The 72089-nt window shown below is 35.4% G+C and overlaps 6 protein-coding genes across 7 annotated transcripts in view; 1 reads left to right on the top strand and 5 right to left on the bottom strand.

The window, feature by feature from the left end:
• The window catches only part of LOC104090787 (peptidyl-prolyl cis-trans isomerase FKBP53), a 5327-nt gene extending 1572 nt beyond the window's left edge, over positions 1-3755 (top strand). Inside the window, exons 3-11 of one of the 2 annotated variants that reach the window (XM_070197146.1) lie at positions 1-218; positions 347-495; positions 1437-1803; positions 1997-2185; positions 2427-2646; positions 2832-2922; positions 3001-3042; positions 3138-3186; positions 3446-3755. The exon at positions 1-218 is cut by the window's left edge and continues 18 nt beyond it. In XM_070197146.1, coding sequence (XP_070053247.1) covers positions 1-218; positions 347-495; positions 1437-1803; positions 1997-2185; positions 2427-2646; positions 2832-2922; positions 3001-3042; positions 3138-3186; positions 3446-3527 — 1407 coding nt within the window. In that variant the 3' untranslated portion in view covers positions 3528-3755. The remainder of the gene's footprint in view (positions 219-346; positions 496-1436; positions 1804-1996; positions 2186-2426; positions 2647-2831; positions 2923-3000; positions 3043-3137; positions 3187-3445) is intronic. The other variant, XM_009595968.4, reaches the window with a different exon arrangement.
• A 10711-nt stretch (positions 3756-14466) lies between these two features.
• Positions 14467-22605, bottom strand: LOC104090786 (AT-hook motif nuclear-localized protein 3-like). Its single transcript, XM_018768985.3, has 5 exons — positions 21883-22605; positions 19360-19427; positions 15695-15826; positions 15099-15260; positions 14467-14864 (listed from the first exon to the last, which is right to left on the bottom strand). The coding sequence occupies exons 1-5, from the start codon at positions 21995-21997 to the stop codon at positions 14628-14630; spliced, it is 714 nt and encodes a 237-aa protein (XP_018624501.2). The 5' UTR covers positions 21998-22605; the 3' UTR covers positions 14467-14627.
• An 831-nt stretch (positions 22606-23436) lies between these two features.
• On the bottom strand, positions 23437-27962 carry LOC104090785 (65-kDa microtubule-associated protein 3). Its single transcript, XM_009595965.4, has 13 exons — positions 27796-27962; positions 27211-27298; positions 26916-27122; positions 26509-26757; positions 26188-26397; positions 25953-26108; positions 25686-25845; positions 25433-25584; positions 25266-25353; positions 24867-24940; positions 24687-24761; positions 24293-24584; positions 23437-24108 (listed from the first exon to the last, which is right to left on the bottom strand). The coding sequence occupies exons 2-13, from the start codon at positions 27280-27282 to the stop codon at positions 23630-23632; spliced, it is 2214 nt and encodes a 737-aa protein (XP_009594260.1). The 5' UTR covers positions 27283-27298; positions 27796-27962; the 3' UTR covers positions 23437-23629.
• Positions 27963-35239: 7277 nt separating this feature from the next.
• Positions 35240-35830, bottom strand: LOC138908029 (uncharacterized). The gene has a single exon (XM_070198659.1). The coding sequence runs from the start codon at positions 35828-35830 to the stop codon at positions 35240-35242; it is 591 nt and encodes a 196-aa protein (XP_070054760.1).
• Positions 35831-35866: 36 nt separating this feature from the next.
• On the bottom strand, positions 35867-36412 carry LOC138908030 (uncharacterized). Its single transcript, XM_070198660.1, has one exon. It carries the CDS (start codon positions 36410-36412, stop codon positions 35867-35869), a length of 546 nt encoding a protein of 181 aa, XP_070054761.1.
• Positions 36413-54585: 18173 nt separating this feature from the next.
• LOC104095467 (uncharacterized) lies at positions 54586-55984 on the bottom strand. The gene is made up of 4 exons (XM_070198661.1): positions 55539-55984; positions 55288-55460; positions 55082-55200; positions 54586-54996 (listed from the first exon to the last, which is right to left on the bottom strand). The coding sequence occupies exons 1-4, from the start codon at positions 55982-55984 to the stop codon at positions 54586-54588; spliced, it is 1149 nt and encodes a 382-aa protein (XP_070054762.1).
• Between the last annotated feature and the right edge of the window lie 16105 nt (positions 55985-72089).

Genomic DNA, 72089 nt, shown 5'->3' on the forward strand with positions numbered 1-72089 from the left:
TCAACAAACAAAAAAAGCATCGTTCAATGTATAGTAGGTGATAAGAAGCCGATTTACTTGTGTTCCTTACTGCCAGAAAAACTGGAGACATGCCCATTGAATCTCGAGTTTGAGGAGGAGGAAGAAGTTACCTTTTCAGTTGTTGGTTCTCACAATGTTCATCTCTCTGGTTTCTTTTATGGAGAGAGTGAGGATTGCTGTGGAAATGAATATGGATCGTATCCTCTAGATGCTATTTTTTTATTCAGCTTTAATTTTACGATTTTGATTTATGGAATTACGTAAAAGAATCTGTTTTGTTGAAGGCTTGAGTCTATTTTATGCATTCCTTGACATTGGTGTAAAGTGATCTTTATGAGGATGCTGCTGCTGAGACTGATAGCGAGTCTGATGATTCAATCGAATTTGAGTATGACACAGAAAATGAAGATGAGGATGACTCAACTGATGATGATTTTAGCATGTATCCACCTTCACCTATTCCCATCAGTGGAGGTAACTTTGCTTAATACTTTTTTCTTTGGGTCTTGAAGGAAACTGCCAATGGTGTATGTTAAAGTTACAAAGTAAAGATATAGCTAACTTTTTGAAGTGTTTGAACTTTTAGTAGTATAATATAGAGAAATGTTATAGAGTGGTTTAAAAGATAAGGTTCGCCTTAAATCATTACAACCACCCTTTAACACGAAGTCTGGTATTTAAGTGGGCGCAGAGTAGAGGAGCAGGCCCATACTTCCTCAAGTTTTGAACGTGTGGGCCAACTAGGGTTAGGCTAGCTAATTCACAGGCCATTCTTATCAAAGAGAAAAAGAAAAATATTTTTCTTTCAGTTGGTGGAACTATTTCAGGACTTGATAAAAATGAAACTATGTTTTGTTTCTAGGTTGTTCCTTAGCAAAAGAAAATCACTGTCAGGGGACTGATAGAAAGAAAACAAAATCTGTTGGAGGAAGAATTTAATTTCTAGGACATGTTCTTTGTCAATATTAATTTTTTTATGACTTCTGTAAGCATGATGTTTGGCAAAGATGTTGCACCTATAACTCAAATAGTTAATTCATGTGATTAAGAATGAGGATTTGTTCAGATAACATGTTATCATAGTTGAATATTTTTCTGTTGCTCCCATGACCATGTCCACCTTTCCACCCAAAAAGTTGAAAACTTGGCTTTCCATTATGGAATTGGTTCTTTACTGAACATTGATAATGAGTAGTAATAAATGTTCATACCATTGATTCCTCGAGTGAGTATGTATATCTGATCTTGAATATATATGAAGTGTATTTAGGGAACTGCTGACATGTTAAGGACCTTATATGACAGAACAGTTGTATTGCGAAGTTTAGTCTATTAGCCTATTTTGATTATGCATTGTGAAATGCATATTTCCTTGTATTTTATAATGCCTTACATTTTGTTTGCATTTTGAAAAGTGAGAATTGAAGAGATAGTGGAGGATGAAAAGCCTAAAGATGAAAATGCTAAATCCAAAAGACCAAAGAAGAAGAAAAATCAGTCAAATGGGACTGATGACACAGAGAACTCTGAGCGCCAAATAGTTGCCAAGAGTAATACTGGCAGTCCTTTGCTGGAGAGTGAAGATGAGGATGGCTTCCCGATATCTGCTCCCAATGAAACCAAAGCTAAATTAGTGAGATCAAAATTAAAATCAGATGGAACTAAAGATCAGGATACCCACGAGGAAGTATTGAATGAGAAGGCAAGAGATAATGTTGATGAGAGGAAAGGCGTAAAAAAAAGAGGTCGTGGTGATACTAGCAAAGTCAATGATAGTCAAAGGTGAGAAGCATTTTACTTTAGTGTGTATTGTGAATTTTGAATTTAGCATGCGGCTATATTTCTTAATTGGTGAAGACCAAATTCTTAATGGTGCCTTTGTATGTACGATATTCTATCTTCTCGATCTCAGTGATTAACCCTACCTTTCGTGATTTATTTTAGTGATAGTTCTGTTTTCTACTTATCCTAAAAGCAGAGGAGACAATGTGGTGCTGGAAAACAACGCTAAGCAAAATAAAAAGAATAAGAAGAAAAAGGTAATGGATGAGGAGGAGTTGACTCGTGAAAATGGATCAAACAACAATTCAGAGCATGCAGAGGCTAATGATGAGCCAGTTCCAGTAGGTAAAACCGAAGATCGTCAGAGGTCAACTGATGAAAAGTAAGTTCTGATCTATTGTAGTCTAGAATAGAAAAGAATAAGGTTAATGACTGATATGCTTCGTGAGGAATCTGGATTGTTATTTGCATAACTAAAGGCGCCATCTAGCTTAAAGTTTTATCCAATTACACGTTCTTCTAGATTCTGGCCAGCTTCCATGTGCTCTGACTGTTATCTTTTATCAAACTCTATTGCTTTTACTAGTAAGAAGTCTTATTTTTCCACTAAAAACTTGTTCCAGGGATACTGAGAAAAAGAAGAAAAAGAAAAAGAACAAGAAAAATCAACAGGATGGAAAAGCAGATACAGAGGTTGAACAAGATAAAAAGAATGAATCACAGGAGGTGGAGGGAAATGAAGAGACTAAGCCTTCTCAATTGAGGACCTATGGAAATGGATTGGTCATAGAGGAGTTGGCAATGGGCAAGCCGGATGGGAAAAGAGCTTTCCCAGGAAGTAAGGTATAGTTTTCTTTTTTTGACTCTGTGTGATCAATTGTTCTCTCACTCTGCCGTGGAAAGGAATGAAATCTTGTTAGTCACAATTAAGTCAATCAGGATTTAAGTTTCTCAATCTTTGAGTTCTCTTTTGATGAACTTATATGGAGCACACTTGTTATTAATAATGACTTTCTGCCACTGAATAGGTTGGTGTACGCTATATCGGCAAGCTGAAGAAGAATGGCAAAATATTCGATTCCAACATTGGGCAAAGAACACCTTTTGAATTCCGTTTAGGTATTATATTTTATAGTATTTAAAGAAGACGGCCTCTATTTATTGTGCTGTGTTAAGCTTGCATTTTTGTGCTTGCAGGTATTGGTCAAGTTATCAAGGGTTGGGACGTCGGTGTAAATGGTAATTAACATGATAAGTAAACCTGATCATTTCGCTAATTCATTGTTACATTTCCTGTGTTGAGTACTAAGATTTTATCTAAATCTGACTGCCAGGCATGCGCATTGGGGACAAAAGAAGACTTACAATTCCACCAGCCATGGGGTATGTCATTTAAGTTTGTATTCTATTAGCAAATTCTGTATAATCTCCATTTATCATTAGTTCACGAGCATGAAAACCTTCAACATGGCCCTAATTAGGGCATTGACTAAAGTTTCCCTTGCTTGGGGGAGAAAAGTGCATCAGTTGAGTAAAGAAATCCAGAACCAATTTAATCCTTTTCTAAGCAATTTACCTTGTTTCTGTCTATAGACATCCTTTGAATTGCTGTTGCCTAATGAGCACCTTTCTTTTGTTACAGGTATGGATCTAAAGGTGCTGGTGGCGCCATACCACCCAATTCATGGTTGGTATTTGATGTTGAGCTACTAAGTGTAAAATGATTGTGCCTTTGCATGGTGGAGATTACCTGATTTTTCCATTCGCAGAATCCCAAAATTGTTGTTGTGGCCTTGTTCTTTAAGCAAAAACAAGTTAGCTTCACTTACTAAAAGAAAGTGTACAAATTATACAAATAGAGCATGGATGCCAATTTTGTAACAGGGCTGAATTTCAGACTCCTGTCCAAATTTTGAACTTAAAATGATTTATAGACCTGTTTGTTGTCCAGAGCATTTTCTGTTTGATGACCAGAAGCCTTCAATGGTCGTGTTTTGCTTGTGCATATTTGATAATATCTGGTCATTTAGTAAGGTTTGAGTTCTTGCACTATTCATATTTTCTGGTTCAATCAGAAAAGTGAGAAAGTGAAGTTGGATTGCTTCTCGATACTCTTCATTTCGTGCAAGATTGGAGAAATCAATGGTTATTTAAGAATATTTCTTTTATATAGTTGAGTTTCATTCTCTGCAGCAGATTCTATATTATATGTCTGTGTCTAGTTTGAATTAAGCTATAGAGCAAGTTCCATTAAAGATCTCAAAACTTATAAGAACTATGCAATTTCCTCAAAAAAAACTTTTACATGTGAGGCCACTGTATTTGGGTTTTTCTTTAAACAGTAGTTTATTCCATTGTCTAGCAATTTAGCGCCAAGGATAAGGCTTTCGGTATCTGCTTTTACTGAAACTTTTGGACCAATAGCTCTACTAGTTATTGAATTTTATGATGAAGTTATGGTTAATCTAAATCCATGTATGTTTTTGACAGTACTAGTAATTCAGATTAGAAAACTCTGAAGGCTGAAGTCCTTTGCTATTTTTGTCATATTAACTCCTCTGTAGACTAAGATATTTACTTGTCCCTGAATATAGTTAGTTACCTTTACATTTATACCAGTTCAACAAGATACTATAAGGTTTAGGTGCAAATGATACTCTTTTCCTGTTAATTACACTCTTAATCTAGCATTAATCTTGAAACATTTACTACAATTTGTCAAATTTCTGTGAGAATTTGTCAAAACATTTACTATCATACTTGTTGATTGTAGACTTTTGAATTGAAAAGACCCCCTTTTAGCATAAAAACGCGCCAGTTACATCGACTTTATTGTATTCGTTTACAGAATTTGTTCTTTTCTTTTACCTTTTTCTGCTTTTCTTCACATATTATTAGAGTAGATGTCAGTCGTGAATGGAGAAGACAAGAAGATTTAGGGTCCGTTTGGAAAGCCACTAGGTAATTGGAATTGGTATAATTATTAGGGTAGTAATTACGACAACCTGTTTGTTTGTCATAATATAATTACAGGGTAATTACAAGTGTACTGTTTGATTGCACAAGTGTAATTACACAGTTAAATCAAATTTTAAATATAAAATTAATTATTAAAAATTAAAAGTTAGGATTTATCAAATATATGCCTTTATAAATGATATTAACTTTGACATTTAAGATACATATTATTTCTTGAAAATATATTAATTACTAATCATATATTTTGTAACTAATATTGTAAAAATAATTGACATATTTTTCAAATTAATAATATTTTACTTTAATTAATTATAAAAACTAAAAGTGCATATTTTGCAAGAACATCATGGTTGTATGTTTTATAAATATAATGTCATAACATTACTCAAATATTTTACGGAAAAATAATCTATCAATTTTATAATGACATGCAATCTGACTTAATAAGCCAAGTTTATAATGACTCATTATTTCTAATATTAGGAGGTATAGTTTTAAAACTAGAATAATAGCACAATTATTCTAGATGAAGAAAATAAAGAAAAATAAAAAATATGAGCAGCTTTATAAAATCACAAAAAATAAATGATGAAAAATGAGAATATTATTTAAATATTAAAAAGTAATCTATCATTTTAACATAGTTAAGTTTGCATATAACCTCATCCAATAACAAAACTTTAGTGACATGCTCATTATAAGTCAAATTTGTGGATGAATTATTCTTTTAAGATTACGAGGTATAATTTTTTCAGAAAAATTAGAATAATAATATATCTAAGTGTAATAATAAAATAAAAAAATAATTAAGAAAGAAACAAAATATGAGAAATTATGTAGAAACGCGTGAAGTAAAGGTTGGGAAATGAGAAATAAGAAAATAAAAGATAAAAAATATAAAAAGAATAATTTGAAAAAAAAATTTAAAAAAAAAATTAAAAAGAAAAAGAGAATATAAATAAAAAGTAAATTAAAAAGAAAAGAAAAGAGATTCAGAAAATAACCTTGTAACTACACCATGTAATTATCAGCAATTTTCAGCCCCTACCTGAGAATTGAAGAGTGTAATTACACTCCCTCAATTACACCTGTTACATGATGATCAAGTAATTACTTGGCCAGATAAATATGTCAAAACTGTGGATTATACTCAATTACATCAGATCCAATTATAAAGTGGTTTTCCATACAGGCCCTTAAAAGAATATTTTTTGTAGGTTTTGAAAAGTTGAATCTTACTGATGTAAGTGATAGCAACCATTGGACTACGAATACTTGCCACGCATTCTAACAACAATAATAATGTTGTTATCGCTTTTCTTTTCTTTTCTTTTTGTGTTTTGTAGGAAAGGTGCTTGTATATCTGCATAAGGGTTCGGGTCGCTTTGAACCCGACAAGTAGGAGTATAGTCAAAACCTAAATTACTATTACATGCCGAAGTAATAATCTATATATATATAGATTATACTAGTATACCACTCGCGCGATGCGCGAAAAATATAAATCATGTTGTGTGATCTAATTTGTTTGACCATATTATTTCATATTGCTTGAATTAAACTTTATTTTTCTTTTTCTTATCCAATGAAACATGACCAATAAGAAAATTAGATGAAATTAGAAAAAGATTCATATAATCATCGAATAACTTTTCAGTTCCTCACTTTTTTTTATTACATAATCTACTATATTTAGTAATACTTTATTTGTTATTATGACGTTGCTTGTCTTAATATTTCTGTTAATTATCACTTTTTAACACACACACACACACACACACACATATATATATATATATATATATATATATATATATATATATATATATATATATTCTTTTTTTTTCTTACTCCTAAAACTTTTTCTTGAAACGTTTTTTCTGTTGTACATTTTCATTTGAATTCATCAAAAATATAAATTAATTTTTTCTTTATTAGTTATAAATCTACCATTTTTTTTAAATAATTGGTATTTTTGTATTATATGCCTAGTTCCTCACTTTTTTTTTATTACATAATCTACTATATTTAGTAATACTTTATTTGTTATTATGACGTTACTTGTCTTAATATTTCTGTTAATTATCTCTTTTTAACACACACACACACACACACACACACACACACACACATATATATATATATATATATATATATATATATATATATATATATATATATATATATATATATATTCTTTTTTTTTCTTACTCCTAAAATTTTTTCTTGAAACGTTTTTTCTGTTGTACATTTTCATTTGAATTCATCAAAAATATAAATTAATTTTTTCTTTATTAGTTATAAATCTACCATTTTTTTTAAATAATTGGTATTTTTGTATTATATGCCTAGAAATTAAGTTTTACTTCTCATTTGATGTCTTATTACAATTTTAATAAGATTTAATTATTAAAATTAATTATCTTTTAAAACTATGCTTTATTGCTTGATATTCTTTCATTACCTAATATTTTTGAATTTTGACTTTATCTATTAAGATTTAAGTTATGTGATATTTTAGATATGTATGATTTTTGTCATTATAACTCAAAAACGCTTTCTGATTTGAAATTCTAATACATATTATCATTATATATTTAATACCATTTTTTCTTCTTTTGTTTCTTTACCGTTATTAATTTATTTGTTGCTCACTATGATTGCACTATCATGTGAATTTTTTATTAGTTTGTTTTTAGATTTGATGTCCTTGCTTATTACCTTCTTTAATATAACATAGATAATATATATTTCCTACTCCTAACAAAGTTGATTAATAATTTAATACTCCTTTACTTGAAATTCATTCATTGTTCTGTATCTTTTTATTTTTTATTTTTGACTTTATCTATATACAAAATCTCGAAATGATATAATCTAATAAGAATATTAAAGATTTTGTATTTTAGCTTTTAATTCTTTTTAGCATTCCAAATTATCTATACAAATCTATAATATAGATATAGATTAAAATTTGTCATAAAATCTACTTAAATTTAGCCTTTAAAGTGCGAAGTAGCAGTTTCTCTCTATGACACTTGACTTGGCCTCATGCTTCACTATCACTCTTTTAATATAATATATGAAGTTAAATTATGTGTGGGTAACTTCCAAATAAATAATATAAAGGTTTCAAAGTAAATAATTTTAATATATAAAAATAGTTATTTCCATAAAAAATATAATTAAGTATATTTAAAATTTAATAATTAAATTATATAAAATTTATTATTTTCACGATATGCAGTGGGATAAATTGACATTTGTTTAGTTTTTTTTTTTATTTTAAAATAATTTAAAGCTCCAACTTTGTCATTATAACTCAAAAACGCTTTCTGATTTGAAATTCTAATACATATTATCATTTTATATTTCATACCATTTTTTCTTCTTTTGTTTCTTTATCGTTATTGATTTATTTGTTGCTCACTATGATTGCACTATCATGTAAATTTTTTATTAGTTTGTTTTTAGATTTAATGACCTTGCTTATTACCTCCTTTAATATAACATAGATAATATTGATTTCATACTCTTAACAACGTTGATTTTTAATTTAATACTCCTTTACTTGGAATTCATTCATTGTTCTATATCTTTTTTTATTTTTATTTTTGACTTTATCTATATACAAAATCTCGAAATGATATAATCTAATAAGAATATTAAAGATTGTGTATTTTAGCTTTTAATTTTTTTTAGCATTCCAAATTATCTATACAAATCTATAATATAGATATAGATTAAATTTTGTCATAAAATCTAGTTAAATTTTACTCTTTAATGTGCGAAGTAGCATTTTCTCTATATGACACTTGACTTGACCTCATGCTTCACTATCACTCTTTTAATATAATATATGAAGTTATATTATGTGTGGGTAACTTTCAAATAAAAAATATAATTATTTTGAATATATAAAAATTATTATTTTCGTAAAAAAATAATTAAGTATATTTAAAATTCAATAATTAAATTATATAAAATTTATTGTTTCACGATATGCAGTGGGATAAATTGATATTTTTTAGTTTTTTTTTTAAAATTTTAAAATAATTTAAAGGTTGGAGCTTAACTTTTTTATTGTTCACAATACTTCAATTTTCTAAATTTATCAATAATATCTTTGTGTATTATTTATTTGATTTATTTTATTTTTATAAATTAATTCAAAGTTAAAATATCCTAATATTATCTCTATTTTCATATAATCTAAATACTATCATATTTAAATTATAATTTTGATTTTTTTAAAAATATAAGCAGATAAGTAATTTTACTATTTTGTCATAATATCATTATATTTTTATTATTTTTGTATTATTTGCCATAAGCAAAAGAACTTTTATTTTATCTCAACTCAAATATTTCTGTCTATAAATTTGAAATAATATTTTTATCTTTAAATTCGAAATCAAACTATTTCCTGTATCAAAAAATATATTTGTAATATTTTTATAGATATAGACTACAATATTAGGAAGAAACTACTCCCCAATTTGAATTGACAGTTTTTTTCTTCTTCTTATTTTCGTTTTTATTTTAGAATAATTTTAAAACTCCAAATCTATTAATTCAAAGAGAGTAACTAATTATTAACAACAAATCAATAATATTTTTATTTTTAAATTCGAAATCAAACTATTTCTTGTATCAAAAAATATATTTGTAATATTTTATAGATATAGACTACCATATTACGAAGAAATTGCTTTCCAATTTGAATTGGCAGTTTTTTTCTTCTTCTTATTTTCGTTTTTATTTTAAAATAATTTTAAAACTCCAAATCTATTAATTCAAAGAGAGTAACTAATTATTAACAACAGATAATGCATAATTTATTTTTTTTAAAATTTAAATTCCAAAAAAAAATTAACTATTACCAAACATAACTAACTTTGTCATAAATTATCAAGTGGCCTAATATGAGGTTGGCTAGTGGCCTATCTATAATTGAGGGGCAACAGCGTGCTGATGTGGCTTGCCTTATTAACGAGGAATTACTTTTATCCTTTTTTTCCCATTTTTTGAGCTTTTCCACTTCTATTATCTCATTAAATAACAAAGCTCATAGAAACCGCCAGTTAAATGACAAACGGAACGTTTCTTCTTCCTTCATTGATAATGGTAACCCTTCACATCTGCAAAATTCTAGGCGTTCTACAGTCTACATTGCATATTGGATCCCATCTCTCATCCAACTTAACCTAATAAGTACCTAACAAATGCCTCAATTACTCCAGATTTTCTTATAAAACACTCTATAACACTATTATCATTAGTTGGTTATGTCTTCCTTCTCCCCTTTTTATTCTCAGTTAACCGTTAATCTACTTCTATCTAATTACTGTGCATATCGGATTTGTTCACCGAGTACTATCGGAATTTGTATCACTGAGACTACTAATATAAACTTAAAAATTTGATAAGGTTTCGAAAGCAATAGTAGCTATATATCTTAAATAAATATTTTATGGGTAACATTCACGCATGCCTAATGTTTACACCAATTCAGTTAATATATACAATATGTTTCGTTACATAATCTGTTAACATTTAATTATATTAATCAGTACGATTTCTAAGATGGAAGTAGAGAAACAAATATTAATTTGGTGTTTCTTTTTTCGACCTTATTTTATTTGATTTTGTGATAAAGAGAATGGTGTTGTTTTGTGCCAAAGTTTCACCATGGAAGCAACAAGGTAGATAGGTGTTAGTTATGGTGGTAGGTGGCTCTGCCCCTACTCCTTCCATTGAGGTTTGTCCATCTTTTCATTTGGGTAATTCCATAAAAAAAATGATATTTCTGTAGTTTTGAATTTTCCTTAATTTATCAGTTGATCGTTTTTGTTTGGATTGTGAAATGGTCACAAATTCATGTTGTATGCCGAGGTGTACTCTCTCACTTTGAGTAGCTATTTTATCGCATAAATTATTTAGGTTACCATAAGAAATAAGCCTTGAGAGGTGTTTCAACTTTTGCGCTGCTTAATTTTGACAGTTATGACCGAAAAGCTTGAAACTTTATAGAAAGTGCAGAAATTTGAAGATTTTTTAAAAAAAATTTTAAACAGTTGAAATGTTGTTTGTATATACAAATTAGGACTCAAATACATTATGTGCTTATTTGCCAACTTTTTAAGTCTTTCTAATTATCAGTAAAAATGTCAACATTCTGCTATGAAATATTTATATCGTTTCTATTCTTTCTTCGATGTTGAATGTTAAAGGAGAGCTGCATATGGCTTCATTCAGTTTTAAGTCTTTCTAATTATCAGTATAAATATACACTTTATTCAATTGATTTGTTTTACTTTCTTGCAAACTATTGTTTATGTCATCCCTTGCAAAGTGTACTCTGTGAGAGAGAGAGAGAACGCGTGCGCGCGCAGAGCACCCTTTTTTCTAATCCTCAGAGTTTGTTTCCTATGATTCACGTTCAAAGTTTTGTAGCAACTATTCGATGCATGAGCAGTTGGCTTCTCTAATTTGGTTTTATTGTTCAGTTGTGCATATCGGTTCTTGCTTAGAAAATTGTTGGTTGATTCACTGAGGAGAATCCCTCGAAAAATGTATTTCAAGAGCAGAAGAATAGCAAAACGACCTTCTAGAAGTATAGTTTTTTGAAATGGAGTCTTTTCCATGGTCTTATACTCTTCACCGCCAGATAAAGTTACTCACTCTCAGGGAAGAAAGATTATATACAAGTGTTTATTCCCTTTGTAAATTTGCCAGATTTTTTGTATCTTCACTTTAGCATTCGGTGTATTTTGATTTATTCCAAGATGAAAAGTTAACATTATTTACAATTTATTAGAAATAATAAAGTTATGTTATTGAAATTTTAAATGGTTATCTTAGGAAGGTAAATATTTCTATATCCGTTATTTATATTTTATTCAAACAACTAATCATACAAGTATGACTGTTAATGTTTCCCATGAACAAAAGTTGAGTACTTTTTTTATTTCTCTTCCCTCTATTTAAATTTGCAGATATTTGTTTATAAGCTTTATTTTATCATTTTAAGTAGTCATTTTTTAAATAAATTTACTATAACTTACTCGCGCAAAGCGCGAACAAAATTACTAGTTTTTCTAATAAAAGTAGTTCCTAATTTGTCCGCGATGATAGTGTCCATGGCAAACACAAGTGTTACATCTACAATAACATGATAAAAAAACTTTTTTCTTGTTCCTTCCTTAGCTAGTAGGTTTGCTATCCTATTTTGCTCCCAATGGTTATGTTCGAGGCGTGGGTCTCCTAACCTTCTCATCAACAATCTGCATTCACTTAAGCGCTATAAATATTATTAGGGCCAAATTTTAAAAATTAACTTATTTTTAAAAATATTTTTTTTAAAAAGTGCTTTTCAAAAAAGTCAGCTTGTCAAAAATAGCTTCTGCTTTTACTCCTAAGAAGGTATTTATCAAATTTTATTTGCCAAAGAGGCATATTCTAGGTAGAGTCCATCAACTATTCACTTTTGCAACTTCAGTATTGGATTAGTATTAATTTCTCACTGGAGAACGTAATTGATTTTTACACTTTCTATGCATTCAACTTGTTCATATAGATCATTTACTTTTATTTTTCCTATCGCCGAATTAGACTTACTTGGGCTGTATTTGGTCAAGATGGGTTGACTCATTAAATGGGTCATTGACTAATTCTGTCCAAAGTTCACTTGAATTAAGATGAGTTAGGTCAAAACGGGCTAAACAATGGGTTGTAATCTAACCCGCCAAAATGTGTTGTAACCCAAGCCTAACTGTACTCTTTAACAGCAAAATTTGTTCTTTACGCTTAACGACAAAATTTGTTTCGTGTGGGGATCAAATAGATAGAAAGACTATAATTACGTAACATCCATTACAATAGAAAGATTCTTCTCAATCCACAAAATATCGTTGTTGGCCTATTATCCTATATTCTTAATAGCAATATGTGTTAAGAGTAGAGATCAAATATATAGTTAGAAATTTTATAAGGGTTTCATAAGAAGTGACTCTTGTTCTTCTCTTTCTCACGAAAGATTGTAATTTAAGAATGTACCCACCAAGAAACTTCTTGTAAAGAAGTCTCAAATTGGCTTTTACTAATACATCCAAATGGGAAATAACCAAAACAACAGGAGTGTACGAGAATGGTAGAAAGGCCATTTGTCCGAAAGCTGGTGTGAGTTTGTGAAATTAAACAAAAAGTATGCACCAACAATATCAAAGTGATGTATAGTGATAGCAACCATTGACTAAAAAATACCTTATCACACGATCCTTCGGAAACAAACTCTTTATCTTTTAGACGAGAGTAAGGTTTACGTACAAAATATCCTCTCCAGACCCCACTTATAAGATTACACTGGGTTTATTGTTATTTTTGTACCGGGGGAATAAAAACTATTAAGACAAAACAGGACAAAACTTCCCTTAAGTGAAATTTTTTTGTAAGATGGGGTGACAATACCGAATGTAACATCTCTCCTACCTGATGAATCATCGGGACATGCCTCTAGCATCCATCGTATTTTCGAACGAACTCCTTTGCGTCTTTTTCCACCACCTCAAACTCCATCTATTTTAAATTCAATAGCAGGAAAATAGAGAAAAAAGAAAAAAAGGCTAGTGGAAGGGACTATAAAATGACAGATGACAAGGAAAGAAACAGCCTTAATAGCTTGAGTAATCAAATGCTAGAATGACATTATGCTATTTAGAGACTCGTTTGATTACTAGGATGGGATAAACAAGAATATCCATGACAGTGGTATAGTTAGGTTTGTCGTCAAGAGTATTCAAACTTTAATGAAGTCAATAATTTCTTTTTAGAATGGGTGCACCGAAAATTTCAAATCAAACTACGCAACATATAGCTAAACAATAAAGATACCTGTAAAAGAACTATAATTATATAAATCAAAACTAACATTAAAGAAAAGACAACAACAAAGCTTTATTAATAAAAGTAAGTATAAAACGAAAGGAAAGAGACAATCGAATTGTACTATGTAGAGAGCTTTTGTTGAATAAATTTTTATAAAGCTTGACTTTTAAACTATAAAATTTGTCTAAGAAATAATTCTTAATTAAGAAATTACTTTTAAAATCCGTTGTTTATTCTTACATAAATTTTAAGTTATAAGAGTTATTTATCAAAAAAAAAAAAAAAGATTAAAAAAGAGTCAAATAAACCACACAGATAGTTTTGTTTGCCAAATAGTTTGGGGTATTATCACTTCTAGCCCGCGCCGGAAACTATTTACGTATGGTAGTCGAAAAAGTAGATAAAATTTATAGATAACATACAGAATGTGTATACATATACAAAAAATATACAAATTTTATATATTTTTCGACTATTATTTTTACAGCAACTATACAATGTCATTTTTCCAAATAGTTTTGGGGAACAAAATGGGCAAATAAAAATATTTAAACATGGATCTGATCCATGAACATCTCAATTTGAACACCCAAGATCTCTAGGCTACCTCACCCAACTGTATTAAGGATGTTCAAAATATAATATATAATTATATAAAATAGTATTTGATCTATATACGCACTATAATTTTCCGGCAAAGGATGTTCGCTTAGGATCCGAATTTGCTCCAGTAACACATCCTCCATTATTTTTCAATAGGGATCTCTTGTTTGTTTGGTATTGCATTTCTATAAGAAATTTATCATCTTTCAATCTTGTAGAGAGTTTGATAATATTCAAGAAAAGAAAATGTGTTCCACCATAAGTTGAGAACCCACGCGGTGGGATTCCTTCTGTTTATGCTTCAAGTAAGCTAACAATTTAGCAATAAGGTACCACAAATACAACAGCCGATCCAATCAGGACGATGGGCTCTGCTGGTTAGATTCCTCTCCAGGCATCCCTGACATTGAGTTGTTCCCAGGAAAGGAAATAGAAGCAGCAACATGGGGACTTAGCCCAGAGTAAGCTCCATTAGCGCGTTCTTCAGAAATGGGAGGGGCAGGAATAGCAGCAAAAGCAGCTGCATGCTCGATCCACTGCTTCTCTCGATTCTGCTCCAGCTGGTGACCGGCTGGAAAGCTACCAACAATAACCTGATGCACTCAAGATGTTACAGATTAGTTTTGCAAGCTCACTAACATGGATGCATATTGCGCACAAAAAAAGAGAGAGATCAATTATGTTTTTTGTGTTGCAATGCCAGCCAATCATCTCCACTGTCGTAAATTCCAAAGATCATAAATAGTCCCAAAACTGCTTGTTAGCCTAACAACTTGTTGGGATAAGAATAGCAATGAGCTAAGAAAGCTGGGTAGTTCCATTCTAACCTGAACGAGGCTAGCGGCTACCAACAAGCCTGCAAGTCCTCCTCCTATAACCTGACCATCAGGGTCTGAAAGAGAGACACTCAGTCCACCAGATCTGCTTGTTGTTACTCCATCATCACTTGGCATAAATGATCCCCTCAGAGAGAGAATATCAAAACGACCCTGCAGCAAAATCATAATTTGGATAAGAAGAAATGCTAATGATGAACATTCCATCATAGTTCTTGCTTTCATTCCCAGTGGGAAATAAGTATTTCGATTCATATAGTAGAAAAGAAAATGGCATTTCTTCCCTCAAGAGTTGAAGGTCCGTGCTTTAAATTTACAAGTAAAATGTAACTATTACTTTTAAAAAAATATTCCAACGGCAAAAATAGAACATAGACAGAACAGGGTGCCTTGGCAAAACAACAAACAACATATTGATTTTTTCCTTGTTTTATTCATTTGGTATGTATGTGGTGCAGTAGCCCCGTAAACTGATTGAAGGTACACATCAGCATCCAAGGGGTGTTATAAAAATGTATATGCTGCAGCAAAGAAATCAAGCGCATCCATACATGCAAATCAGCATAGTAGAAGGAAACGGCTCACACCTCGTAGGTCAAAGTTCCACCAGAAGAATTAGTCTGATGAAGTGTAACATTTGAAATTGCACCATTTGCAGCCAGCACACAAATAGCTCTAGATTCTTGTTGAGCAAATGAAATTATCTTCATGCTGACATCCTAATACACCAAAGAAATCAAACGAAATTGGATTTTAAATATTCTAACAGAGGTACAAACAGCGAAGGAAGTTTCAGCTATAACAATTGTTTGCCAACAGTAAGATGGCACTTGTCCTGCACTTGGCGTGTTTCATCAAATGCATACTTTAACCTGGCGGACAAGCTGCACAAGAAATTTTTATGCATCCCTCAATTGACTGCATAACCAAGCTCCAAAATCAAATTGGAAAGAATAAACTCTCCAAGGACAGACAATTACAACCTCCATCTCATTTTGTTTGACCTACTTTTTACTTTGTATATCCCAAAAATATTAGTACTTTCTAAAAACGGTGAGGCCCTTCATTTCTATGTGACAACTTTAAACATTTCATGCCTTGAACATATTTTAACATATATCTACCAGAACACAGCACCAGTGCATGTGCACAACTAGGTTGCGATAAACAAGTACATCATTTCTAGATAATTATGACTATAGACATCAATAAATGTTCTAAGGGCAATATAAGCTTTTGGCTCTGCCAGATCTAGTATTTCAGTTTTCCCAGGTATGATAAGCATTGAATAATATCAAATTGTTTATTACACACATATTCGAGATTCCAACATTGTCTTTCGTATATTCAGATGTTCAATACTGCATTCTTGAAAACCACAAAAGAGACTTGATTTCAGGTACAATTTTGAAAGAAAAAAAAAGTTGTCTTGATACAACCACTGTGGCACCAGGAGTTGCCTATTTTCCAAAAGTTTAACAGATATTGGTTTCAACACATGCTAAATAAAATAATTAGTGATATGTGGTTTTGCACTCAGCACTTCTTTATTAAAAACAGAAATAACCAGTAAGCACCAGCCACTTGTTAAAGACCTAAGAAAGATGTCTACATCCGGACATTGAGATATCTACTTGTTGAAAATCAAACCATTCACATTTATATCATAGGCATTTGTTAAATGCAAATATGTATAATTGAGAAAGCAGAAAACTTATTGAGGAAAGCAGGTAAACTGAGCCATGTTAATTACTTATCCAGTTACAGTTCAAGTATATTTTATCAATTATATCGGATAGGAAGTAATAATCACAACAAGGAGTAACTGTTAAAACTAACTCTCCCTAACTCATTGACCTCTTTGACTTTCCTTTCCCGAAAAATCTACCTTTTGACAATTTTCTATCAGAAATCTAGGGCTGCCCAGCCTATGATGGCTTAAAAACCATGGTGATAATGTGCTTCATTTCATTCAGCAGTATAAAGCAGCATGAAACCAGCAAGAGGCTAAGTGCGCATGAATTGCAAGCAAAGCAAAAGGTGGCACATGCCCTAACAAAAAGGGCTAGTTCTTGATATACCAATAAATTCTCACCTTTGAAGAGATAACATAGAAACTCCTGCTTTAGTGGGAATAGAAATTCAAACAACAACAACAACCCAGTATAATCCCACAAAGGGCAGCCCTGGTTCACTAAACTCCCGCTATGCGCCCGGGTTCGGAGAGGGCCGGACCACCAGGGTCTATGGTACGCAGCTTTACCCTACATTTCTACAAGAGCCTGTTTTCACGGCTCGAACCCGTGACCTCCTGGTCAGTCACATGGCAGCAACTTTACCAGTTATGCCAAGGCTCCCCTCAATAGATATTCATACCAGAAACGTTTTTAGATACAGAATAGAGTTATGACACGTATGTATCATTCTCTACGACATAAGCATCAGCCATAGATTATTTATTTTTATTTTTGAGAATTAGCATCAGCCATATAATTAATCCTAGCACCCAAGGGTCTAGGCAACACACCTACTTTGATTCACATCATACAAATGAAGCTCTCAGTTGGTGAGGTGAGAAAAGAAAAGGAGGAGATGGAGAACAAAGAAGGAAGCCATTTTAAGCTTGTAAAAGGATCTTTTTTTTTTAACAAGTAGCTGCGTTTAAACACAACAAAGGTTCAGGAAATGTTACTTCCTTCAGACCAAATTTCTCCTGGTCGGTCACATGGCAGCAACTTTACCAGTTATGCCAAGGCTCCCCTCAATAGATAATCATACCAGAAACTTTTTTAGATACAGAATAGAGTTATGACATGTATGTATCATTCTCTACGACATAAGCATCAGCCATAGATTTTTTATTTTTATTTTTGAGAATTAGCATCAGCCATATAATTAATCCTAGCACCCAAGGGTCTAGGCAACACACCTAATTTGATTCACATCATACAAATGAAGCTCTCAGTTGGTGAGGAGAGAAAAGAAAAGGAGGAGATGGAGAACAAAGAAGGAAGCCATTTTAAGCTTGTAAAAGGATTATTTTTTTTTAACAAGTAGCTGCGTTTAAACACAACAAAGGTTCAGGAAATGTTACTTCCTTCAGACCAAATTTCACCAAGCAGAATACCATACTTTATTCAAGTGCTTTAACCTGTTTCTCCTGAAAAGGATAAAAAAATTATATACCTCAAGTCCAAGTCAAATTCAGGAGTAATTTCTTACTGTTCACCAATATATCTTCTCTATTGTCTTCACTAGAAGGGTGTCATGTGTTCACTACTGGTCTGATGCCTTTGGCTGACTGACATACATAGCCAATATCCAATTTATATCCATATGGAAATTCTTTTTTGCTTAATATTCACCTTTTATAGTTTATTCTTTTTTGACTAGTCAAATTAGCTCCATTAGAGAAATTCGAACTTGACATACAGAATCATATATTTGATCAACGTGTCCGACCCATTATTCCTCTTCGTCCTTTATCTGTGATTTCCCGAGCACATATCACCAGCTAAGAGCCAGATTGAACCCACTTCCCAAATAGTATACCTAGAAGGGGATATGATCTTTCACTAGTTAGGTTAACTGTACCTTCAATTTCATTTACACCTATGTTGCTCAGCGGGCGCAGGTATCCGATATGGGTGCGGATCTAGAGGTCAGATACTTCATCCCATAAATTTAGGATTGGGGTTACGGACTCGAGTGCGGATACGGATGATGTGATAGGGCCAATAAATGTATAGTACGACATATAAAGTATATATTCCGATTGATTAAAGTTATAGATCTAAAATTATTAAATTCTTTATAAACATCACACACCAAACCCAATCAATCTATACTTCCCAGTCATAGATGTAGACAAGTACCCAAGGTAAGTTGACCAAATCCAAGTATGGATTCCACATCCACACCCAAGTCATGTCGACACTGATGCGGCAAGAATTTTGAAGAGTCCAAGCAACATAAATTTACACCACTATTTGGCTGGATTAGGAAAGTCACAAGAAAACTTCGAGAAGCATTCCATAACATCAGATTAACCTCTTCTTGTATCCCTCCTCCAAAAATTTAATAATTATAGTCATAAATGAAAGAAACAGATAAGATTAGCCTCTCTATAACTCTAACGCACACCATCCTTTCATTCTTCAGGTCATAAATCAGGCATAACGGAGTATGAACATTTGAAATTCATTAATATTGGAGTATGAACATCGGAAAATCATTAATACATAAGGCTTACCTCGCCAACATTAACAATGATCACATGCGCGGTAAGATTTGCCCCGACAAAGTATTCCATCCTCTCACCTAAGGAAATAGAAAATTTAGTAATAGCCAAACAAAGTTAAACCTTCAAGACACAGAAAACTAAACTTTTTAGAATATAATATCAGCTTTGAACAAGTAAAATTGATAGGCAAGATAATTAGATTATATTTTTTTATAAGGTAAGGTAATAATTAGATAGTATTTTTTTATAAGGTAATAATAAGATAGTATTATTTTGACCGCAGAACACATAGAGACCAAATTTAACCAGTTTCCACGGGAAATTGGAGAAAACCATAAGCAATAAAGTTTCATAACGGTTCAGGTTCCGTATTTGTATTAAGAAATCCGTTGATATTATAATAACAGAGGGGAACCCAATTCAAAAATGTGCTGCTGGTTCTGTGGTAAGATTCGGTGCCCAAGTTCGTCTCATTCTTGTTGCCCACTTATGTGAGTTCGAATCTCCTCAAGGACAATCTACTTTTCCCTTTGTTTTTTCCTTTTTTTCCACAAAACTTTACAAAACACTCCTCAGTCCTACATCTACACTTTATTCTGTTTTTCTTTTTTGTGTGTGTGTTCTTAACTTTGATAAGCAAAACATAACAAATGACTAAAAGATATTTTATCAGTAGATGTAACTCTCTTATTGAAACTATATCAATAGATGTAATATAGTTGTCATATATAACCATGCTAGAGATGAAAGGCCTAAGTGAGTCTATTAGTACAGAGGTGGATCCATAATTTGAAGTTATAATTATATTTTTTTATAAGGTAAGGTAATAATTAGATAGTATTTTTTTTATAAGGTAATAATAAGATAGTATTATTTTGACCGCAGAACACATAGAGACCAAATTTAACCAGTTTCCACGGGAAATTGGAGAAAACCATAAGCAATAAAGTTTCATAACGGTTCAGGTTCCGTATTTGTATTAAGAAATCCGTTATATTATAATAACATTTAGATGGGAACCCAATTCAAAAATGTGCTGCTAGTTCTGTGGTAAGATTTGGTGCCCAAGTTCGTCTCATTCTTGTTGCCCACTTATGTGAGTTCGAATCTCCTCAAAGACAATCTACAACCCTTTGTTTTTTCCTTTTTTTCCACAAAACTTTACAAAACACTCCTCAGTCCTACATCTACACTTTATTCTGTTTTTCTTTTTTGTGTGTGTGTGTTCTTAACTTTGATAAGCAAAACATAACAAATGACTAAAAGTCAAACTATAAAAAGAACCAAATATCGGTGCTTATGTTGTATTTAAGTAGTTTGTTACTCTTTTAAATATATATGTTGAATATCGGTACTCTTTCCTTAGTCCGGTTATTATAATATATTAATTTGAGGTGGCTGTAGGAACTCATAAACTTCAAATTCTGGATCCACCTCTGTACTAATAGACTCACTTAGGCCTTTCATCTCTAGCATGGTTATATATGACAACTATATTACATCTATTGATATAGTTTCAATAAGAGAGTTACATCTACTGATAAAATATCTATGCGTAGATTTGTATTCTAGTTCCAGAATTTGATATAAAGCATAATCAACTGAGTTTTGTTACTCGCTTGCATTTATTCATGAGGACATATCTATAAATTTTGCATAATGATGATAACCTTTTTATCACTCTGAGAGAGTAAACTATCTTAACGCATTGCCGCTAGAAATAAACTTTAATCTTGTTGAAATCGAAAAGAATAAACGATCAGTGAGACGGTAAAAGAATATTACTCCATCTGAGTTTTATAGTATCATTAGCTTGTATAATTACTTCTATAATTATAACTGAATAAACTGATTCCAAGTTCAGTATTTCGTCTGTCATGAAAAAATATCAATATACCATGTCTATAATACGTCTCATGGGTCAGAACAATACAAATTCCGTCACTTTCCTGCCTTTTTAAAAATTATCAGCTTCTTCACTGTATGCACTTGGTTATTTGTTTAAAAATTATTGTCTGAAGATAGACATGCGTGGTGATTTCAGTTTAGAAGACAAAACAGCAAGTGGTCCAACTCTATTTGCTCGATGCATGAAACTGTTTCTACAAACCCCCCCCCCCCCCCCCCCCAAAAAAAAAAAAAAAGAAGAAGAAGAAGAAAACTAGCAGCTTTAGATGCAATGAAAATATTCTCCCCTTCACTATCTTCTTCAACATCATAAATGCCAGGACATTAAAGATCCTTCTTGATAATGTGGACCCAGTCTAAGTTAGTAAATACTTACAACAACACAATCCAATAAACAAAACAGAAACAAACAGAAATAGAGCAAACATATCCACACCACTAGATCCAGCCCCATACTGTGAAACATCATTAATCAATAATCACAAATAAATATTCAACAGCATGAGCCAACGTTTAGAAAATTCTAAATCCGATTAACCGATCATCACTATCAAAATTCCATTCAAATTCTAAACAATAAAACAACTACGCCTCAGTCAGACACAAGTTGGGAGAAAATGTTACCTGGAGTTTCGACCTCAAACTTGTTCTTCTTCTTAAGAGAATCAACGGGGCGACTTCCATTGTTTTTCCAAGGTGAAAAATCTCCAGTAAGAGGAATTGAAGCTGATATTGGCATTGGTGACAATGCGACCGCGGCCACTTTACCATCTGGTCCATACTTCCTAGGTCTTCCCTTTTCTTCTTCTTCTCTTCTGTTGAAGTAGCTGCCACACTCACTGGTGTTGCTACTGTGGCTGCTACAACTGATCCACTAAACTCATTATTAAGTAATACTTTTAGGGCCACTCTGTAGCTTTCAGGAGCTTCAGAATTACTAACTCCTCCTTTCTCCTTCATTCATATACTCCACACTAGTACACTACTTAGTAAATAACCAAAAAACCCTTAAACCCCTGAAAACTCCAAAATGACTTTTAAGTCCCCCAAACCAACTAAAGATCAATTTTTTTTTCAATAACTCAAAAACTCAGAATTACAAGAGAATAAAAATACAATCTTTTTTCCAAATGCTATATATAACAAGTGAGTACCAAGAATCCGCAAATGCTAGGATGAGTTTTGTCTACAAAAAGATAATAATCTGACTCCGTCAAATTTCTGCAGTGGAAATCTAATGACTACTGATATTCTGAACTGTGGCATAAACTCTGCTACTGCAGAGGAAAGTACAGACAGCTTAAAATAAGAAACTATTTTTATGAAAATAGAAAGAAAATGTGTAAATTAATTGTGCTTTCACAATTTCTTTGAGGAGTTGGTGGAATTAGGGTTTTTGCAAGGAAAAAGGTGAAGGACGAAAAATATTTTGAAATTTAATTAAAATATGGGTAAATTAAGCAATACTATTGCAAAATTTAAAGTAGCATTAATTTGGATCAAGTAAATGGTTTGACGTCAGTTTTGGAAATTTAATATACGAAGCTTTTAAAAATGGCAAAGTTAAGTGAATTGAATTTAATATATGAAGCTTTTAAAAATAGCAAAGTTAAGTGAATTGAATGTAATATTTTAAAAAAAAATTGGGAAAGAAAATTCCGTTAAATTGCGGTTTGTTTAATTATTTAAAGCTGTAAAGTTAACGTTGGAGCAATACAAATTTTCCAATCTCAGACCCGGTCTTTGTCTTTTTAGGTGAATTATAATGTTGACCATTCCAAATATATTGACACCCTTTATTTTTGATAAATTATACTGCCACTGTGAAGTTTTTATCCTTGTTAAAGCAGGAAAAGGCAGATCTAAAGACTGTGGATGTCCTTATTATGGAGCTTTATCCTAGCACTAATTTCAATGTTGAAAGTCAGAATGCAGATTACTTTTTTTTTTTTTCTGGATAATGGTGGTGTCCTGACCAAATTGGTTGGCAGATCTAAAGAAGTCAAATTGCAGGATATTCCAAGAATACAGGAACTATGAGCCACTATAATTGGTCAACTTGGCATTAAGTCCAGAAAGTATTCACTATAAATGATGTGCAGCACATTTTCTTTTTGGATATGTTGGTGATAAGGAAAAGAAAATATTCTGGGGACCTCAGTGAGCACACATTCCCAATTTGAAAGTGAAGCTTCCACTGCTTATCAGGGAGAAAAATATTATAAAATCCAATAGTGCACGTCCAATATTCATAAGACTATGTACACGTTAAAGAAGCCAATATGAATTGACTTTTTAACCATAGCAAGAAAAGAATTAACTACCAAACAAAAATTGAAATCATTAGTTAACAATGAATTTCTGGTTGGTGTCAAACCAGTAGTGATGCAGTCTTCAGCTGTGTTCTTGGAAGAACAAATCCAGCCCTCCTCTCCTCAAATGAATACTCAATCTCTTCAGGAATCTCCTCAACAGGCTTGGAATAATTGTAAGGAACAGCAACATTATGAGCCGGTGTTATAGCCGTCTGCATAGGTGCAGACACAGTTGATGGAGTAGAAGGCACAGGAATTGGTGGCATTGCTATAGGAGTTCTGTTCTCTTCTTCTGTGGTATAAAGTGTCTTAACTGGAGTAGAAAATGGGATATGGCTACCAGGAAGCGTCGTCTTAGTTGCCATGTCATTATGCTTTCTATTCATATCTTCCAAAATGTTAGTTGCATTGGACTTGCATGAATCAGTGGAAGAAATGGGTGAGAAAGGTTTCCGTGTCATAGTTTTTTCTATTTCACAACCATTTATGGACTGTTTTTTTGAAGGAAGTCCAGCAAGATCCAAAGTTTTCCTCCCTACACGAAGAAGGCGTTAGATTGAGAAAGGACCTTTGCATTTAGAATTTTTTAATATACATCTCACAAAAATAACATAAATCAGGAACGCCCAAAAAAGTCATACCTTTCTCGGGCTTAATTACCACAGTTCCACCAAGTTAATCAAGGGTTATTAAGGAGATTAAAAATGTAAGAAGATTACCTCCTGATAAAGCTGTCAATCCATCATTGGTGGAATGATTAAATTGATCTTTTTGATGAAAGAGATCAGATTTCTTTGCTTGATGTGTGTTTGGAGTCGCTTTGGTCGAATGAAGCAGTTCAGGCTTCGGAGTTTGGAGCATTGTTCCTCCAACAGAAAGCCTTCTATTGGTTGCACCACTGCAGGACATTCTACGACCCTTTTTTGCACTTTGGTTCTTCATAGGACTGGGCTTTGAGCCATAGATAGCCTCATGTTCTGCCATTAACTGTCCTTGAAGTTTCTTCTGGTCCTGAGATAAGATAATATTTGGTGGAGGTTTTAGTAATGACTCTTAATGATAAGCAGTCATTTAGGATCAACAAAAAGCCAATTGAGAGTTCGTAGTTCGTACACGTTCTCTTTTACGTTCTTGCTCCTTTTCTTGCCGTAAGATGTTATACTCTTCAAGCATAGCGAGAAGACGGATCTAGCAGGAAATAAATCAAAAACTTGAGTGACATTGAGCTCAAGTCTGTGTAACTTATACCAGAAAACTGACTTATTTTAGAAGACAAAAGTGGAGAGTACATACTCCGTCATATGTGAATTCTACACCCCTCTCATTTTCCCATGCTTTTGTTTTTGATGCCAAAGCATCGACCATTGCTGTTCAACAACATTAGAAGTTCAGAGATCATTATCAGGAAGTAATTCTCAAGACTGACATTTCATCACCAGATCTATGGTAGAGAACATTAACAAGTTTAGATAGAAATGAGGCTCCCCAAACAATAGGGGATACAAACTGTCAAGAAGTAACTTACACCTGGAAGCTTATCAATAACAGTAAGCTTAGATAACAATTCTAACTTTATCTTTTCTAAACACGAAATATCATCACTGGATCATCTATGAGAAAATAAGAATTTCAGATAAGAAATGAGGCTATCAAAACAAAAGGGACTGCAGACAATCAAGAAGTAACTGATACCTGGAAGCTTATTGACTAAAGCACGAGCTTTCTCAGCACGCTTTAGAGTAAGGTGGGCACCTCGTCCAGCATTGTAGCGATTGTCATCCTAGGCAAGAATTAAAGGAGATCGTTAAGTAATTATGTATATAGTTGTACATGTCAATGCAAGTCAAAAGCAAACTAACCCTGTTATACTCTTCAAGCCAACACTCCTCCTCGCATGCAGCTATCCATTTCTCCATTTTCTCTAATATTTCTTTTCTACTGAAAGCTTCCTCTTTAACTTGAGCTATTTGGAGCTCAATTTGCTCAAGGATAGAAGCAGCATCAACAACTCCTTTTAAAGAGAAAGAAAAAGACAAATGATCTTAACGTCAATCACATAAAAAGTCCATAGGTGTTAGACTAGGTTTGCTTTCTTGATCACAAGATAAATACCAGATTCAATAGCTTCAATAGCTACATCCATCGCATTATCTGAATCAGCAACCAAGTGAGTTCTTCTGCAGAACTCTTCTAGCTCGGACCTCTTCTTTAAAACAAGCTCTTTCATTTTGCTTGCTTTCAACTCTTCCAAGCGGGACACTTCTCCCTCAACCTTCATAGTAAAATATCAAGTTTAGTTCACTCTCAGTAGGCAAAGGACTGGTTTCACAGTGGATGAGGACAAATAGTTCATCTAATTCTACAGTTACTATAACTTACATAATTAATGAATTCCACCGACAGTATATTTGGCTCTGTTATCTCATGTTCTGAGGCAGCTATCTTACAAGTAACATTTTGAAACGTCTGTTGCTCTTCAATTGGTGTGTCCATCAAATTCCATAGTTCCAACATGGAAGATGCAAGATCTTGCAGCTACGACAATCAGAAGGTCAACAACGTCTACATACTGGGAAAAAAAAGTTACTTTGAAACAATTTAATCATCTGCTTACCCTTTGCATCCTTTGCAACTTAACCTCTCGTAGTCTTCCTATTGCAGCAGCTAAATGTTGGATGGTATCATTACTTATATTCTTTGTTCCTTCAGATTCCCCTAGACTTGGATGAACCTCGTTGACAGTATGCTTGAAATCCATACCAAGAACCAGGCATAGTGAGTTCAAAGCACTTAGGTGGTCCAAAACCTGTTTTAAGCGTTCACTCTGTCGCAAAAAGGATAATAAAGATCAGTCAAATATTAAGTTCTTACTTCCATTTTGATTGGGGTTTGTGGGGATTTTGAACAGCTGATTAGGGTGCAGCAGAATATTGACCTTCTCTTTTTGAAGTGCCTGTAGCTCTGCATGTAATTCTTCTAGCTTTCTTAATGATAAATCACTTTCATCTACTACCACACTAGTAGTACAACCAGTGGGCATAAAAATTTCATCCCTCATCTTCTGTATCTGCTCTATAACTTCAATGAATTGATTCTTTCTATCAGATTTCCTCTTGCGCATCTCGTCCAATTCTGGAAGAATGGTTCTAAGTTCTGCCTTCAGACCACCTAAGTTCTGATCAGACTGAGCACAAGATTAATTGTAAAAATCCATTAATGATCTTGTGAAACTAAATCAACATGTAAATCCAGTTCTAAGTCAACATGAACAGGATACACAAAAAAGTAACATGTCAGAGATTTGCCAAACAATAACATCTTGTATGTCATTTTGTTTCTGACCTGCCTAATATGCACCGGTCGCTCGCCCACTGCAGAACAGATAGCTGCAAGCTCTGCTTCGGAATCAGCAATTGCCTGCCTTAATTGAGCCCTACTCTTGTTTGCTTGGTCCACTTTTCTTCTATATACTTCTAGACATTCTCGTTCGAGCTCATACAGCAATTTGTCTCTTTCAGTGTCAGATTCCCCAACTTCATCCCATATTATCTTTAAAGAGAGGAGAAAAGGACAAATGTTAGAAATTTAAGATTAGCATTGAGATAGGATGATATAGTGGCAAATCCATGATAACCACCTGCAGTTCATATAACAGTGATCCACATGTAGTTTCCATTTGCTGAATTGTATCACTTTGAGTAGCTGGCATCTTAAAGATAATGGATCTGTTAACAAAGATTAAATCTTAATTAGATCAGTGTAGCATAAAAACAAACACCATGAGAGCAATTTCAATGGAAGGCAACAGTAACAATTGAACGCAAACACAAATTTCAGTAATAGAAGTAAATCTTAATAATCCTCATTACTGCTCAATAACCAATTCTCTGCTAGAAAACTTCAAAATAATTAACCAGGATAAATCCCTTTAATAAACCCTAAATCTCTATGCTAAAACCAACACAAAAAGATATTGAAAGGTTAATTAATATATCCCTTTGAAATACCAATCTAACATATACAACCAAAGCTACAGCTACGCCTCAATCTTCAACTAGTTTGTTTGATTATACGAATACTCAATATCCCCAAGGGAAACATTTAAAAAAAATAAAACAAAAAAACCATGCTTTAGGCATCGATTTACGTACTCTCCCTATAAATTAATACATTGGAAAAACAGAAAAGTTGTTGGAAATTTATGGTAGATGAAGGAAAGTGCCTGAAACAAACAGTGGTTTTGCGATTTGGAATCGAAAGATGAGATGTTTTTGCTCTGGAAGCTGACTAAAGGATGTTGAATTTTTTTTTTCGATTCAAATGTAGCTAAGAGAGAGAAAGGAGAGTAGCCGTTAAAATATGAAAAATTCGACCGTTGAAGATAAGCGGATCTATGGTATAATAATGAGTCATATTCTCCAAAAGGTTCAGTAACGTTCGACCGTTGGTTCAGTTTCGTCCCTAGATTTTCTGACATTTCAATTTAGTCCTCAATCTGGCGAAAAAGGATATTCGGTCCTCAAATTTGAGTTTCATAGTTACACTGTGGCAAGTGAAATTATATTCAGTCGTAAAATTTGAGTTTTATAGTTACACTGGGGCGAAAAAGGATATTCAGTCCTCAAATTTGAGTTTTTCAGTCCACACATGCTAATTTGTACCAAAGAAGGGTAAATTATAAAAGTAAACAGGGTATTAAAAAGGTGGAGGATAGGGTATTACTGATTTTAGGATATGAAGATTAAAGGGGATCGACACTGTGGAGGACGAAAATTTAAGAAAATTAGGATTAATTATCATTGGTTGATTTGTTTATTCGCTTATCTAATGATTATTCTTTCTGGTTGTTCATGGCACTTTTCATTTGTCCTGCAAATGAAACCGACAAACCGCATCAACCCGATAATCCGAGTCCATTCGAGAAAAAAAATCCGACTATGGTTTGGTGTTGGAGAAAAAAAAACCCGACCATATTTGGCTTGGTATGGTTTTAACTAAAAAAAGTCAAACCGAAACCAAACCAACCCAACATTATATGTATAGAAGTTTTAAATATATTTAATACATAAAAATATTTATGGTAGTGTAGTTTATAAATATTTCTTAAGTTTTTTCATAGTTTTATCTTTTAACGTATTATTCAAGTTTGGGCTTATAATTTTTGGATGCTCTAATAAGTTTTATAGTCCATAAATGTTAGTAACTCAAATAAATCCTAAACCAAAATCAAATCAATACTAATGCTAATAAAAGACATTCAATTCAATTGTACTATGAATGAAAATAGTGTTGGATATCTATTTTTTAGTTTTTTCATTAGTTTAGATAAAATGTGCCGCGTCCCGTTTTCTCGCGAAAGCGGGCTTTCGACGTTGTGACAACTCTTTTGAGTGGGAGGATAGGTATTAAAAGAGAAGAGTCGCCACCTAACAGTTTTTAAGGTGCGTTAGGGCACCTATTATGCAAATGACTCTGTTTGACTAGTCAGCGTTATCAAAGATCGGGTAAGAGCTCAAATTACCTCAAAGAGAAGGTGTTAGGCACTCTTCGAGATCCATAACTGTGAGTCCCGGTCGAACTTAAGATTATGTGGATTACAATTAGGCTAAGTGATCAAATAAACAAAGCGAATGTAAAGGTCAAAGAATTTCATTACAACATGATTAGTACAGATCTTAGTACGAATATAGGGACACAACTATTTGGATCTAATAACAATATATAAAAGGAGGGGGGTCCTAAGTTTTTTAGCCTAAAGGATCACCCAGTACAACATAAATAATACTTCGTAACTCCCTTGAGATAGAGAGTTACTCATATTATTCAACATGCATAGACTATCATCTCCTACTACCCGATTACTATGTTAAAGTTGTTTACCTGAAGCGCTAATTCAATTCTAAGTCGTGCTCTATGCGTGCACTGCTCATCCCATTCCTATGGTCCAGGAGGTATTGGACCTCGACTAGGGTGGTTCTAGACCTTACTTAGGTGGCTCAGAAATGTCAAAACTAGGCGACATACAAAACACATATTGGACTTCAAATATGGGCAGTTAAGGGCTCAAGTTAGCCTCCACACTTAAGCAACAAATGCACATGAAATAGGTTTTCATGTTAGGCCATTTCAGAATTAAGAACCTTAAGCCCTATAGACATGATTTCTATGTGACTATGCATTAAAAATACAAGCGGTTTCAGAGGCTAGGCGTTACTTATCTCCAAATAATTATACAATTGTTGCATGCTGATTTGAGATTGCAGATTTCCAGTTATTTAACCTATAGATGTTGTGTCTAGGTGATTTACGCACTAAGTGACAATGAAATCTATTGGGGGAAAGCCCAGAATTATTCATGCTTTTCGAGCAGCAAACAACGTTTAGAAAATTAACACTTTTGGCGAGTAGTAATACCCTATAGGCAGGATCTCTAACAATTGGCGATTGGAACCAATTTTATTGTTATACTTTAACCTTATAGGCATATTTTCTAGGTGAACAAAGCGATACAATAGCGAATGAAATGATTAAAATCCTATAGGCATGATTTCTAGTGGATATGCTGCAACGATGCAAATTGAAGGAAAATTCAATGATATTTATTTCCCATGGGCAGGTTCTCTAATAACATGTAGCAGCAGGGATAATTGAAGCATTTGAACTCATGATTTGCTAGTAGACAAGTAGTGTGAGTGTGTGCTTCTCTTAATGCCATGATTTCTACAGTGCACATAGAGATTGAATGGCATATATAGCAGATGAATCATTGAATCCTATAGGCATATTTTCTACCCTTGCATGAAAATATCAGAATTTACCCATCCCTCATTTTTACTAACATCCCAATTGTTTATTACAAAGTTATTACAGGCCCAATAATGAATATGATTACAAATATTATACAAATAATGACAGTAAGCCCACAGCAGGCCCAAAAGAAATACCCAGCACTGCTGGGCCTTCAACAATTCTCCTGTGGTATACCCAGATTTTCAACAAGAAACCATATTCATCAGCACAACTCAAAATCTATAGAAGAGCTCAAAACCAAATCACACAACCATATTACCCAGGCATTAAATCACTTAAACCAACCAGCTTACATGTTCATTAGACAATAGGAAGAAAGAATTGAGTGGGGTAGTTCAGGTCTCAGTAGTAGAGAAAGTGGCTAAAAGACCCCAAACCCTAGTGTGCCAGAGTTCACAAGAGTCTCAAATGGACCTCGAGCAGTTCTCACACTAGGGAGGTCAGTAGCAAGAGCCTTGGTGACCTTGGCTTTCAGTCGGCCAAGAATGATAGGTTCAGAATAACATAGGTAACAAATGAGAGAGAATGGACAACGGTTAAGGGACAGAAGTTGAGGAAATGCACTTATAGCTTAAAGTAGACATAGCAAAGTTGAGCATACAGAGCAGCAAATCAAGCAGATCACAGGACTTAGAAGCAGGTTCAGCAGGACTTCAACACTTAGCAAAGTAGCACATAAGCAGCCACATATTGAAAGAGTTAGGGGAGAAACGCATAAAGTAGCCCAGAAACGCATTAAGCCATAAATTTCAGAAGCGAGAGCACATGCAAATCAGAGACACATAAAAAATGAAATTGCAAAAGGTCAAGCGACTTACCAGTTAAACGGACAACAATAAAGAACAAAAATTTCGCAAGAACCCATAATCTCAATGTGTCAAAGTTCCCAAGAGCTTCAAAAGAACCCTGGGCAATGCTCGCACCAAGAGAAAGTTCGAATAATAGAATCTCAGTGGCCTTGGCTTTCAGCCGGCCAAAAACAAAGTACAGAATAAGAGAATGAGAGAATCACAGAACAAAGCTCTAATTTTTAGTGAAAGTATATCGATTCCGCTCTCTCTCAAAGGGGAATGGGGAGGGGTTTATATAGTGACATAAATCGAACAAGGAAACACTGTAAAATCAAACATAAATAAGGAAGTAATAACATGCAGAATCAACAAAAATTAGATTAGAAAAAAAAAGGTAAACCCTAGTTGACAGAAATCGGAAATTGGTCGAAAATCTTAGCTAATCGGACCCATATAGCCTGGTCATGATGTATATGGACTAAATACTGTCCAGATTCAAGCGATTGAAGTTGAATGGCCAGATTCTGAGAGATAGTACTTGCCATGTTTAGGCAAGTACTAGGTGATACCATAGTTTTGTAGAAAATAACAAGATCACACACAAAAGGTAAGGAAATCATGGAGAGAATCCATAGTTGAGACGAATTTGGAGAGATTTGAGAGGGCGGCTAGGGTTTCTGTGGAGAGGAGAAGAGAGAATTTTAGGGCGTCGGGTTAAAGAGAATGAGAGGATTAGTGTTGGGGTGGGTAATTAAAATGAGGGGAATAAATGAGGGTCGTTGATCTTTCAAGATCAACGACCGGGATTTAAAATGAACGTGACAGGTTAATTAAAATGGATACCGACCAGGTCTTGTAAAGGGGTCGTTTGACTTTGGGATGGGGTTACTGGGCTAAGGTGTTTGGCCATTTTTTAGTCCGAAAATTGGTTTAAAAATTGGGCCAGCCTTTTATACATACATAATTTATCAAAATAATTTATAAAAATAATTAGTAAATGAATAAAAATATTTTTATATACTAAAATGATTTAAAATAATAATTTAGCATTATACAAATGCTCTTTTTACACCAATAATATAAATAAGGAGTATTTGTATATGAATATAGGCTATTATTGCAAGATTGTGCAAATAGCTTTAAAATGCTAATGTAATTATATATAAAATAAAATAAAGTGAAAATATTATGAGACATATATGAGGATACAAAATAGTAATTTTGGATGATTAATTCATCACAAATAATTCAAAGGGATAATTACTAAATATTTATGTAATTTAAATGCAAACAAATTAATTTTAAAGCTCTAAAAATTATGAAAAATTATAAAAAGTGCTTGTATAGATTTATAAGCTAAATAATGATGCAAAAATAATATTTTGAAAGTATATATATTATTTGAAAAAATATGAGGGCAAACTTGGGTATCTACAACTGCCCCCACTTTACCCGAGAATGATGAAAGAGTTGTCGGGTAAAGAAAATGATGGCCAATTTTGGTCGAATTGAATGAGGGATGATATGATTTGAAAAAATGGGGACCGAACCCTGGTTCCTGAGTTGCCTACATATCCCTGGTGTTACGGGAATCAGGCCGTGTGTAGTTCTGGATCCAACGGCGAATGAAACCGAGGGAGTTGTTATAAGAATGATCGTATGTTTTTGGAAAAGGGCTCTTTTGGGTAGGATAGTATTAGATGAATTTATGCGAAATTATGAATGTGAATTTGAAATGTTGCGGATATATCACTGAACAAATATCTGAATGGTCATAGAGTGAAAGGCGGGGATTGATGGTAGTCGGTTATGTTTGAAATAATTGCAGGATGTGAACGTTGTGAACGGAAACCGGAGCGAAGATTGCTCCCGTTTGGAGAACGGTTACCTCTTGGATTACCTGCAAAACTTAAAACATGGCGCATGTGAATATATACAGGTTATTGCAAGAATTTAAACGTGTTATAAATTCCCTTTGGACCATGAAGGTTGTCTTTGGACAGTGAGGATGATATCCTTAGACCATGATGTCCTGGTCCATGAAGCGTGTGATAAGGGATTTGTAGGCCATGAAATGGTGTCCTCAGGATATGAGGATGGTGCCTCTGGACTATGACGCCTTTGAATAATGGAGTGCAATTTTGAGAGATCCTCAAGCCATGGAATGGTGTCTCCCGGCTATGAGGATGATGACGCCTTTGGACAAAATGGCGATGTTTCAGCCCATGAAATGCAAAGATATTATGCTTGGTCATATGCGAGATCGAGACAAGACAAGACTTAGTCTTGTGTGAGATGAGGGTTATCGCTTAGCCCTAGGTGAATAAAGAGATAGCGTAGTGGAGATAGTATTTAATCTTATGCGAGGAAAAGGCATTGCTTAGCCTTATGCAATTAGGGAGGCAATGTTCAGTCTCGATGCGAAGAAAGGCAGTGCTTAGCCTTATGTAATTAAGGAGGCAATGTTTAGCCTCATGCAATGAGGAGACAATGCTTAGTCTCATGCAGGAAAAGCCAATGCTTAGCCTTATGCAATTAGGGAGGCAATGCTTAGCCCCATGCAAGAATAGGAGACAATGCCTAGTCTCATGCAGGGAAAGACAATGCTTAGCGTTATGCTAGGATGGAGGTAGAGCTTAAACTCATGCAAATGATGAGAAGGCAGTGTGAAAGTAGAGTATTTCTTAGCTGGAGGTGTTTGCACTAGGTAATTTGTCGTCATGAAGGTAGTGACTTGATGTATCTGCGGATAATATTGTCTTATTGTGCCTGCATCCAAAGAAAAATTGTGAGTTATGTGGGGAAGGTTGGTTCGTGCTTTCTTTTTCTTGCTCTATCTTTGCTCCTGCCTTGAGATTCTGTTTGAGTTACCCTGGGTAACATCTGGTTGTCATAGAAATAAAGTTTTCGAAAACATATGCATGCATTTGATAAATATAGTTATTTGAAATGTAGTAGTATGCGATATCAAGTAATTTAGATGAACCGATGACTGTGACATATTTTAGAGACATTGTGACCTCTCTGCTTTAGAATTTTGAGGGTCCCCCTCAAAATTCTGCCCTAGTTTAAGCGCAATACTTCTGACAATACTTTGGCTATTTCGCATATGATGAAGTTGGCTGGACTTGCTTTAGAATTTTGAGGGTCCTCCTCAAAATTCTGCCTCAGTTTCTGATCATGTCAAATTGAAGATTTTATTAAGATGTGACCGAACCCACAGGGCTGCCTACGTATCCCCTCTTAAATGGGAATCAGGTCAAGCGTAGTCCAGTTACATCAAATGAAGAAATGTAAGCAATCCTAAACATAGTATCTCTTGACTGCGTCTGAGTTGATAGGTTTTGGCCAAATCTCTCCGTCCATTTCTGCAAGTATAAGTGCTCCTCCTATTAATACTCGATGAACCATGTAGGGACCTTGCCAATTGGGTAAAAATTTCCCTTTAGCTTCATCTTGATGCGGGAAAATTCGCTTTAGTACCAACTGCCCCGGTGTGAATTACCTTGGTCTGACCTTTTTGTTGAAAGAGCTTGCCATTCTGTTCTTGTAGAGTTGACCGTGGCATACTACATCCATTCTCTTTCCATCAATGAGGTCCAATTGTTCAAAGCGGCTTTGTACCCATTCTGCGTCGCTGAGCTCAGCTTCTTGTATGATTCTTAGAGAAGGGATTTCTACTTCGGCAGGAATAACCACTTCTGTATCGTAGACCAATAACTAGGGAATTGCCCTGGTTGATGTGCAAACCGTGGTACGATATCCAAGCAGAGTAAATGGTAGCTTCTCGTGCCATTGTTTGTAATTATCTACCATTTTCCTCAATATCTTCCTGATGTTTTTGTTGGCGGCTTCTACAACTCCATTCATTTGCGGCCCGTATGCTGTGGAGTTCTTATGCTTGATCTTGAAAGTTTCACACATGGCCTTCATTAAATCACTATTTAGATTAGCGGCATTGTCGGTGATGATTGACTATGGTACTCCGAATCGACAAACAATGTGATCCCGAACAAAATCTGCAGCGACCTTCTTAGTTACAGCTTTGTAAGATGCGACTTCAACTCATTTTGTGAAATAGTCTATGGCCACTAGAATAACTTTATGCCCATTTGAAGCAGCGGGTTCGATCGGACCGATGACGCCCATGCCCCAAGCGGAGAAAGGCCAGGGTGCACTTGTTGCATTGAGTTCATTGGGTGGCACTCGTATCATATCCGCATGTATCTGGCATTGGTGATACTTTTGTACATACTTGATGCAGTCTGTTTCCATGGTCATCCAGAAATACCATGCTCTTAGTATTTTCTTGGCTAAGACAAAACCATTCATGGGTGGCCCGCAAGTTCTGGCATGTATTTTCTCGAGCAATCTGAATGCTTCCTTGGCATCGACACACCATAGTAACCCCAGGTCAAGAGTCCTTTTGTACAAAATTCCTCCGTTTTGAAAGAAATGGTTAGCTAACCTTCGGAGTGTGTGTTTCTGAGTATGATTTGCGTGCTCCAGGTACTCTCCTTTTGCCAAGTATTCTTTGATATCGTGGAACCATGGATTTCCATCACTTTCATCTTCAACATGAGCACAATAATATGGCTTCTTATGAATTCCTATTGGGATAGGATCGATGAAATTCTTGTCTGGGTGTTGTATCATGGAAGATAAAGTGGCCAATGCATCTGCGAACTCATTCTAAACCCTCAGAACATGTTTGAATTCTATCTTCGTGAACCTCTTGATCAGCTCTTGCACACAGTACAGATATGGCAATATTTTGGTATTCTTTGTATCCCATTCTCCTAAAACCTGATGCACCAAAAGGTCGGAATCTCCAATCACCAGCAATTTCTGAACATTCATGTCAATGGCTAACCTGAGTCCCAAGATGCAAGCCTCATATTCTTCCATATTGTTGGTACATGGAAACTTGAGTTTTGCGGATACCGGATAGTATTGGTCTGTTTCTGACACTAAGACAGCTCCGATACCCACTCCTTTGAAGTTTGCAGCTCCATCGAAGAACATTCTCCAACCATCGTATGCTTCGGTGATATCTTCTCCCACAAACAATACCTCCTCGTCGGGAAAATATGTTTTCAATGGTTGGTATTCTCCGTCTACAGGATTTTCTGCCAAATGATCCACCAACGCTTGCCCTTTGACCGCCTTATGAGTTACATAAATGATGTCGAACTCACTCATCAATATCTGCCATTTTGCTAACGTTCTCATAGGCATGGGTTTCTGGAAGATGTATTTCAGCGGATCCATCCTTGATATGAGATATGTGGTGCAGGCACAGAAGTAGTGCCTTAACGTTTGAGCTATCCATGTCAAAGCACAGCAGGTGCGCTCCAGTAAAGAGTACCGTGCTTCAAATGTGTGAATTTCTTACTCATATAATATATGGCCTACTCCTTTCTTCCCATCTCATCATGTTGTCCGAGAACATAACCAAAAGCCTCATCTAGTACGGACAAATAAAGCAACAAAGGTTTCCCTGGTTCCGGTGGGACCAGAACAGGTGGTTTAGATAAATACTCCTTGATTTTGTCGAAGGCTTTCTGGCATTATTTAGTCCAGCTTGTTGCAACATCTTTCTTCAACATTTTGAAAATCGGTTCACAGATCACAATTAATTGTGCTATGAAATGGCTGATGTAGTTGAGACGCCCTAAGAAACTCATCACATATTTCTTGTTCTTCGGAGGTGGCAAGTCCTGGATAGCTTTGACCTTTGACGGGTCCAATTCAATCCCTCGTCGGCTGACGATGAATCCTAGCAATTTTCCGGCGGGGACTCCGAAGGCACACTTTGCGTGATTCAATTTCAGATTGTATCTTCGAAGCCGATCGAAGAATTTCTTCAAGTATGCTATATGATCTGCGCCTTTTCTGGATTTGATGATGACGTCATCCACATACACCTCTATTTCCTTGTGTATCACATCGTGGAAAATAGTGGTCATAGCTCTCATGTAAGTTGCTCCAGCATTCTTCAGGCCAAACAATATCATTTTATAGCAGTACATTCCCCATTGACGGGCCTGGATGGTGCAGCAGTCCAATTCTTGAGAGCAGCTCATTTTTCAACGGTCTGAATGGTAAGGTCTTCCTCCTCCTCCTCAACTATCGCACTGCAATCCATGTCTTCGTCATCCAGAAATAGCTTCCTTATGCCAGCTCTTCATATTCCTCAGACTCCCATATCATGTCAGCTTGATGAAATGTCTGGTGCAAATGTGGTACCGGTTGTTCCAGCGGATAATAAGGACCGCGCCATGGTGGTGACCAATCCTGGTACTCTTGCCAAGTATAATTGTACCCAAGACCGAAAGTTGTACCATGATGCTTCGGATGTGCCGGTTTGGTGATCCCTTGGAGGTTCTTGCCGAGACCCTTGCCAGGTTCATACCATATCCATATTAGTATGCTTTCTATCATGTTGCTCCACCATTTGTCCTTTTCAATTGCATTGATGCGCTCAATGCGATGGTATGTTTCTCTACCTAGCTTCTTCCTATTCTCGATGACCGAAACAATATGATTGGTATAAATTGGATTACTTTCGTCTCCGTGGATGATCATCTGCTGGTGGTTCCATTCAAACTTCAAGACCTGATTCAGAGTAGAGGCCACTGCCGCAGCGGCATGTATCTAGGGTCGTCCCAATAATAGATTATAGGTAGCAGATATATTCAGCACTTGAAACTCAACATCAAACCAGGTTAGGCCCATCTGTAGGCTGAGGTTGATTTCTCCGATTGTGGATCTTTGAGATCCATCAAACGCCTTTACATTCATGCTTCATGCTCGTATCTCATGCAGGCCTTTACCCAATCTCTTTAGAGTGGTCAGTGGACATATATTGAGACTCGAACCCCCATCTATCAGGACCCCGGTGATGAATTTATCTTCAAATTGCATTGTGATATGTAGCGCCCTGTTGTGACTTAGTCTTTCTGGTGGCAGCTCGTCTTCATGAAAGGTGATTTGGTGGCTTTCCAGTACCTGCCCAACCATGTTGGCCATTTCCCCACTAGTGATGTTGGTGGGTACATAGGCTTCATTTAGCACCTTCATCAGGGTTTCTGTGTGTCTCAGAGTTTTGTAGCAGTGACAAGATAGATATCTGAGCCAGAGTTTTGTTCAAATGGTCAACCACAGAGTATTCTTTTGCTTGCACTTTTCTCCAAAGGTCATCAGGGCCAGTTTCAATGACATGCGGCTTAGATGCAGCTTCATTGCTTGTTCCTCCAAGTGCTCATGTGTATAAACCCTGCTAGTTCTGGTCATGCCTTGTGTTGTACATGTTTCTTTCATTTTTGCTTTTCCTTTCCTTCTCACTTCTACAACATAATCCCATGGTATAGCATCAGACTTGTAAGATGGCATGGGTGGTACCATCACAGTGAAGGGTTTGGTTACCTCAACTTTAAACGGTGTTGGTACGGTTACCTTAACTTCAAGCGGTGCTTGGGTTTGTACCACAATGGGCGTGAGGGTGACTAGAGATGTTTTAGGATCATCCCCCTCCCGAATGAGTCCAATTGACCCTTCCAGATCCCATTCCTCATCGATCTCTATCACATTCACTCCCTCACCTCTATGATCCGGAAGAGGATTATTACGAACATTGGGTAAGACTTCTTTTGCCTGTATGACCTTGTTGTTGATCAATGTCTGAATCTTGTCTTTCAGAGTGCGACACTCATCAATGGTATGGCCCTTCATGCCTGAGTGATAGGCACATGTCTTTTTTGGGTTAATCCACTGAGAAGAGTTTTCCATAGAAATGGCGGGAATGGGAGTGACATAACCAGCAACCTTTAGTCTCTCATACAGTTGGTCTATGGGTTCAGTGATTGGAGTGTATTGTCTGGGTAGTCTGCGTTCGAAGTTTGGTCTTGGTTTTTGGTAATTTTGGCGGGCGAGTGGTGGTAAGTGATAATATGTGAGTTGGGTGTTATAGGCGTGGTAGGTGGTGGCAAGTTGTTGGTATCTGGGGGTGAGGGCTAGTATGTGGGTGGAGGTGTTTGGTATGTGAGAGGAGACTTAAGACCCTGGGCCACCATTATAACACCCACTTCTTTCTTCTTAGAGATACCTCCTGACTGCAAAGCTTTATTTGTGGCCTGTAGTGCTTCGAAATTTGTCACCATTCCACTCTTAATTCCTTCTTCTATTCTTTCTCCAGCTTGATGATGTCAGAGAATTTATGGTTTTCAATAACCATCAGCCTTTCATAGTACTTCGGGTCTTGAGCTCTGACAAATAACTTATTCATTTATTCTTCTTCAAGCGTTGGCCTTACCTTTGCAGCTTCAGATCTCCATCGAGTAGCATACTCGCGGAAAGTTTCTATTGGTTTCTTCTTGAGATTTTGAATGTAGAAAACATCTGGTGCATTTTTTGTGTTGAACCTGAATCTATCCATGAAATCTGACGCCATGCTCACCCAATTAACCCACTTTTTCGGGTTTTGACTGATGTACCAAGATAAAGCATCTCCCGTGAGGCTTCTCATGAGCAGCTTCATACGGATTCGTTCATCTTTGCCCACTCCTATAAGTTTGTCACAATATGTCCTTAGATGTACCTTCGGATCACCAGTTCCATCGAACATTTCGAACTTGGGAGGTTTGTAACCCTCCGGCAGTTCTACATCTAGTTGAATGCACAAGTCCTCATAATTCATACCTTCAATGCCCTTACTATATTCGACGCTCTGAACTTTGCCAGTGAGCTTCTTGAGTTCTTCCGCCATGTTCTTGATGAGCATGTCCTTCTCGGTTGATTTCGGTATATATAGGGTTTGTTGTGGGGTGTAGGATAAAGTTTTCACATATATGGGATTGCTTTGGTGAACTCCAGGAATCTGGGCATAAGGATGGTCATTGGTTGAGTTTTGGGGATCAAGAGTAGGTTGTGGCGCATTTTGGGGAGCGTGATAAGTGGTGGTTTGCGGGTATTTAGTCGGATGATGGTGGTGTTGTTGAGGAGTAGGTACTGGTAGAGGGTTGTGGTTCTGAGGAGCTATGGTGTATTGATGTGGTGCGGGAGGATTCGATGGTGGATTTTGGTTCTGCATATTTTGGGGTGGTGCCGGGTTTTGGGCATTTGGTTTTTGTTGGTTGATATCAGGGACGTTTAGGGTGAGGGAAAGATTTTCCAAGTTTCAGACCTGCTCAAGTTCTCCTTGTATCTCCAGGATTTTCTGTTCCAGGCGTAAGATCAGTTCGTTCTATGCCGGAATACTTCGGCCATCTAAAGTTTCAACGTTTTCTGCTATAGTAGCATTGTCTTTTCTGATACCGCTAAAATCATCCATTTTTCCTTTCCGCTTGCTTCTATATTTAAGATCACTTGGTGGAGGATGAGGTGGAGGACCTCTGGATCTAGTGTGATATACAGATGATGCCAGTATGTACAAACTAACCTTGGGGAATGGGAATAATCAAAAGAAAGAAAAACAAACAAAGGTAACCAAGTCAGTAGAGATATTTGAAAGAATGCTTGTTGTATTTAAACATATTCTGTAGAATCATGCAATAATTCGCGTCCTAATTGGGGACCTCATTGTGCCCGAGGTAGGTCTAAGCGACACATAGACTCGGAGAAAATTTATGCCAATATTGCGTCATTTCATTAATGTGAAAACGAGCCAAACTTTTACTAAATCAACAATAATAATGAAGTTACTAATGACATTTAGCCTTATTACAATCGAAATCTAAACTAAGCTAGAAAATAGTAAAGAACATCATTTGCTAAATCTATTTGGTCCCTGAGGGACCTTCTCCATGTTTGGCTCTCTTGATTCCGTCAATCAGGTTCCCCAGGTCGCGCATATCCAACAATAGGTAAGACTTTGCTAGATGCCCTCCTTCATTGCCATCCGTGTTCTAACAATCTGAAAGCCTCTTCCTCATCTTTCCCTCAAACTCCATCAACCCTTGCTCCAAATATTCCAATCTCTCGGTGGACTTAGTGGTGATTTCCTTCCATTCATTAATTGCCTTCATGACCACTTTATGTTGTTCCAGATGTCTAGCTTCAGACTCAAAAACCCTTTTGCGACACCTTCTATACTTGACATGTGCCTCGGCATCATCATCAATGGTCTTATTTTCCAAATTGACCCCTGGCTTGACGTCTCCCGCTATATCATCTACCAACCATGATGGATAGAAATACACATGACCAGCATGGTACCCGTCTGGCTCGATAGTCTCTCTTTCCACAATGACCTTCTGGCTCCACATATGTTGTGCCTCAAACTTTAAAGGAATGATGTCCCTTTTGAAATCTGCATTGTACTGGACCATGTTGGAAACCCGAGGTATGACATGTTTTCTTCCTGCTTGTCTCATTACCCTTATAGGAGCATAAGGATAAATTTCTCGTAACCCGATCAATACCAAATGAGTAGTATCCCTCGACCTGATGATGAACCCGCTGCTGGGAAACCACTCAAACATCCAATGTACCTTCTTGTCTGTCAGATTGCTGAAGAAACGTACCCAACTTACAACACCTCCGGGCTATGCAAACCTATATGGGATGAATGTCATTTTCTTTGGGTGATGGTAAGCTATGTAGTCATTCAACGGTCGTCGCAGAAGATCTTGGCGGTATTCTTCCCTCTGAAAGTGTTCCAATAACCAGACTTGTAATAATAAATTACAACCTTCAAAATGTCCGAACCCCTGCTTGCATCGATCTAGAGCGCGGTACAGTTCAGCTAGGATCATAGGGATGATGGTGTAGGTTTTTCCCTCGATTCCTTCCATTAAAGTTCTTGCAACCATAGCTAAACGAGTGTGAATCCTTCCCCCTTTTATTAGAAATATCAACAAACCCAAGAAGCAAATGATGAATACATAAACTCGGCGGTGCGTCCAACCTAAGGAGGTAATGGCAAGTTCCTCATGATGAAGACGATATGACTTACTGTGCCCGTAACGCTCATAAAGGAATTCAAATGGGATGTATGACTTCTTCAAACAAAGCAACTCATCATTTTTCTTGAAACCTAGCATTTTTAGAAAACCGCGAGGGGTGCGATTCTCTGGCACTAATAACCCTGGACTATCCCATGGCAGCTTAGCGAAGCCTCCTATTTCTTCTAGGAGAGGAGTCATTTCTATGTCACAAAGGTGGAAGACAACCCTTTTCTCATCCCAGAATATGGTAGCAGCCTCAATCAATACCCTATTTGGTCGGATATCTAGCAAGGACGACAGATTACCAAGGACCCTTCTCACATGATTCTTATCGCAAGGCACGAGATTTTTCCACCAATCAAGTAGAAGAGGTGGGATGTTTTGGACCATGCCGAACCTGGGGACTTCGTGCTTCATTTTGTGCAAGCAAATAGAGTTAGCCCTCTCCCCCTCCAAATTCGACCATTTACACAATAATGATCAACATATTGGCACATTTTCTCCAAGTAATGAACATAACATGGTAGTGTCCATTGGGATTATGGAAACCCCGTCGAACTTTTAACATGATACATGCACATTTGATGGTGGCGTAAGGTTTCTAGAATGGTCTAGACTAGTACTCTCAAATGGACAACTTGAGAGGAAAAGGCACGGGACCGTCGACTGCACCGCTGATCGACTAGTTTACCACAAATAAGCCTTTCCGATTTAAAAAGGGTAATTCTGGAAGAGCGCAAACACTCATCTAGTGCCGCTATGTTGATAATTGGCACGAGTAGAGTATGATGTGGAGCATGCTTTATACAGAGATAATAACACGTTGCCAAGTATTTGCATGATAAATATGTAAAAGCAGCAAATACGATAATAAGTTAAAATATGAAAAGCATAAGAAAGAAAGACAAAGGAAGAAGTTAGTTCGTGGAATATATGCAAGAATGTAATAAAACAAGTAAGGGAGTAGGGATGGGAGAGGCATGATATAGCAGTCATAGCAAATAATGGGGAAGGGATGTGCATGTTAAAATAAATTTAAACAAATAAAGGTGGAGAAGAGAAAGGATGTGCATGTTATAACAAAGAAAATAATCCACATAAGCCAAGTTCATTATGGTAAGAGCCTAAGTATTTTCCCAGCAGAGTTGTCATGCTGTTGTGCCCCGTTTTCTCGCGAAAGTGGGCTTTCGACGTTGTGACAACTCTTTTGAGTGGGAGTATAGGTATTAAAAGAGAAGAGTCACCACTTAATGATTTTTAAGGTGCGTTAGGGCACCTATTATGCAAATGACTCTGTTTGACTAGTCAACGTCACCAAAGATCGGGTAAGGGCTTAAATTACCTCAAAGAGAAGGTGTTAGGCACTCCTCGAGGTCCACAACTGTGGGTCCTGGCCGAACTTAAGATTATGTGGATTATAATTAGGCTAAGTGATCAAATAAACAAAGCGAATGTAAAGGTCAAAGAATTTCATTACAACATGATTAGTACAGAACTTAGTACGAATATAGGGATACAACTATTTGGATCTAATAACAACATATAAAAGAGGGGGATGGGGATCCTAAGTTTTTTGGCCTAAAGGATCACCCCGTGTAACATAAATAATACTTCGCAACTCCCTTGAGATAGGGAGTTACTCATATTATTTAGCGGGCATAGACTATCATCTCCTGCTAGCCGATTACTATGTTAAAGTTGTTTACCTAAAGCGCGCTAATCCAATTCTAAGTCGTGCTCTATGTGTGCACTACCCGTCCCATTCCTATGGTCCATGAGGTATTGGACCTCGACTAGGGTGGTTCTAGACCTTACTTAGGTGGCTAAGAAATGTCAAAACTAGGCGACATACAAAATACATATTGGACTTAAAATATGGGCAGTTAAGGGCTCAAGTTAGCCTCCACACTTAAGCAATAAATGCACGCGAAACATGTTTTCATGTTAGGCCGTTTCAGAATTAAGAACCTTAAGCCCTATAGACATGATTTTTCTGTGACTATGCATTAAAACATACAAGAAGTTTCAGAGGCTAGGCGCTGCTTATCTCCAAATAATTATACGATTGTTACATGCTGATTTGAGATTGCAGATTTCAAGTTATCTAACCTATAAATGTTGTGTCTAGGTGATTTACGCACTAAGTGACAATGAAATCTATTGGACGAAAGCCCATAATTATTCATGCTTTTCGAGCAGCAAACAACGTTTAGAAAATTAACACTTTTGGCGAGTAGTAATACTCTATAGGCAGGATCTCTAACAATTGGCGATTAGAACCAATTCTATTGTTATACTTTAACCTTATAGACATGTTTTCTAGGCGAACAATGCGATACAATAGCGAATGAAATGATTAAAATCCTATAGGCATGATTTTTAGTGGATATGCTGCAGCGATGCAAATTGAAGGAAAATTCAATGATATTTATTTCCTATGGGCAGGTTCTCTAATAACATGTAGCAGCAGGGATAATTGAAGCATTTGAACTCATGCTTTGCTAATAGACAAGTAGTGTGAGTGTGTGCTTCTCTTAATGCCTCGATTTCTACAGTGCACATAGAGATTGAATGGCATATATAGTTGATGAATCATTGAATCCTATAGGCATGTTTTCTAAAATTGCATGCAAACATCAGAATTTACCCATCCCCCGTTTCTCCTAACACCCAATTGTTTATTACAAAGTTATTACAGGCCCAATAATGAATGTGATTACAAATATTATACAAATAATGACAGTAGGCCCACAACATGCCCAAAAGAAATACCCAACACTGGTGGTCCTTCAACAATTCTCCCGTGGTCTACCCATATTTTTGACAAGGAACCATATTCATCAGCACAACTCAGAATCCATAGAAGAGCTCAAAGCCAAATCACACAACCATAGATCAAACATATTACCCAGGCATTAAATCACTTAAACCAACCAGCTTACATGTTCATTAGACAATAGGAAGAAGGAATTGAGTGGGGTAGTTCAGGTCTCAGTAGTAGAGAAAGTGGCTAAAAGACCCCAAACCCTAGTGTGTCAGAGTTCACAAAAGTCTCAAATGGACCCCGAGCAGTGCTCACACTAGGGAGAAACAAGTTTGCAGGAATGGCAAAAGTTATCATACATAGGTGCATAATACCAAACAAGTTTAAGTAAGACACCGACTTAGAGATTTGAAGCCTAAAGGTCCTAATTATGTCAAACATGGTATGGAAACACAAACTAAGATATCCATTCTAAAGGTTTCAAATAGTCATTAAGGATATAAGACTAAGCAAAACAGAAACATGCTGTAAGGGAGTAGATCATAGTTGATAGAAAAGGTCTTAGCACAGATTATAACACGTTACATATGCAAGACTATCATTACAGAGATTCAGAATAGAGTGGGAAAGTAAACACATGTCAAATAGAAAATGTAGGCATTCAGGTATTAACACACTATACTAATTAACTAGAGAAGGTCCAAGTTATGCGAGGGATTCATCCTAATATCATGAAACAAAACAGTTCAAACATGGTAGGGAAAACAAGTTGAGATAATTGTTCTAAAACCTCAAGCAATCACTAAAGGAGTATATGATCAAGTGAGCATGCCGAGTGACACAATAGCAGGGAAACAAGTGATAGTTAATAGTGAAGGTCTTAACACAGGTTATTACAGATGTGAGGCATTCATTACAGAGATTCAGGACAAAGTAGGTAAGCATATTCATGAACATTCAGGCCCCCAATACACTAGCTAAACGAGCTTAGGAGGGTTCAGATTATCCAAGTTAGACATAGACAATCTCAGAGCTAGCAACATTAGGAGAAGTTAAATGCTAAAGAGATTTAAAACAAGTGTAAAACTAACAGAGTTGTGCATAAAGTAGCCCAGAAACGCATTAAGCCATAAATTTTAGAAGCGAGAGCACATGCAAATCAGAGACACATAAAAAATAAAATTGCAAAAGGTCAAGCGGCTTACCAGTTAAACGGACAACAATAAAGAACAAAAATTTCACAATAACCCATAATCTCAATGTGTCAAAGTTCCCAAGAGCTTCAAAAGAACCCTGGGCAATGCTCGCACCAAGAGAAAGTTCGAATAATAGAATCTCAGTGGCCTTGGCTTTCAGCCGGCCAAAAATAAAGTATTGAATAAGAGAATGAGGGAATCACAGAACAAAGCTCTAATTTTTAGTGAAAGTATATCGATTCCGCTCTCTCTCAAAGGGGAATGGGGAGGGGTTTATATAGTGACATAAATCGAACAAGTAAACAAGGAAACACTGTAAAATCAAATATAAATAAGTAAGTAATAACACGCAGAATCAATAAAAATCAGATTAGAAAAAAGAAGAAGGTAAACCCTAGTTGACAGAAATCGAAAATTGGTCGAAAATCTTGGCTAATCGGACCCATATAGCCTGGTCATGATGTATCTGGACTAAATACTTTCCAGATTCAAGCGATTGAAGTTGAATGGCCGGATTCTGAGAGATAGTATTTGCCATGTTTAGGCAAGTACTAGGTGATACCATAGTTTTGTAGAAAATAACGAGATAACACACAAAAGGTAAGGAAGTCATGGAGAGAATCCATGGTTGAGACGAATTTGGAGAGATTTGTGATGGCGGCTAGGGTTTCTGTGGAGAGGAGAAGAGAGAATTTTAGGGCGTCGGGTTAAAGAGAATGAGAGGATTAGGGTTGGGGTGGGTAATTAAAATGAGGGGAATAAATGAGGGTCGTTGATCTTGAAAGATCAACAGCTGGGATTTAAAATGAACGGGGTGGGTTAATTAAAACGGGTACCGACCGGATCTTGTAAAATGGTTGTTTGACTTTGGACTGGGGTTACTGGGCTAAGGTCTTGGGCCATTTTTTAGTCCGAAAATTGGTTTAAAAATTGGGCCAACCTTTTAAACACACATAATTTATCAAAATAATTTATAAAAATAATTAGTAAATGAATAAAAATATTTTTATGTACTAAGATGATTTAAAATAATGATTTAGAATTATAAAAATATAAAAATACTATTTTGACGCCAATAATATAAATAAGGAGCATTTGTATATGAATATAGGCTATTATTGCAAGATTGTTCAAATAGCTTTAAAATGCTAATGTAATTATATATATATATATATATATATATATATATATATATATATATATATATATATATAAATGAAGTAAAAATATTATGAGACATATATGAGGATAAAAAATAGTAGCAATTTTGGATAATTAAGTCATCACAAATAATTCAAAGGGATAATTACTTAATATTTATGTAATTTAAATGCAAGAAAATTAATTTTAAACCTCTAAAAATTATGAAAATTTATAAAAAGTTCTTGTATAGATTTGTAAGCTAAATAATGATGCAAAAATAATGTTTTGAAAGTATATATATTATTTGAAAAAATATGAGAGAAAAATTGGATATCAACAAAATATATAACTTATTTTTCTTTTAGTTGTTAGTCATGTAAATAATACTAGTACTTCTTAGTCATACAACAACAACAACAACAACAACAACAACAACAATAAAACAACAACAACAATAACAACAATAACATACCCAGTATTATCCCACATTGTGGTAGTACTTATTAGTCATAATTTTAAATGATGTTTGTTTTTATTATGGCTTATTAATAATATTTATTTTACGTGATTTTATTATCTTTATTGTTGAATATTTTAGTACAATGCCATGACTCATCTCATATTTATGTTATTTTATTAAAAAATACCTTATATAGTTCTGTCTTACTAGGATTATAGAAATATTTGGAGAACAAATTTTATGTTTTGTGCTATGAAGATTTTATGAAAAAACTTGAAAATCCGAGATTAAAAAACCTGACTATTGTTGGTTTGGTTCGGTATTTAGATTTAATAACCCAATACAATTAGTTTGGTTTGGTAATTAGAAAATCTGAACTAACCCGACCCATGTACACCCCTAGTCCTTGGTATGAAAATAACATGTTTGAATAACAATTATGATAGTGTTACATTGAAGTTTTTAATCAGATAAATCTTGACTTTATTAGATCAATTCAAAGACCAAATTGCACATCTCATTCGTAAAATTTAGGTAAAATGGCCTCCCAGCCACTTAAACTTGCAATAATTTTTCAAAGCCGGTAAACAAACTTACGAGTTTCCCATTTTGATACTTATACTTTACAAAAGAATAACTAATAAGTGTCTTTGACCCTTGACCATGCCTATGTGGAGTCAATACATCTGACATGGTCAAAGTACATGCAACTCACGCTTAAAAGGCGTGTGAGTATGTTAGTTTTGTTAGAAAAAGTATTAAGAATGTATTAATAATAAAAAGATAAAAGAAGAATAAATAAATAAAAAGGCAAACCCAAATACTTCTTCAGTTCTTCCCAGCCCCACCATCCCTTTCTCCTCCCATTACTTTTTGTTTCTTATCCTTATATTTTTCGGGTCCCAAACCCATCTTCCCTCTCCATTTTTCCTCTTTATTTCTTTTTATTATTGTTCTCTATTTAAAACGAATTTATGGCGTTTTATTCTTCTACTGAGTATAAGAATTTAGAGAGGAGGAAAAAAGATATAGAAGATAACCCACAAATTTATGTGAAGCAAATCACCGGAGAAGTTGCCGGAGAAAAAAGAATCGGCTTTCTGAGATTTGAAATTGGGTCAAATCGGTAGTAAAGAATTTAATTTTTCTATTTATTGGGTCTTCTTCTTCGAATCAATCAATTAGCTCCAACCATTTGAAGTAAAAAATATCTCTCCGATAAAGTGATGGTTTCTTTGTGAAGCTGGGGGAGATGGAAAATAGATTTCTGTTGTCGGATGGGTGGAGTTTGATTTGATCTGAAAGTGATGAATTTTGGAAGTCTCTTAGAAATGATTTTAAGAAAAATAATAAAAGAAAAATAAGTTGATACTTTGAAGAAGAAATATGGCACATGAGGAGCTTTTTTTGGCGAGTAGTCCGGTAGAATGGTATTAGTGATGGTAGAACTGGTTTTAACATCGGAAGAAGAAAGAGAAAGAAAAAAGAAAAAATGAATTTTATAAACTGAAAAGGTTAGGACCCACAAATTACATGTGTCAAACAACAACAAGCTAAGCATATGACATGTTATCCATGTCACGGCGATTGTAGAACACGCTCAATCGGAAGTGTTTATTAGTAACTATATTGTGAAGTATAAATGTCAAAATAGAAAATTCGTAAGTTTGTTTACCGGCTTAAAACATCATTGCAAGTTTAGGTGACTGAAAGACCATACCTAAAATTTACTAGTGTCTTATGCAAGGACTAGAAACAACCATCATGTTCTTGGTATCAAGGAGGGAAGAAAAGAATAATGAGAAAAAGTTGGGATTTCTCTTTCGTTATTTGGTTAGGAATTCAAATGAGCGGAAGGAGGGAGGAAAACGAATTTATAGAATCTCACGAGAAAGGTAAATTTTGGTGAGGTCCATAGGAGAAATGATTTCTACTTTTTAAGTTTTTCTCTCTCTTAATTTTCTCATATGGATCCAAAATAAGAATTTCCCTCTCTCAGTTTCATTTGTATATTTCTTTAGCCAAACCAACTAAGTAAAGAAAGAACAAATTTCTTAACTTCCTTTTTATTTCCTTCGATCAAATTGCCAAATTTGGTATTCCATCTACCATTTATGTTTGCAATTATCTCCCTATCGACCTTTATTTCATTTGAGCACTATTATATTAATAATCTGATAAAAATAACTAACATATAACACAAATTTAAATTTTATCTATATAAAAAATATATTTATATTATCGATGCATTTACCTGTATATCCATCTTTGATATCCTTTTAAAATTGTCCCAAATTTCGTTTGAGCTGATATTAAAGACAACTCCTCGTGACACACGAAGAGCACATATTAGCTTAGGATATGAAAAAGAAAAAGAAAAAGAAAAAGAAAAAGCGGAGACATGAAAACTTAGGAAGAGGAAGAATAAAAATAAGAAAAAGAAAGGACTCGAACTTGAGAGAGGAAGGGATTCCAGTAGCTCCACTTACATGTCACAAGGATGTTAACATGTTATCCAAAAAGAAAGCACGACTTTTGAAAGATCTGCCAAAGATTGAAGACCAATCATAACCATGGATTTAATTTGGTCAAAATTTCAATCTAAAGTATGGACTAATTTGACAATATACACCTTTCGTTACCTTTTAATTTTTGGCATGGGGTATATAAACAAAGTCAAAGTAGGAGAGCACCCCTTGTCCGAAGTTACGGAATTATTTTGTCGAATTCCTTCGGCATGATTCTCTCAAGCATTCTATTTTTTTACTTGTTCACTTGTGTCGGTTTGAAGGTGCGGTCGCATTATCGTTGTCTAGTTCAAGCGTTTATCTATCTAACCTTTTATGTGTTTGGAAAGGAATGACTCGATAAAATCCTTTGCAATTTGAATAGAAGAAAATAATTCTATGAAAATCTTTTGTATTTTTTTAAGTAGAATATTTTACATAAAACTAAATAAAATAGTTAATGGGCCATAAACTAATGGACCCCTTTTTAAACGCTGATATGAACTAATTATAGAGGACATGCGAGTTTTTGGCTAAAGTTATCCCTTATCTTTGAGAGTAGGTTCATTTTTATCCTTTAAATATTGCCCTGAGCATCTTTAATCCCTTAAGTTTACTAAAGTAGAGCACTTTTAGTCTTACTAACAAAATTTATTTAAAAACCAACGGTACTACCTAGCAGTAAAAAGAAAAGCCAATCCCGATTTTTCCAACTCAAATTATTAGTATACTGTACTTGTAAAATAATTCTAGAGAAGAAAAATAATGTATAAATAGAAATGTAGAAGAAACAAAATTTAATCCAAGCCCACTGAATTCACAATGTTTATTTAAGGAACTTAATCCCCTCCTAGTACCCGAGGTTGTGGATTATTTCCTCCCAGGATAGAACGGATTACACACTGGTGTAGTGCTACTTCAAACCCCAGTGTAAATCACACTTACGTTGTTTGTTTTGTAAGAAAAAAATGCAAAAAAGAAAGAGGAGAATTCAGAAATTTCGTAAGAAAAATCTGAGAAATGACCTTCTATATATAGCCAACAGGTTGGGTTTAAATGAAGAGGTGCAACTCTTCAAGATGACCGTTCATGTAAAACGGTTGTGGCTATTTATGCAAAAATAAAATGGGAAAATAAAATCAGAGGGAAAATTTAAATTACCGTTACAAAAACGGTCAATTTGGATTAAATATTAATAATATTTAACAAATAAATTTGATCCAAAAAATTAATCAATCAATCGATCATTTGACCAAATTCAAATATGAAGCCGAGCGAACGACGACGACGACGCGAGGCTTGCCTTCTTCTCAACTCTTTAAGAACTAGAAGAATTGTAATCATATATATACTCAACAAATGAGCTTTCCTCCTCCAATATGGGACAATGTTCCTTTATCAAGGACGAAAAATCGAATTTTCATTTTTCCCTCAATTTCTCATTCACCCTTTTTTAAGCTAAACTAAGATTAAAAATCCAACAATCCCCCACATGAATGGGGAATGGCTATATCACAGAAATATGCATGAAAACTGTGTGATTCGCAAGCACGGATTTGTAATGACCCGATCGGTCATTTTGAGCTCTAGCGTGTCGTTCAGTAGTTTGAGGCCCTGAGCAGCTTCACTTTAGGCATTACGACTTGTACGTGTGGTCGGAATTTAATTTCGGAAAGTTCGTAGTTGATTTGGAAAGAAAATTCTCATTTCGGAAGCTTTAAATTAGATAGAGTGACTAAGGTGTGATTTTTGAGTAAATGACCTTGGAATCAGGATTTGAAGGTTCCAACAGGTTCGTATGATGATTTTGGACTTGGGCGTATGTCCGAGTCGAATTTTGGATGACCCGGGAACGTTTCGGCACCTATTATGGAAGTTGGCATTTTTAGAAAGATTTCTTAAATTTAAGTTGAAGTGCATTTCAATATTATCAATGTCCGTTTGGGATTCCGAACCTGGGAATAGCTCTGTATGATGATTCTGTTATTGGGAGCACGTCCGGATGTGGATTTGGAAGTCCGTAGGTAATTTTGAGTTCATTTGGTGAAAGTTAGGAATTTGAAGGTTTTTGAGAAGTTTTACTGGGAGTGGACATTTTGATATCGGGGTCGGATTTCTATTCCAGAAGTTGGAGTAGGTCCGTAATATCGAATGTGACTTGTGTGCAAAATTTGAGGTCAATCAGACGTGATTTGATAGGTTCCAGCATCTAATGTAGAAGTTTGAAGTTCTAAAGTTTTTTAAGCTTGAATTGGGGTATGATTCGTGATTTTGATGATATTCGATGCGATTTGAGGCCTCGAGCAAGTTCGTAATGTGTTACGGGACTGGTTGGTATGATTGGTTGAGGTCCCGGGGGCCTCGGGTGTATTTCGGGGTAGTTTCAGATCATTTGGAGCTGTTTTGGAACTGTTGATTCTGGTATCTCATTTCCTTCTTCGCGAACGTGAAGGAAGTGTGGTCGCGAATGCGAACGCAAGGCAAGGTGTGGTCAAGCTTACACGAACGGGACGCAGTGATCATGGATGCGAAGAAGGAGGGCAGTTAGCTACCACGAATGCGAGAGCTTGAACGCGAACGCGAACGCGGTGCTGTGCATGGACAGGCCTTCGCGAATACGACACTGGTCACGCGAACGCTAAGAAGAAGGGCAACATCTGGGCAGATTGTTTTAAACGAGAGTTTGGCCCTTTTCATTTCATTTTCCTCCATGGGAGCCGACCTAGGAGCGATTTTGGAGCTCCATCTTCATCATCTATGTCAAGGTAAGTGATTCCCACCTATTGCTAGTTAAATACTTGGATTATATCTAGAATTTTACTTGGAAAATTATGAGAAATTAGTGAAAATTTGGGATTTTGAAGAAAAATCTAGAACTAGGTATTTTTGGATTTTGACCACGAAATTGGACATGGAATTGGGAATAAATTATATATTTGAGTTTGTAATTTTATGGGTAGTGTTTATCTTCGAAAAAATTTGGAATCCGGGCACCTGGGCCCGAGGGTGATTTTATCGACTTTCCGAGCGGAATTGGGAATTTGTTGTAAATTGAATTGTTATGAGTGTTAGAGTATATTTTCATTTGTTTACACATTGTTTGGCTAGTTTTGGAGCGTTGGGCATCGGTTTGAGTCGTCGGAAGGGCTTGGGAGCCAGTTATGGAGTTTCAGAGCGAGATAAGTCTCTTTTCTAACCTTGTAAGAGGAAAGTTACCCCATAGGTGAAATAAATTAAGGTGTGCTCCTATTTATGGGGGCTACGTACGCACGAGGTGACGAGAGTCCGTGCGTAGATACTATTATGCTTAAGTTCGGGTAGTCTATGGTTTGCGCCATTCGACCCTCTGTCAATGCACAGTTTTAATATTATGTTGGATCGGGCCGTACAACCTCGGCATGATTTGCACATGACTTAATTGATTATTTTGGAATTATTGATAATTGATATGGCCTCATTGGCCGGAGATATAAATTGTTAAAAGATGAAAATAAATTTTGAAATTCCCTATTAATAAGAGAATTATTTACCTGCCTCATGTTATTGTGTTTACCATTGCCTCATAAAATCCACAATTCATCATATCATTGGTATATTAATTATAGCCTATAGTAAGTGTCTGAGTCGACCCCTCGTCGCTACTTCTTCGAGGTTAGACGGGATACTTACTGGGTTCACGTTGATTTACGTACTCATGCTACACTTACTGTATATTTTTGTGCTAGTACGCATATGTTTAGCGACCTTGTAGGCGCAGAGGCGCGATTATGGAGGGGACTTAGGTGAGCTGCATTCTATACGACGCTCCGCAGCCAACAGAGTCTTCTTCAGAGTACTTATATTTTTCCTGTCCAATTTGTATTCCTGACAGCTGTTGTATTTTATTTTACATTCCTAGTTAATGCTCATGCACTTGTGACACCGGATTTTGTGATGATTATGGGTTGCACTGTATTGGAGTTTTTAAAGATATTACTATGTATTTTGTAAACTCCATCTTCTACTATTTAATTGAGGGGAAAACTATGATTTCAAAAATATTAAAATGAGACATGAATTAAGTATTTAGTGTTGGCTTACCTGACAACGGTGTCCGACGCCATCATGACCTTTAATGGATTTTTGGCCGTGACCAGTATTTTGGATAGCGTACGGCGACAAATAGTGACGAGAGCCCGCTTCACTGAGGCGAGAGGCGCGTAGCGAAGCGCTCGCCTTTTTGATGTGAAGCGACAATTTATACAAAAACATAAAATATTATATACATATAACTAAAAACTCAATAATAATAATATATTAATAAATATATCATTCAAAAATTAAAGACTCAATAGATAGTCATAGACTCATAGTAGATTCATAAACTAAAGTCTAATAGTATAAAACAAGCAACGTCTATTCTTCTTCAAGATTTTCAAATTCTACAACTTCATGAATGTTAGCATTATATTGGCTATCATCTTCTTCATTCTCGGAGTTTTCATCAATTAGGGACCGGCTTGAACTTGCTACTCCCTTTCCCTTGTAACTTGAAGAACTCCCTCTGAGACCATAGATATTCTCCTCAACTCCAACCGCCATAGAAACAGTACCCCAATCAAGATCATCTCCTTCATACACTTGTTCATCTTCATGATTTTGGGGGGCTCCAGTTAACCATTCATTTGACTCGTCAATGTTGTCCAACAAAATTGGATCAATGGTATCGTGAGCTTCATAACGTCGCCTCAATGTTCTATTGTATTTAATATACACTAGATCATTGAGACGCGATAGCTCAAGCCTATTCCTTTTCTTGGAGTGAATCTGCGCATAAGTTGTTTAGATTAATTAATAGATACTAATAATAATACAATATAAAATATATTAATATAATAAATCTACTTCTTACATGCTCAAATACGCTCCAATTTCTCTCGCATCCAGATGCACTACAAGTTAGGCTTAGTACTTTGATGGCAAACTTTTGCAAGTTTGGAGTTTGATGTCCAAATTGCTTCCACCATTCAACTATAGAAAAATATTTTAAAAGTTAATAAGTATAAATCAAATAAATTAATTTAAAGTTATAAGGATATCTATATTAAAGTTAGTTACCTGGCGACCTTATGTCTCTGGCTCTAATGGCCGCTTGTAAACCAAATAAGCCCTCTGCTTGTGAGTACCTACCAAACTCCTCCCCTATTTGATCTATCGTCACTGAATTATGGACCAACTTCTCAAGACATGCATGGTATCCAATCCACACCTCCGAAGCCAAATTTTCATCTCTAGTGTTCTTGTAAAATAATCTCGGGTTCAGAAGATGGCCTGCTGCATGCAAAGGTCGATGGAGTTGATTCTCCTACCTGATATCAATTATCTCAAAAACTTTCTCATATTTTCTAACATCTCCCTCAAATGACGCTGCAATAGTCTCTTTGGCTCTATCCATAGCCTCATAAAGATAGCCCATTGGTGGTTTTCTCTCCCCATAAGTATAAATAACTATATTAAAGTTACCTGAAGCATATGGGTTTTCCTTGAATATGTCACCAAACATCAAGTTGGTACAATGGGCAGCACATGGAGTCCAATAAATGTGTGGATACATAGCTTCCATCATCCTACCCGCACTAACATTCTCACTAGCATTATCTGTAACAATTTGTACAATATTTTCCTTTCCAATTTTATCAATAGTCTTTCTAAACAAGTTGTACATTTTGCTTCCATCCGTAGAAGAGTTGCTAGCATCGTGAGATTCAAGAAAAACACTCCCTCTTGGAGAGTTCACCAACACATTTATGATCATTGTTCCATTCTGTGCTGTTCATTTATCCATCATAATGGAACATCCAAACTTGTTCCATTCCACTTTATGCTCCTCAATAATTTGGTCTATCTTCTTCACCTCTTTTTTAAGATGAGTTACTCTAACTTCATGATAGCTAGGAGGCTTCATTCCTGGGACATATTGTCCTACAGCCTCAATGAATTTAACAAAAGTTTTGTAGTTACCACAGTTGAAAGGAAGCCCTGCATCATACATCCATGCTGCAAAGGCACTTACGGCGCGGTCTCTCAAAATCTTCTTGGCTTCTAAACCTAGACCTTCTTCACCTTTTCCCTTTTCTTGTTGTTTTGCCGAGAAATAAAGATTGAGAGGACCTTTTTGTCACTGTACGTGTCGTCGTGGATGACCCACTAGAACTATTTCAAGATACCTTATGAGTTTGGGAGTTTGGGGGGGAGGTCTCATTTCACCATCTTCATCCATTTCATCATCTTCATCAATTAGATTCATCGATGCTTCAAAATTCATTTGAGTTCTTGTCATATTTTTCTTATCAACAAACGCTTTTACTTCCTCCCTAACCTCGGGTGGACAAAGGGGACATTGTACTATATTTTTAAATCTACCTATCAAATGTTGCTTGTGACGAGTTATCCCACCATTATATGTTTTTTCACAAAACACACATTTAATTGTGGATCTTGATGAGCCTTGTATAGCATAATTTCAAGCTATATCATTTCGTTTATTACTATCGGATGACGTCATTTCAACGCTGTTTTATTGGAAAAAAAAATTATCAAGTCAATATGCAATTAATTCTAATCTATAAGACTATAAGTCAATAATTTGAAAAAAAAAAAAGCAAACAAAACGGGGCCTGAAAGAAACAGAAAGTTTGTTAAGAGAAGAAGCAACCTCTGTTATTTTGCAAAAACAGGGCTTCGAAACAACCTCTGTTATTTTGCAAAAACAGAGCTTCAAAACAACCTCTGTTATTTTGCCAAAACAGAACCAAAAAAAATAGAGCACAAAAACAGACCTATGTTTCTGTTAAGAGAAGAAGAAACCTCTGTATTTTGCACGAAAAATAGAGCAAAAAATAGACCTCTGTTTCTGTTCTTTTCGACAAAAAACAGAGGAAAAAAATAGAAAAAAGAAGAGAAGAAGAAGGACAAAGAAGAAAGAAGAAGGAGAAAGAAGAAAGAAGAAAGGAGAAGAAGCATACCTGGTCTTTCAATGGCTGGAACCTCAAGCTTCTGAAAGAAGAAGACGATGTCAGACGATGGCTCGCAAGTTCAGAACGTCAAAAAAGCTCTGTTGTTTTGTTCAAGTTGAAGAAGCTATGTTTGTCAAGCCCTAATCACGACCCTTTTTGTTGAGTCTTTGCTTTTTTTCTTTTAAAAAAAAAAACAAAAGGCGACGCTATGGTCGCTTCTCGCGACACTGTCGCCTCTCACCACGCAGGCAGAGGCGAGCGCTATTTCGAAACACAATGCAACAGAGGCTCTGTGGCAACACTGTCTTGCCTCGCCTCACGCTATTAGCACTGAGGCGAGCGCTATTTATAACACTGGCCGTGACAACATGGTATCAAAGCACTAGGTTCACTCAGGTCTTACGAGTCATGAGCAAGTCTAGTAGAGTCTTGCGGATCGGTACGAAGACGTCTGTACTTATCCTCGAGAGGCTACAGGAATGTTAGGAGCACTTCCCTTCTTGATTCCTCATCGTGCGATATAATTCCTTTGAGGCTTATGCCTTCATTTCCTTCCCATTCAGTCTTATGCGACGTGAAGCGCTTGCTATCGATCGAGAATTGAGGAATTGTAATGGTACCACAGATGCGATGCAGGATGTTTCTCCCTGCGTAGTTGATTGGGCTATTGTCGTCACCTTGCGGAAGGATACTCTGTCATTTCAGCTCGATAGTTGTACTTCTGAGAGCTTTGAGGCTATGCATGCTAGGGGTAGGCATAAAATCAGAAAAACCGAATTCCGAACCGGACCGAATTAATTCGGTATTTCGATTTTGGTTTTTTCGGCATTTCGGTATAATTCGGTATTACATTTTCGGTATTTCGATGTAACAGTACGGTCCTCGATGTTAGGATCTTGAAATTTCGGTATACCGAAATACCGAATTTTTAAAGAATTTTATGTTGGACCTATACTGCCCAGCCCAACCCAATATGTTGTATATCTAATTCTCTACACTGCCCTATTGCCCAACGCCCCAGCCCAACCCAATAAGGCCCAATAGAAACCTCTTTAGTCTTTCACTATAGGGATTAGGGAATTAGAAATGGAGAAACAGAAACGGAGAAACCTAACCTAAGAGAATAAAGATCGGTTGCAGTGACTGTGAGAGAGAACTCAGAGAAGTGAGAGCCTCGACGCGATAGAGACGAGTCAGACGACGTCACGGTAACTTCACGACCTCGGCGCCGATGACTCTACTATTGGTTTCCTCATTTTTTTACCTTCATTCTTCAATCTTCAACTCTTCAACAAGTTCATAACTTTTCATTCTTCAATCTTCTATTTTTTTTATAATAATAGTTGTACTGTTAGAGAAGGAATGTTATTTTGAATTTTGGGGTATGAATTTTGATGTAGTTGTATTCTTAAATTTTGGGGTATGAAAGTGAACTGAAAAAATAATGATTATTATTGCCTCAGGTTGCTCTAAATTATGAATATGGAAATCTTGTAGAGGCAAAAGGCATAGGACGAAAAATTCTGGACAAGGTGCAACAAAAGTATGCATTGGAGCTAGCCGGCAAAGATTTTGCCTATGATGGTGAGAAGAGCCTGTTTACAATTGGTGCACTACCTCACAACAAACTTGAGTTTACTGTTGTGTTGGAGGATCTCTCTTCTTCTTCTAGGTGCAGTACTGAATTTCTTTTTGCATTTTACAATAAACGATTTTGGTTTTTTAAAAACCAATTTTATGTATCAACTAAACTTTTTCTTCATGTGTACAGAAGCACTATTCGAGGTGGAAGTCTTGAAAGGAGCCCCGGTGAGGCTGATTAGTATTGGGTTAATTTCAGGAGTTTAAAAATGCTGAATTTTTTTTTGCACAATTCTGTGAAGATGTTGCACTCCTTAGTCCTTAAATCGTTGTGCAATGTGTGAGTTAGGCAGAATTGTGAATTATGCAATGTGCACTTTGAATTCAGCTGCACTGTGTGAGTTAAGCTTTGAATTGTGCAATGTGCACTGTGAATTGGAAGCTTTGAAGTTTGAATTGTACACTGTGAAGATGTTGCACTCCTTAGTCCTTAATCGTTGTGTACAGTGCACTGTTGCACAGAATACTTGTGCATTGTTGGATAAATACTACAACTCACCTCTAAGGGAGGTTTGAGACAAAGAAAGATAATGAATATTACTGCGTAGTTACATGAACATATCATTGGTCGCATACATGTGATACGCCAAAATTATTTTGTCAAGCCTTATGAAAGTTATTAAAAGCAAAATTAAAGCAAGAAATTATTTTGCTTATGATGATTTTGAACATGACAATTATTATGATATGATTCTCTTTGTGAAGGAGACATTCATTATATGGATGGTGTGACAAAAGATCTTGTAGTACAAAAGCAGTTAAGAGCTCTGAGAGAACTAATTTGTTACTACCCGAATGAATGAAACTGTTCATGACATTAATATTGTAGTAAGTCTCAAAAGAAACATTTTGATTTACAAATATATTAGCCAAAGTGGTTGGCATATTGAGACTATAAATAAAAAGAAGATTGAATATCTTTATATTACTATAATCATACCGGGTAAATATGAAAGGTTACCTGAATTTTTTTCTATTTGTCCTACACAAGTATAAGCATGATGATGCAATCACAAGCCACAAGTAAATTAGAGGTTTACTGAAATAAATATTAGTTGGCATGACCGGTTGACCATCTCGGTTCAATTATGATGCAAAAAAATTAATTGAGAATTACATTGGCATATATTGAAGAAATATAAGATTCTTCAAGAATTCTCTTATGCTGCTTATTCTCATAATATACCAGTTAAAGTTGGGATTGAATCCCTTGATTTCTGGAATGAATAAAAGGTGATAAATATATGGGCCCAGTCACTTTCCATGTGGACCGTTTACTATTATATGATTTTAATAGATGCATCTATTCTATGGTCACATGTGCATTTATTATCAACTTGCAGTTTGGCTTTTGCAAGATTGATTGCTCAAATTATTAGAGCACAATTCCAGAATAAAAATTATGATGATTTATCTTGATAATACTGGTTTAAATCCAAGTTGGTTTAGCAGAAATTTTATGCCTCTAATTATATCTAAACCATTGGTTATGAGAACAAAACTGCCAAAATAAAATTTGGTATGTGATGTATTATTTAATATACAACAACACTTGTACGCATCTAGCCTAGTTATGATAAGTTCTCCCTATCACAATCTGTTCAGGGTCAAGTACCAAATAATTTCCATCTAGAAATATGTTTGTGCTATATGATTTAATTATTCCACCACAATACACAAAGATGGATCCCCAAATAAAGCTAGGGATATGTGTTGGTGATCCTAATAATAGGGGGAGAAAATGGGCAACTGAAAAAGTAATGCATGTAATGAATTATTATGAGTACATCTAGATTCTCATATGAGAAAATGTGAACTTGAAGTTCAAGTGATAATTCATTTGCAAAATATTGACAGGCGTATTTGCTGACCCAAAGCTAAATGTCATATTCAGTTGCTAATGCTCCAAATAAAATAAAGTTTATAATGAATAGAGTCTATGGCATGCATGAAGTATAATAGACTAATCGGTTCCAAAGATAAAACTTCTCGAAGAAAGAGAGGAGCAAATGTTCAAGATGGTCATAATAAGGAGGTAAGTTCTCTAGAAGAGCACCACGACATAACACTTCATAAGACCTCATGGGAGAGGCTCATGTACCTGAAAATAATAAGATAAAGAGATCTCAATAAGTTATAACTTTATTGGTTAATAGTAGAACTGATATAAAATGATTGTCGACGATATTGTTAATATAATGTAGCGCTCAATATTATTAATATTGACGAGGATATTGAGCTCAAATCTATCATGAAATTTGGACAGATAAATGATTGGCCAAATGAAAAATACACAATGAAAATTGATTTCACCTGAAAAATATGAAGTTGGACGGATAGTCCCAACATCTGCAAGTATAAAGCCAGTAGAGGTATAAATATGTTCTTATGCGAAAAAACAAGTCGATAGACATAAAGACGACTTGTGTCACAAAAAGATATGTAAATATCCTGGCATTGATTATATAGAGACATGTTGTCCTGTGGTGGATGTCGCCATTTCAGGTTTTAATCTGGCAATACAAGAAAAACGTGATATGTGTATAATAGAAATCATTGAAGGATTTAAATTGTTCTGAAGCATATTAAGGTTTCCAATAGATTTATTAAATAAAGCTTCAAAAAAATCCTTATACAGATTAAAACAATCAGGGCGCATGTGGTATAATCGCATGAGTGAGTACCTGTTGAAAGAAGGGTACAAAAATAATTCAATTTGACCTTGTGTCTTTATAAAAAAAAATTTGGATCTAAATTTGTTATAATCACCGTGTATGTTGATGATTTAAATATCATTAGAACTCCTAGGGAGCTTCCTAAAGCAGTAGAGCTTCCTAAAGAAGTAGAATATTTAAAGAAAGAATTCGGAATGAAAGATCTTGGAAAGACAAAATTTTGTCTTAGTCTACAAATTGAGTATATGAAAAATAGAATTTTTGTTCATCAATCAGCATATACTAAAATGATTTTAAAGCGATTCTATATGGATAAAGTACATCCATTCCGACCTCATGAAAATAATGAAGAGCTTCTTGGTTTCAAAGTACCATATCTTAGTGCAATTGGTGCACTAATGTATCTTTCTAACATTACAAGGTCTGACATAACTTTTTCAGTTAATGTCTTAACAAGATATAGCTCTGCTCCTACAAGGAGACATTGGAATGGAATCAAATACATATTGTGGTATCTAAAAGGGACTACCGATATGGGATTATTTTATGGCAATGATTGCCGTCCCGATCTTATTGGTTATGCCGATGCTGGGTATTTATATGACCCACACAAGGCTCGATCTCAAACAGGCTATGTGTTTACATATGGAGGCACTGCCATATCTTGGCAATCGACTAATCAATCAATCGTGGCTACTTCATCTAATCATATTGAGATAATTGCTATTCATGAAGCAAGTCGAGAATGTGTATGGTTGAGGTCTATAATACATCTTATTCGAGACAAATATGGTTTGAAGTGTGAAAAACTACCCACAATTTTGTATGAAGTCAATGCAGCATGCATAGCCCAATTGAAGGGAGGATTCATAAAGGGGATAGGACAAAGCAAATTTTACCAAAGTTATTTTTCACACATGATCTTCAAAAGAATAGTGATATCAATGTGCAACAGATCCGTTCAAGTGATAATATGGCTGATCTGTGCACCAAATCTCTACCGACGTCAACCTTCAAGAAACTAGTGTACAAGATTGGGATGCAAAGGCTCAAGGATGTGAATTGATGCTCTAATCAGGGGGAGTTAATACGCGTTGTACTCTTTTTTCCTTACAAGGTTTTGTCCCACTGGGTTTTTCTTGCAAGGTTTTTAACGAGGCAACCAAAATGCGTATTTCTAAATATGTGTACTCTTTTTCCTTCACTAGAATTTTTTTCCCATAGGGTTTTTTCCTAATAAGGTTTTAACGAGGCACATTATCTATGGACATCCAAGGGTGAGTGTTATAAGAAAAATTAAATTATGGTGGATGTCTACTCTTCCTCCATGATCTTCTTAAATGCTTAATGACATATTTTTATGCTTAATGACATATTTTTCTTCACTTTTCATGCCTATATAAAGGCCTTGTAATAGATAAGAAATACACACAATTGAAGAAGAAAATCTCTTCCTTCTCTCTATCTCCATTTCTTGTTCATGTTTTACTAAATTGTTTTTATTTCATAATAACATGTCTTGTTCATGTTTTACTAAATTATTTTTATTTTATAATAGAGCCATATTTATAAATATATACTTGAACGTTATAGCTCAAAAATGGGTCCAACCTTGCTTGGAGTCATCAATAAAGAAGTATTTAGTAAAGCGTCTACTAACCTCACTCTTCTCTTTTGAGAAGCCATGGCCTCAAAGTTTTTGTTTATCTTCTTTACATTTCCACCACCATGAGTGCAGTGGATGGAATTATTCGTCATACACGTGTGCGCGACTGCAATTCAAATTTCGAACTACTTTAACAATCATTAAGTTAAGAAAGGATAAACACACACACACACACAAAAAAAAAAAAAAAAACTAGTTAAGAGGGCAGTGGACGAGTATCGATAATTAATTGTGGAATAGAACGTAATATTTTTAAGGATTGTTTTTCTTTCTATACAATATTTTAAACTTATTTATTAAAATTATCTTAGATTTGTAATTTACCCGCTATAACCATGATTTCTTTACAATTTATATACAATTCCTTTAAAGAGTCCCCTTCCAGCTGTGTTTTCCTTCTTTAAAGCGTGATTCACGCAAAGAGGAAGCAAAGAAAAGAAACGGAACAACGCCGGCATCGGCGATCAACGGTCTGCTGTTGGAATCGTTCTTTGAGATCAATCTTATATCGCAAATTGCTTCTGTGCGGGCATCGGTCGGTTCAGTTATGAATATTATCGGTTTAGCATATCGGTTATCGGTTTATAAATTTGATAAACCGATAACCGAACTGATAAGATATCGATTATCGGGTATCGGTTAATCGGTTATCGATCATTATAGGTTCGGTTATCGGTTTACCCGATAAGATAACTCAATCTAGAGTTAAGCATAAAAGAGAAGACAATTCACTGGAGTTAAGAAAAAAGAGAAGAATTCACATATAGTATACTACCCATTTCTGCTTTCTGTCCAGTGGCCATATCTGGAATAGTACTGATTCTTCAACAACAATTGTCCAAATATATTTTAATAATAATATAAAGTAGTAGCAATTTCACCTTAAAATTAACAAGTCCAAACATATAGTACTAACAGTTCAAATTCAAGTTAACAAGACAGCAACTACTCAATCCTTATAGGCTTCACCAAATTGCGCTCCAAACAACGTCCAACATGCCTCATTAAGGACTTAGTACCACTTTGTTGTGCATTGTAATGAAAAATAAGATGACAATGACTACATCTTACTTTCCACCATCCACCATCTCCTTCTTCAATCCTTTCATAGCAACTCCAAACAGGTGAGGTAGTTTTGAGACCACGAAGTCGAGGCATGATTACACTTATTAAACATAAAAAGAAAAAATATTAAGTTAAATAAATTCTTAGCAATGCATACTATAGAAGTTGAATAATGAACTTACCAAAGTTTCAACTCATAACTATCTAAGATTCTACACATCATCATTGCAAGGTTCTTTTTCAAGTTTGGCAAAATCTAAATGTTACACCCCATGTTTTTGTACGTGAAAGTACGTCGTAAGTCAATTGATGTAAGCTTGAAAATGAGATCCCCTTTGAAAGTATATAAAGTGATTTAATGATGTTACGTCCCATTTTCGCAAGCCTTTAAGAGTTATAATTCGGGGACAAATATTTCTAAGGGGACATGTTGTTACACCCCGTACTTCAAACGTCACTGTCATTATAAGATTATCTTATATAAGCTCAAAAAGGATGAAATCCTTCTACAAGGATAAGAAAGGTTTACCAAAGTCTTAAGTAAGTTGAGATGAATATGAGACTTGTTAATCATGATTTAAATGAGCTTAAAGTCATGATATGACTATATATGATGTTTGGATATGATATATAAAATTTGAGAAAAGTTGGATTTAAGTTACGGGAGAAATTGAGCTAAGAATTGCTTTGTAACGAGCCGTTTTGAAAAATTAATTCGTAAATTTTATGATGTCATTTTGGGACATATATCATACTAAAATGAAGGTATTTGAACCTAGTTTCCAACTGTCCAAACCATGTAAATTATTAAAGTAGGGTCGCCAAGTCACGTCGCTGCACTTCGGAGAAACTGGCAGGTTTATAGGCCATGTTGCGAGGCCGTTTACTCCCAATATATTGAGAGTTACAGGTAGATCATTAAATGTAATTAAATACCCATGTGTATAGTTTCTAACGCTGCAAACCGTTCATCAATACGACATCGGTGTAGAGAGATATTTGTATTTTTGCGAGACTGCGCAGGAGGCCCCTATGGGACCCACTTGGTCGGGGCCCGATCTTCACTTATTCTTATCTCATTTTTGGAATGAACTTTGCTCATTTTTCATCTTCCTTCCAGCCTCACACTTTCCAAACCCTCCCAAACAGTTCTCCAAAGGCTCCAAACAAATTCCAAAGAAATACACCATAATCAAATATCAAAAGTTAGCCTAAGTGAAGAAGAGAGTCTCTATGGTGTCGTGATGTGATTAAGGGTGGTTGTAAGATAAGGGAAGCTTTGGTTTGAGTTTTTTCAGATTCTTTAAAGTATGTATAACACCCTATTTCTTGGTATTAATATTATCTATGTGTTGGTTAAGTTATTGAATAAAGATTACAAGATAACACTTGAAAGGGGAAGAGTTGTTGTTATCTTTTGTTGGGTTATTTTAAGGCTATATATATATATATATATGCGTGTTTGTGTGTGTGTATGTTGTTATGGCTGAAATTTTAAGTTGTATCTACTGCCTAAGATATGTAAATCATGTTCTTGGTTGTGCTTAAGGTTAATCATGTGTGTATGTATATATATATATATATATATATATATATATATATATATATATATATATATATATATATATATATATATATGCGTGTGTGTGTGTGTGTGTATGTTGTTATGGCTGAAATTTTAAGTTGTATCTACTGCCTAAGGTATGTAAATCGTGTTCTTGGTTGTGCTTAAGGTTAATCATGTGTTGTTTGAGTTGTTTGAGTTAAAATCTTCAAGATAGTAATTGACATGGCATAAGGAATCATTATCTTTTTTTTATGGGCTGTGTTGAGGCGTTATATATAGTTGGTTGTGGCTGAAAATTGTTATAAATAGTTTGATTATGTTGTGGTTGTTGTTGTTAAGCTTATATATGTGCTAATTCGGTAGATTAAAGAAGATAACATGAAAAACAAGAGGTTGACGATAAAAGTTAAGGTGTTAGGTGTGTGAACTATTTTTGAAGATTATTCTTATGATGTTTTGGGATGAAAATGATATGGTAAGCATAAGTATGATGTTATATAAGTTGTAGGAAGATTCATGGAAAAGGAATTGGATTATATTATATTTTGTTAATTGTAAATCGAGCTTGCCGCTCAAAATGGTTGTTGAAGTAATCAGAGAGCTTATTGTGAATTATATTGTTATTGTTTGGGCTGTTTGGTGACTTTTAGTAACTTATGATATGTAGTAAAAACAGGGGAGGTGCTGTTCGTTTTCTTGTAAAATATTGGTTTTGAAATATGAGAGTTACAATGCTTATATGATGACGACGAAGTCGGATTACTCATTGTAGACGTAAGAAGATCATATTGAGCTTGGTTGACGATTGGAGAAAAGATTGCAAAGGTATGTAAAGGCTATCACTTCTTTCCTTTTGGCATGATCCATATGATGGAACGAAACAAGCAAACACGCAAACTTCACAAATGATTCTATTCTTAGAAGTACTAGGGGTGCCTATGTTCTTGATTCCCCATGTGTCCTATTATTCTATCGTTTGTTCATGGGTCTCAAAAAATACGTAAGTTGATAAAGTTTATTTCATGATATTAACCGAAGGCATAGTGATCTTATGACATTCCGAGAGATCTTACTGACTTACTTCATTATGCATTACATTCATTTATACATGAATATTGACCCATGACCAGATGACGTTATATACGCGTATATTATATATATATGGGATATGGAAAAAGGTTATGTCGTTATATATGCACCACCACCTGATCAGCTGGTATACGTTGATGATGTCGCCTACAGTGGCTGAGATGATATGATAGGATGCCCTCCGAGGCTTGATGATGTTATGTATACATATACCCATGCATGGTTTGGCATTTATACGCACATGCATGACATTATAAATTTTTCATGATTCATAGAGGTATTCAGAATTTCAGGTTGAGTTCTTTACTCCATGTTTCTTTCATGTCTTTTATATACTATTGTCATGCCTTACATACTCGGTACTTTATTTGTACTGACGTCCCTTTTGCTTGGGGACGCTGTGTTTCATGCCCGCAGGTCCTGATAGACAGGTTGAGAGTTCTCCTAGTAGGCTATCAGCTCAATGGAAGGTGTTTGTGCACTCCACTTGCTCTGGAGTTTCCTATTTGGTCAGTATGATTTAGACATGTATTGATTAGTATGGAGGGGCTATTTCCCGAACTTTATGACATTTATGTACTCTTAGAGGTTTGTAGATAGATGTCATATATATGGATACTTGTATGGCCTTGTCGGCCTATGTTTTGAGTATACAAATGATTATGTCGGCCTTATAGGCCCGTATGTCACGGGTATAAGTTTGTATTACATATTAGGTCATCCCGTATTTCACGGGTATAAGTTTGTATTACATATTAGGTCATCCTATGTCGAGTATTTCTTTTTGTTTTATTCTGGTTATCTCATGACGCCTCTTCTGGCCCATTTACCCATAATTGTATGATAAGAAAGATATGTTACTTTGGTACTCGGTTGTGTTAAGCACCAAGTGCCCGTCGCGGCCCTCCGGTTTGGGTCGTGACAAAAGTGGTATCAGAGCAGTTCTGTCCTATGAAGTCTACAAGCGGTGTCTAGTAGTGTATTGTTTATGGGTGTGTTGTGTACCACACTTATAAGCAGGAGGGTACATGGCATTTAGGACTGTCACTCTTTCTTCTTACTCTAGATTGTGTGGTAGAGCTCAGTTGTAAGAATTCAAACTCCTAATTTTGATTTATTCGTAATACAACGATACCTACATCCAAAAAGATAGTTGGTAAGAGATTGAATATAGTTGTGGAAGAGTTAAGTCAGAGGAACTCGATTTTACATAATATTTATTATGAGTAAATGTGAGGTCTTCAGCAGATCATGTGTGTACTAAGATGTGTAAGCTTCTTGATAAGGAGACCTAAGGAAAGAATATCTATTCACCTATATGGTAAAAAGAAATAAGAGAATCAGAAGGTAGATACAAGTTTCAGCAAGTAGAAGAAGCAAGATGAAGAAGGGCACGAGGTACCTAGTTAATGAAGATTATCAGTATTTGCGATTCAGACAGAGAAATACAAGTATTATGAGTTACTTTCAACAGTAACAGAGATATATACAATTGACCACACCCGTCTCAATTATGCCCTATGGGAGCTAACATATATAGTTTAAGAGAAGGATGGGGTGTCAGGATCCAGCCGAGGTTAGAGTAACCCAAAATTATGGATGGATTTTTATCATTGGCTAAGATTTCTGAATGATAGTGCAAAATATGGTAATAGTTCTCCTTGCGAGACATTCAGGTGGTGCACTCTAGAATTGTATAGTCAGTTATGAATACCGGAATGTTCAGAGATTTCAGAGATAGGCAGTGGAATCCTAAAAGAGATAAATATTTACCTTAGTATGACTCCAGCCCCTAGTAAAAAAAGGAGAATGTTAGGCATCCCGAAGAGCCAGTGAGATGAAGCAAGGGGAGCTAAAAGTGAAAGAGCGTTTTGTTGAAGTTTTCAGAATAAAGTGATAGACAAAAATATTATTCGGAGAATAAGAAGAGAGTAAATGAAGTATCATGAGTAAGATGTGTTATATGGGTGATAACGGTAAATCAAAATATGACACGATGACAGAGTCTATAGTCAAGTGAAGGAAAATACAAGAGGAGACATGCCTTGAAACAATAGAAGAGTATAAGCCATAAAGCCATATCCCCATTTCGAGAAATGAGTTGGTGACTCCAACGTGATTACCAGAAGGAAAAGTTAGACCCCCAGAGTAATAGAAATCGGTATGGGCTAGTGAACAAGATAAAATGAATATGAATTAGGGACCGAATGTTTTGACAATAGTCGGCATCATGAGAATTTTAGAGATCACGTTCCGGTGATAAAAGAATGGACAACAGAAGAATAACCTTTAAAGGTCATTCAGGAAGACGCTTCTCTAAAGCAAGCATGGTGAGCAGAGTTTAGCTTAAGGGACTAAGTGTGCCAGTTACACTAAGTGTCACCTTTGTGCATAAGAAATTCAATTATCCCCGGTATAGAAGGGTTACCGCAAGGCGAGTAAATTGTCAGTAAAGATGTGAAAAGACACCAAAGATGAAAAGTACCTATGGAATAGTAAAGAAAGAATGCGGTAAAAAGGTGAAAGGAATGAGATTGCATTTATTCAGATCCTACAGATATGATACAACTCCAGAACATTATGCAAGCATGACACCGGGGAGAGGCAGTAAGGGTTCCGCAATAGATGATACTGATAAATAAGTGGGAATGAACACTTGATACATATGGAGCTAGTACGTGAGGTAAGTTAAGACAAAGGACATAACCCAAAAGGGGTTACGCAGAATATAGATATGAGAATGGACCAACGAGTAGTCTGTAGTGGATTCAGGAAGAGCCTAGTTATGGCTAGACAAGAGGATACAAATAAGTCAATAGATCATGCAAGATAAACATAGTGAACCTCAACATAGGGAGTCTAGTCTCGAAGATACGAGATCACAATTGTTGAAAAAAATTTTAGATTGGAGTTGGGGTAGTTAAAGGTATTATATAAGTGTTCCAGAAATAAAAGAGAGTGCCACTGGGGAGACGTTCAAAATTTCAGTTCAGAAGCAACCCTGCGAGCACAAGGGCGCGGAGGTATGTAACTAAGGATAATTATAGGCAAGTAAGAACATCAAAGATTCCTTCAGGTATGCGATGTAATAAGCTTGTAGCTTTGCATGAGTCATAGGGTCTCCACTATGTACTACCCCGAAAGACTAGCTGAGGAAATAAGGAAGAAGGCTTCAACCTAAGCATAGTGACATAAAGAAGAAATGGTCTTGTAATAGTAGTCTCACTACAATATTGTATACACTCCATAAGAAAGTGACACCATCATGGCTAATGAACGGGAAGTAAAAATCAAAGGTGATATTTGAGATCATATGAGTTACAGAAAATTTCAGTATTCATGGGCAACAAGATAAGCCAAGTATTCATGCAACAAGTGGCAGAACGACCAGGAAAAGTAATTGCTTACATTTAAAGATAACTGAGAAGGCACGAAAGGAAATCTATGGTGCTAGCAATTTAAAGGAAGATTGCGAGTAGTATAAATAGATATGTGTTGGTCCCAAGCTAAAGTATGATAGAGCGACAAGGTTTTAGGTAGACAAAAGTAAGGTTATGAAAAGGTGAGTGAGAAAGTGACAAGAACAGGCAAGGTCTCGAGATTAAGCCTATCAAAACAAAAGAGCTGATGGTTTCCATAAGTTATATAAAGCTTAGTACAGTCTAAAGGAACTCAGAGAAGTCTAAGAATATGAGCAATTAGAAGAGATAAAATGCTGCCATGGTAGTAGAATAAAGGTGTAATGGTGATAGATAAGAGGATGACGTTTAGGCTTTTGAATGAGTAATGATTTTAAGAAAAGGGATTTCATGAATTGGATGGGATTAGCATACCCATATATGATGAATCACGTCGGGATGCTATGAAATACGGTTATTGAAGTATAGTATCACCCCTAGGTAGATCAGAAAAATCACTTCAGATGTTCCCCGATGAGACGTGAGCCTTAGTGACAATGTATTACGTAAGAGGTCTCAAGTTATCAGTTGTAGATATAGATCAACATTAAGGTGAATCAACAATAGATGGATAAAAATTCCAATGTATAAGAGGAGGTAATGATGCCATCCTTTAGATGAACAGTAATAAGGAAGTTTTAAAGGGCTTAGATTTATATATATGGGATAAGCAGTGAGAGAGCAACATGGAGTTGGGTAGCATACCTCGGTAATAATAAACCAAAGTAAGTATTATAGTATGGTATGACCTACCTAGATGCACTAATGCCATAAAGACAGATAACCAAGGCTAGGAAATAAAATATAGCAATAGTGGTACATTCAACAAAATACCAAGCGAAGAATTTCAGTATACCTATAGATGCCCAGAGGGACAGCTTGTCGTAGTCCAGTATATGTTCACAAAGTAAGGCCAAGAGATTGGCATAAAGCTGGAGGAAAAAGGAGAGAAGATCCGCGCATAAAAGGACAGAGTCATACAGGCTGCATCACAGAAGGTAGTCAAAGTTACAAGATTGGAAGAATTCCGACCATGAGTCGTGGTGTGAGAAAGAGGCCTAAAGGGGGGAATGCCCTAGCCTTTAGATTTATTCATAGAACAGTTGCCTAGATAGCAAAGGACAATATTAAAGTATTCATAAGAGCTATAGGTTATGGGAATGATAAGCGCATCAGTCAACTTTCGAGGACGAATGTTCCAAAGGGGGGAATGATGTTACACCCCATATTTTTGTACGTGAAAGTACGTCGTAAGTCAATTGATGTAAGCTTGAAAATGAGATCCTCTTTGAAAGTATATAAAGTGATTTAATGATGTTACGTCCCATTTTCGCAAGCCTTTAAGAGTTATAATTCGGGAACAAATATTTCTAAGGGAATATGTTGTTACACCCCGTACTTCAGACGTCACTGTCATTATAGGATTATCTTATGTAAGCTCAAAAAGGACAAAATCCTTTTACAAGGATAAAAAAGGTTTACCGAAGTCTTAAGTAAGTTGAGATGAATATGAGACTTGTTAATCATGATTTAAATGAGCTTAAAGTCATGATATGACTATATATGATGTTTGGATATAATATATAAAGTTTGGGAAAAGTTGGATTTAAGTTACGGAAAAAATGAGCTAAGATTTATTTTGTAACGAGCCATTTTGAGAAATTAATTCGTAAGTTTTATGATGTCATTTTGGGACATATATAATACCAAAATGAAGGTATTTGAACCTAGTTTCCAACAGTC

This window comes from Nicotiana tomentosiformis, chromosome 3, assembly GCF_000390325.3.
Source record: "Nicotiana tomentosiformis chromosome 3, ASM39032v3, whole genome shotgun sequence".
NCBI lineage: Eukaryota > Viridiplantae > Streptophyta > Magnoliopsida > Solanales > Solanaceae > Nicotiana > Nicotiana tomentosiformis.

Coding starts and splice junctions, on each gene's coding strand:
- LOC104090786 (XM_018768985.3), bottom strand. CDS start 21,997: ATGCCAATATCAGCTTCAATTCCTCTTACTGGAGATTTTTCACCTTGG. Junction 15,827..19,359: donor TCATTGTTAATGTTGGCGAG/GTAAGCCTTATG, acceptor TTGGTGTATTAG/GATGTCAGCATGAAGATAAT. Junction 15,261..15,694: donor GTGGAACTTTGACCTACGAG/GTGTGAGCCGTT, acceptor ATTTTGCTGCAG/GGTCGTTTTGATATTCTCTC.
- LOC138908029 (XM_070198659.1), bottom strand. CDS start 35,830: ATGATACAACACCCAGACAAGAATTTCATCGATCCTATCCCAATAGGA.
- LOC104095467 (XM_070198661.1), bottom strand. CDS start 55,984: ATGATCATAAATGTGTTGGTGAACTCTCCAAGAGGGAGTGTTTTTCTT. Junction 55,201..55,287: donor CAGAGACATAAGGTCGCCAG/GTAACTAACTTT, acceptor ATTTTTCTATAG/TTGAATGGTGGAAGCAATTT. Junction 54,997..55,081: donor ATTGGAGCGTATTTGAGCAT/GTAAGAAGTAGA, acceptor ACTTATGCGCAG/ATTCACTCCAAGAAAAGGAA.
- LOC104090785 (XM_009595965.4), bottom strand. CDS start 27,282: ATGCCAGCTACTCAAAGTGATACAATTCAGCAAATGGAAACTACATGT. Junction 26,109..26,187: donor AGTTGCAAAGGATGCAAAGG/GTAAGCAGATGA, acceptor TGATTGTCGTAG/CTGCAAGATCTTGCATCTTC. Junction 25,585..25,685: donor TATTGAAGCTATTGAATCTG/GTATTTATCTTG, acceptor TCTCTTTAAAAG/GAGTTGTTGATGCTGCTTCT.
- LOC138908030 (XM_070198660.1), bottom strand. CDS start 36,412: ATGCCTATGAGAACGTTAGCAAAATGGCAGATATTGATGAGTGAGTTC.